The sequence below is a fragment of the Lactuca saligna genome, chromosome 1 (genome assembly GCF_052625555.1).
Source record: "Lactuca saligna cultivar CGN05327 chromosome 1, ASM5262555v1, whole genome shotgun sequence".
In the NCBI taxonomy this organism is placed as follows: Eukaryota; Viridiplantae; Streptophyta; class Magnoliopsida; order Asterales; family Asteraceae; genus Lactuca; species Lactuca saligna.
In genome coordinates this window covers 112,115,244-112,187,332 of record NC_136417.1, presented here as the reverse complement: position 1 = coordinate 112,187,332, position 72,089 = coordinate 112,115,244, and positions in this window count along the sequence as shown.

The window sequence follows — 72,089 nt, the reverse complement described above, 5'->3', positions numbered from 1 at the left end:
TGCCGTTTCCCAAATGATCTCCAGACCCGTGAGAGTGCTTTCGGAAACTCGTCCCTTAGCTAATTGGGTATCACCCACCTCAGCCCAGCATAGAGGTGATCTGCACTTTCGCCCATAGAGGGCCTCGAACGGAGCTGCCTTTATGCTCGTATGATAACCGTTGTTGTAGGAAAACTCGACAAGGGGTAAATGAGTATCCCATGCTTTCCTAAAGTCTATCATACAGGCTCGCAACATATCTTCCAAGGTTTGGATAGTTCTCTCACTTTTCCTGTCGATCTGTGGACGGTAGGCTGTACTCATGTCCAGCCTAGTTCCTAGGGAACTTTGTAACGACTGGCAGAACCTCAAATTGAATCTACTATCTCTGTCCAAGATAATAGATAAGGGAACACCGTGTAGTCTTACAATCTCCCTAATGTAAGTTCTTGTAAGTTTCTTCATCTTGTCTGTTTTTTTGATTGGCAAGAAGTGTGCAGACTTAGTCAGTCTATCGACGATGACCCATATGGAATCAAGTCCACCCGTCGTCTTGGGCAACTTGGTTATGAAGTCCATAGTGATCCGCTCCTAATTCCATTCTGGTATCTCTTGTTGCTGTAGAAGACCAGAGGGTTTCTGGTATTCGACCTTCACCTTCGCGCAAGTAAGGCACTTACTTACGAAGGTAGCAATGTCTGCTTTCTTGTTAGGCCACCAGTATAACTTTTTAAGATCCAGATACATATTATCTGAACCCGGGTGGACGGAATATCGAATGTTGTGAGCTTCGATCATGACCGAGTCTCTGAAGCCACCCTGTTTCGGTGTGCAGATCCGATCCATGAGGTATAAGGCTCCGCCACCCTTGACTTCCAAGTTCTTATCCATCCCTCTAAGGGATTCACCTGCCATGTTTTCAGGTTTCAAAGCGTCGAGCTGAGCCTCCTTAATTTGCGTGGACAAGTGTGAATGGATAGTTAGAGTAAAAGATTTGACTCTACGACCATCATATTCTTTTCGACTTAGGGCGTCGGCTACTACATTGGCTTTACCCAGATGATAACGAATTTCGCACTAGTAATCATTGACTAGCTCGACCCTCCGTCGTTGTCTCATGTTGAGCTCCTTCTGGTCGAAAATGTGTTGTAGACTCTTGTAGTCTGTAAAGATCGTGTTTTTTGTACCATACATGTAGTGTCTCCAGATCTTACGAGCAAACACAACTGCTCCTAGCTCAAGATCATGGGTGGTGTAGTTAACCTCATGTGTCTTCAGCTGTCTCGAGGAATAGGCTATGACTTTACCTCGCTGCATCAGAACACATCTGAGTCCTTCATTGGATGCATCGCAATAGACAACAAAGTCTTCTATCCCTTCGGGGAGGGATAGTATTCGTGCGGTGCATAAGGCTCGTTTGAGCGTTTGGAACGCTCTTTCTTGTTTCTCTTCCCAGTCAAAGGCTACGCCCTTCTGGGTCAGTGTTGTTAGAGGTTTCGCTATGCGGGAGAAGTTCTGAATGAACTTGCGATAGTAGCCAGCGAGACCCAGAAATTGACGAATTTATGTAGGTGTCTTTGGTGCTGACCAGTTCTCAATGGCCTTGATTTTGGAAGGGTCCACATGTACTCCTTCTTTGCTAACAACATGTCCCAAGATTTCGACTCGACAGATCCAAAATTCGCACTTGGAGAACTTCGCATAGAGCTTCTCCGCTCGCAATTTTTCTAAGACTCTACGGAGATGTTGACCATGTTCCTCCTTACTTCGAGAGTAGATAAGTATGTCATCAATGAACACAATGACGAACTGATCCAAGTAAGGATGACACACCTTATTCATCAGACCCATGAATACTACGGGCGCGTTAGTTAATCCGAATGGCATCACCACAAACTCCTAGTGTCCATAACGCTTTCGGAAGGCTGTCTTGCGAACATCCTCCTCTAGCACTCGCAGTTGGTGATATCCGGATCGTAGATCTATCTTCGAGAAGTAGTTGGATCCTTGAAGTTGATCAAATAAATCGTCAATACGGGGCAAAGGATAACCATTTTTAATGGTGTTGAGTTCTCTATGGTTGATGCACATGCGAAACGATCTATCTTTCTTCTTGACGAACAAGACTGGTGCTCCCCATGGTGAGAAGCTTGCCCTAATGAATCCCTTCTTGAGAAGCTCGTTAAGCTGACCGGAAAGTTCCTGCATCTCGGCCGGTGCCAGACGATAAGGAGATTTGGCTATGGGAGTAGCTCCCGGCACTAAGTCGATTTTGAACTCGACTTGGCGTTACGATGGTAATCCGGGAAGTTCTTCTGGGAAGATGTCGGGAAAGTCGCGTACTTCTGGGTTGTTCCGAATGTCTTTCATTTCTTGACTCATATCGACGATGTGTGCGAGGAATGCATGATATTCCTTTCGCAAGCACTTCTGGGCTTGAATGCACGAAATGATGCGAAGGCTCGCACTAGGTTTGTCGCCATAGATAACTAAGGTTTAGTTGTTAGGAAGGTTAAGACGTACTGCTTTTTCAAAGCACATGATGTCGTCGCGAAGAAGACTCAACCAATCCATGCCGATGATAACGTCGAAACATTTAATTGGGACTGGCATGAGGTCTATCTTGAAAGTCTGGCCATCTAAAGTTAAAGTTCAACCTCAGTATATGCAGTTAGTGCTCTTCGTTTTCCCGTTAGCCATTTCTACCGTGAGCGAATTATCTAATGCACATGGTTTTTGTTTAAGCAAGTGTGCAAATTTATGACTTACGGAACTTTTCTCTGCTCCACTGTCGAAAAGTATGCAAGCATATGAGTTATCGACGAGAAACGTACCAGTAACTATCGTAGGATCAGCTACCGCTTCCTCGTGGCCTTGGGCCATAACTCTTCCTACTCCTCCAGTCATCCCCACTTTAGGGTCGTTCCTCTTGTAGTGGCCCACTTATCCACAACCATAGCAAGCTTGGCCCATACCAGCGTTAGGAACCTAGCCGGCTTGAGCTGTTGGAGTCTTGCAGAAACGGGCTGTATGCCGCTTCCTATTGCAGTTAGTGTTGGATTAATGTCTAAGTCCATAACTATAATTGGTAAGACTTGACCCGACCCGGCATGGTCCATTTGGGTTGCATGGCATCATGCACTTGGATAGACTATAATGAGAGAAATAAGACACTTATGGTTATTAATATATTATAAGTTCTAGTGTATTAATAATAAGAATAATAAGATTATTTAATTAGTATTGATCAAGAATTAATCTAGGATTAATTAAGTGATCAAAAGAAGACTAATTAAATATATGGGTTGATTGTGTAAATCATCCATACTTATATAGTGGGCTAATGCTCCATGGATTATCTAGTTGGGCCAAAACCCATATGATGCTCCATGGATGCTCCATGGTGTATTTGAACCCATGGATCCAAGGAAATGGAAAGTCATGACAATTAGGGTTTACCCTAATTGTAACACTATATAAAGATATTATTCTTCCCAAAATCGGTCACTAGATTATTCTAGAGAGGGCTAACCGATTTCATGAAGTGTTCTAATTTCTCTCTAAGTTATTTCAAGTGCTTATGGTGTTGTGTGAACCATTTGAGGTGTCACACTTGGGGCACTAGGCACTCAAGCTTCATGAAGACAAGCACCATCAAGAGGTATGTATTCTATCTTGTTATGTTGATAATATTGTATGCTAGATTAGGATAATACATTGGATGTTCATATTTGCATGTATAATAGAGAAAACATAGATCCAAGGTATTTAGGGTTGCATGTACACTTAGGAGTGTTAGAATGCTCAAAACCCAACAGTGGTATCAGAGCCTAGGCTTGTTTTCTTGTTATACCTGCAATAGAAGCTGAAAAAATCGAGTTTTGATGATGTCAGCCCAGCTGACTCGCCGAGTCCATGAAGGGACTCGACGAGTCCAAGGCAAAATGCATCCAACTCGCCGAGTTGTGTTCATGCACTCGACGAGTTGGACCCCAGACAACATATCTTCGAGGTTTTTGGCTAGAAATGGACTAGGAACATTACCCTAAGTTGTTTTGAACTTATAAACTTGTTTTTAAATATGGTAATGTTCATGCTAATCCATTTTCAAGATAATTGTCAATAGATTCATGTTTTGTATTAGTTTAAAGGTTAGACTAATTACATGAAAAAGTTTGATTTGAATTATCTTGTTCTTATGAGTTCCTTAGATTAATAGAAAAGTTGAGTGAAAAAGTTGTTTTCAATCCAAATTAATCTAAGAGTTGAGTATAAAATGTGTTTGTGTAACTTATCCTTAAGTTACATGAAGAGTCACATTAAAGACTCATAAAACTCATAAAGTTGGCAAAGGTTACAAAAAAGATGAAGAGTCTTGTCCTTAAGTTATGGAGGTTCAAGAGTCACTTCATTAATAAATAAATAAATAAAATATGTAACCTTAATTAATTCCATAAGTTATAAAATAAAGAAAAAGATTAATTCTTTATTAGTTTAAAGTCTTCCATAATTTGTCCACAAGTTATGGAACTTGAAGAGTTTTTGGATTAAAACTACTTTAAATATATAAGTTATGGAATTAATTAGTTTTGAATAGTTTCAAAACTTGCCCTCAAGTTTTGGAATTTGTAAAGTTTTCTCTTATGAATACTTTAATTCCAAGTTAGCCCTTAGAATTTTAAAAGTTAAAATTCAACCCTTATACTTTATAATATTATAAGTTAATAATATTTATATGTATAAGAGTAAAGTCGGTCTTACCGCTAGTACGCCTCATTCACGAAGCCGGTCTATAAGGTGGGTATAAGGTTGTTGCCTATAAAATGGCAACTTAATGGGTGTTCACTCTCACCCACCGCTTGCTTGACTGGTGGAGGGTCGTTAGCCGAACGGGTTTGACATGACTTTATTTCTCCCTTCATTAAAAGTATTAATGATAAATACTAAGTAACTAAACTCTTTAAAAAATACCCAATCTTAGTTACTTAGGAAAATGTGAATAAGGTGCTAATCCACGAAATTACACTTTGCACTTTGTTTAAGTCGGTTAGTGGAGCGTGTGTGGTTAACCGGCACACTAACGCATATTTAACAAGGTAGGCAAAGGGTAACTTAATGTTTATCATAGTATCGATGGAGCGTGTGTGGTTAACCGGCACATCGATTGAGGGATAAACACTTAAGGGTACCCAGTAATTTGCATGGTTACTTCACACCTTGTTTTGTGATCCTCGGCATCCCAGTCACAAAACCTGAAGGGCACACTCGAGATTGGAACATGCCATTGAACAGTTCAATGAATCTCAAAAGATCTAGGAGTTTCAAAACCAATTAAAACCTAATAATACATTTCGTTTATCTTGGTGGAAATTGGTGAATCGTCATTCACCTACCTTCAAATTGTTTTATAGCTTGGATTACGACATACCTCTTCTAAGTTATATAATAGTTTGTTGGGTCCTAGCCTTAATATTTTCATATTGGGTGTCATATTAAGGACTCAAAGATCAACTATCTTGAATATCTCCCATAACATGTCTGGATTAGACATTTATGATCTTCCCAAATCTCTTGAAACAAGCTTTCCTAAATGAAGATGATGTCCCATGGATATCATACTTCTCTCTCCTCTTCCAATTATTCTCCCTAACCCACAAGTTCTTGAAAAATTTAAGGTCACTCGAACCCTATTGGCAAGACAAGGTCTAGGTGTGATCACATCTTGGAGATGTAGTCACACATTGACAAGCCGGGAGAGTTGGGTGTCAATGTCTTGAGAAAGTTGGTGGTTCAATCACTTTCTAAGTTACATAGTGAGTTCCTTTAATGATCCTTAATGATCTTATTTATTGTTAAGATCAACTTCCTGAAACTTTATGGACATTGACAATGGTGACACTGGAAATACAGAAAAAGCATTCTCTTCCCAATGGAAAGGGATCGGCCATAGTCAACTCGGTTGAACAAATGGTAAAGAGAAAAACTAAGTCTGTGATAGTCCCGTGTACCATTATCAAAGGGTCCATATGTTTATATTGCCAAAGGAAAGTTCATTAGTTGCGAAGCTGCCTAATTTACCTAAGGATGTTAAAGTCAATAAGTTTGACTCTACTTCAGGTAAAGTCCACTATCTAACTCTGTTAAGTTTCTATTCTGAGATTCTTGATGCATGATGTGACTGGGTCACATGGTAATGTTTTAAGAATCAAAGAAAAGTAAAGGAACTTAAAGAAAGAATATGCTGAATCTGATCGCATAGATGGATTTCTATCGCGTAGTTTGAAAAATCGGATTCTTGAGCTACTTCTTAGGAGTTATGAGATATTGCTTAGGAATAGATAACAACAAGTTTTCATATGGATTGTATGGATAAGTTTTTCCGCATAGTTTTAAAATAAAAGGAAAAATTTTGATTTTATTTATTTTAAAATATCCTTAGAATGGCATTTGAGGAAAAATTGTTGCTTATATGATTCCATTAATAGCAAGAGTGGAAATATGAAATTGATTCTTTCATTTGTGGTAATGTCTAAATTTACCAAACAAGGAAAGATTCTCATCATCCAAAGTCTCAATTGGACCGGGAGTTGGAATCATGCAAGTTGTATAGCATGATGAATGAGAACTTTCAAGTATTGGAAAAATTAAGACTAATTACTTATTCACATGGATGTGTGAGTCAAGTAATGGACTAAGGGATCGAGTACATAGGCATGTGCACTGATTAAGTCCACCACAAAAGATATAAGGCTATTCGTCATAGTTTACTAAAGCTCAGTAAATATGATTATACTTACAAGCTTAAGTGTAACTCTGAGACATTGGAAAAGGTTCCAATGTAAGGCAGAGCGAATAAGAAGAATCAAATTAGGCAGAAGGATAAAAGTTTCTCAAATCTGAAAAGATGGGAGAGTACTTTAGTATCAGTTTTGTGATCATCTTAATGATTAAGAAACCATATCAAAAATTAGTTCTCTAAGGAAGTCTTAGTTCATTCTTATGACTAAGAAGAAGGGATCTTGAATTATTGAAATGGTTAAATCAAGAAGATGAGTCATACTTCGTTCCAATACAAGTGTTAGAGTCATACTCCAAGATTGTAACTTGAGTGACATGTCTTTAAGAAGGTTTAAAACACGTGTCAAATGTAAGAGTAAAAGTTTCCTACTCTTGTATATTTGAAATTGGTAAGTTGTGATGTTTTGGATAAAACAAAGACCAACTAAGGCCAATTGTGTGAAGTGTTTGTCTTGATTAGAATCCGCACTATCTCTTGGACGTTTGACAAGGGAGTCTTATAGGTCAAGAGGACAGTGGGAGTCTTAAAGGTCTTGAAATTCTCAAGAACTAGTCAAGAATGAAACCTGAAGTTCTTCACTAGCACACGACTTGAGGTTTATAACCTATCGTGTTGACATATTCTGTGCCCATTCTAGTTAAAGTTGGATTTGCATATGAGTTCTTAGAGTTCTCAATGTGTTGCACAACAACTTGGAAGCAATGGTAGGCCCTTGAGCTGCCAGGTGGCAAGAAATTAAGATTGAGTTCAATCCATATGGTTTTGGATTTGTCATTATCCTTGTCTTGTGATTATGGTTTTGACAAATTCATATGGGTAGGAACTCATACACCAATAAATCTAAGTGTCATAAGGTTTCTCTCTGATTCATGAAAATGATGGTGAGGAAACACTTCCACTAAGTAGATTTTAGCTAGATAGCAATTGGGATATTTGCATTCTCAAAGTCGTTAGTGGAGCGTGTGTGGTTTACCGGCACACTAACTTGGACTTGTGAGAAATGGCAAAGGTCAAAACGATCAAGACTATGATTACGGCATCCCTTTTCATAGTTCTTAAAATTGTTTTGACACACCCATGAGCTATCTAAGGGAAGGTGTATGTTTTTGATGAAGTCTTATCAAAACAATCTAGTATCAGAAATCTGAACTTTGGTAAGAAAGTCAATAAAGTATTGATTTCTAGAAGTCGAGCTTTCTGAGTACATGTCAAAGCTAGTGGGAGCATAAGTGTTATGCTAATAATCATCATGTTAGTGGGAGCATGATAATTACGATAAGTATTGCAAGCTAGCAATGTTAATTATAGAAAACAAAAGGTTTCAATTGGGAAAAAGTTGTTTTGCTATAATTAAGGGAGAGGAAATTATACTTCATCTCAAATCTATAAGCTTAGATCGTGAGGTTTTAATCATTTAGTCAAGAATATATATGAATTTCATGTTGGAATGGCTCAACATAAGGAAATTCTGTATATGGGTCCATTATTTGCGTTCTTAAATTCGATTATGATTACGACATCCCTTTTCATAATCTGAATTATGAGAACTTGGCAAATTGAAATGGAAATGTTATAGCAAAAGACTGGTTTAGTCTTTATGTAAGACATCATGAATCGTGTTACATATGCTTCGGATATAGGATCGATTACATGTGCTATATTCATCATTTCTAAAATTTTCCAAATGCCTGGGGCATTAAGGAGGGAAAAGGTTTAGAACTGGATATGACTAAAAGGATTAAACAATTGTCGAGGACAATCTAAGGTTTACCAAAGATTGGTTGCTCAAGGACAGTTGGAAGTGTAGTGATAATTCTGGAAGGACCATATTGACATAATCTGTAAGGAGGCAACTCTTGTTCAGAAATGATAGTCGAAATGGAATCTGGAAATGTTTCAAAGTTAGAATTTTCAATCTGTGTAAGATCAAGGAAACTTAATGCAAGAAGGATGGTTCCAAGGACTTGATCTCCTTTGGAATGCTCTGTAATGATTGTTGTTAAGTCTTTTTGACTTTGTGCATAATCATTACAAGAGGATCGATGTATATAAGTTTAGAATCTAACAGATTTCAGTAAATGACATGAATTTGGAATTCTTGCATTTGCAGTAAGGATTTGGGAGTGTGAAAAGAGAATCATTGAAGTTATGTTCATTTGATCTAGTTCACAAAATAAAGATCATAGAAAAACATATTATGCATACTTGGTGTATGGCATGACTATTGTTTAGAAAACATAGTGTGCATGCTTGGAGCATGGGACAACTATTGTTTTAAATTCAAGAATAATGTTGATAGCTGAAACAATATACAATGAATAATGTGTAATCATATGGTGATAAATAAAAGGAGTTTTATTTATATTCATAAGTTCTGAGACCATATTGGATTCAATTATTATTGTGTTTCACTTTGCATGTTTTGACTTCCCGAATAAACTAGGTTATTCTTCCGGAATGACTAAGTTATTCAAACCATCCACAGTCGGTCATATGTTGGAAGTAGATATGAATTAAGACTGTCATGAGTTGGCTTGTAGAGGTCTAAGTTGTTGGACAAATGGCTACAACACTCATGAGTGCTCATAAGTTCTGAGTATTGGATTCAACCCGCGCTCATTGGAATCACTTCATGGATTTTATCACGAGTGATCATGAGACGATAATATCTTATATTCTTCAAACCTAGAGATATGAGTTGTTACTATGAGTTGGTTGTACATTGATTGCACGAAACTGCATTTGGTAACTCGGTGCTATAAAACGTGCCTTTGTGTATGATTCAACAAGTAGTAGAACAAGCCATATGAGTCGAAGTTTATCCATTCCTTTTACCTTCGGGATGAAAGCGATATCTGTGGGCCCCTCAATGATTTGATGATGACAAATGGAAGTGCTCGGCCAGGCCAGGACTGATTTGATTTGTTCAATTAGTCAGTCGTCACAAATCGGAAATCGGGAAACAACTAATGGACAGAGAGAATGATTATAATCCATGTCTCAGTCCATATGATATCTAGAATGGAGGAATATATGATCCCTTATCTAATGGACAAGTCGTTGACAAAGATGTGAGTTCATCTACAAGGTCAGAGTTCGACAGAAGCTTTTGAGAGCTACGATTGCCGGTTGGTTCCTGAAGTCATACGCAATAATAGTTTTAGACTTATCCAAGTGGGAGACTGTTGGATTAATGTCTAAGTCCATAACTATAATTGGTAAGACTTGACCCGACCCGGCATGGTCCATTTGGGTTGCATGGCATCATGCACTTGGATAGACTATAATGAGAGAAATAAGACACTTATGGTTATTAATATATTATAAGTTCTAGTATATTAATAATAAGAATAATAAGATTATTTAATTAGTATTGATCAAGAATTAATCTAGGATTAATTAAGTGATCAAAAGAAGACTAATTAAATATATGGGTTGATTGTGTAAATCATCCATACTTATATAGTGGGCTAATGCTCCATGGATTATCTAGTTGGGCCAAAACCCATATGATGCTCCATGGTGTATTTGAACCCATGGATCCAAGGAAATGGAAAGTCATGACAATTAGGGTTTACCCTAATTGTAACACTATATAAAGATATTATTCTTCCCAAAATCGGTCACTAGATTATTCTAGAGAGGGCTAACCGATTTCATGAAGTGTTCTAATTTCTCTCTAAGTTATTTCAAGTGCTTATGGTGTTGTGTGAACCATTTGAGGTGTCACACTTGGAGCACTAGGCACTCAAGCTTCATGAAGACAAACACCATCAAGAGGTATGTATTCTATCTTGTTATGTTGATAATATTGTATGCTAGATTAGGATAATACCTTGGATGTTCATATTTGCATGTATAATAGAGAAAACATAGATCCAAGGTATTTAGGGTTGCATGTACACTTAGGAGTGTTAGAATGCTCAAAACCCAACAGTTAGAGCACTGCATTTCCTTGCAAGGTCTGTGGTGGTGGAAGCTGCATTTGTTTCACTTCGGGAGAGTTCCAGCATAAGTTTTTGCTGGTAAGGGGTTCACGGGGACAACGAGGGTTACGTGGCAGTATTGATTGCAACAATTTGTTGTCTCTTGGAGGATTCTTGCGAAGCCCCTCTTTTCCTCTTGTTCCACCCCTTCTTGTTGTTGTTGACCTATTGTGGTCCGGGTGCAGGGATTGTTGGGTTCTGAGGTTTCCTGTGATCTATGAGAGATTGTGCTAGCTCCTTGGCACTATCAAAAGCGACAGGCTTGGAAGCTAACACACTTTACTGGATCTGGGGCGACAGTCCCCAAATATATATCTCTATCTTCTTGCTCTCAAGAGCAACCATATCAGGGCATAGGATTGCTAGATCACAGAACTTATTCGTGTAGGTTGATATGTCAGATCCAACCATTTGTAGACCCCAGAGTTCCTGCTCGAGTTTTTGTATTTCACCTTGAGGACAGTACTCACTCATTAGCATGTCGTTCAAGTGTTCCCAGCTGATGGAATATGCCACCACTATAGTCAGATACTTAACATGGTCGTTCCACCATGTTATTGCTCTGTCAGAGAAGGTACAAGCTGCAAACTTGACCTTGTTTCCGTCCTGGCAAGCACAGATTTCAAAGACTGATTCCATCTTTTCAATCCATTGTCTTAACACTATAACCCCACCAGTTCCATTGAAGCTTTGGGCTTGGCATTCGTGAAATCCTTGTAGGTGCATTTCCGGGGATGTCCATGGCTTTCGCCGTGGTTTGAGGGAGGTGCACCTGTTCCCGATCCACTAGGGACATGAGCATTGATGGCTGACACAGCAACTGCCACTGCTGCTATGAAGGCTGCCTGGAACATAGTGGCATCGAAAGGAGAAGGTGTGTCACACCCCCAAACCAAGGATGGCGGAAACGTCCGGGGGTGGAGGACTTCATGTGTAGTATCATAACAACAATGACAATAGTGATGAAAGTAAACACAACCAACATATATATAATTGAATGAGTTACATCATTCTATGAATTACATGTTTCAAAATCAATTACAATATGTTGTCAAAATATGATAAGTTTGATGCCTCAACGCCCCATCCTCAAAAGTACTTTGTTACCTGTTTAGCGATTTCCTGAGAATACAAGTAGTTTGAGAAAGTGTCTACACAATGGTTGGTGAGTTCATAAGTTTTTGTATATAATTATGAAAAAAGCTTGTCTCGTAATTGTATAGTTATTCCAGAAAAATCCGATATTTTCCTTAAAATGAATACTGTAGTCTTGTATCCAAAGACTGAAACGTATGAGTAATCTTCCTTATTTACAGAAATAAAGTGAGTTTATTTCAATATAAACGCGTATGATATTAGTGAAATTCTCGTAAATTCTTAAGTTTGTTAATACTTTTTGTGAGTTATTATAACCATACTTGACATAGACGGCCTCGTAATGCGACGTTCTTCAGGCGTCGCCGTTAAATGACACTTGTCACCACAGACTTGCCGGTCTAGCTGTTGCAAGCAGCTCTGGTGTGGGTTTATCAAACCCAATATAGATCTATACACAACTATCATGTTCTCCCTACAAGAGACTCTGGTTACAATTTACAGGACTTTTTTTGACTTTGTTACTTTGGAAGTAACCCGAAGGGAATGACTCACAAATTTATTCATTAACAGATTTACGTGAACTAAACGGAAAACCTTTGGTGAATAAGTTTGAGAAGTAAATGATACATAAACTATACCTAATATAGTTTATCCAAAACATTTGTAAGGTATAAGCATTCTTTTATGAATGCTTTAATGCTATGAATCCATAAACTATGCTCATTATAGCTTAATATACGTGTTCTAAATGAATGAATAATCTTATCATGAATGACTATATTTCAGTTTATGATGATAAACTAACATGGAAACACATTCAATATTTGGAACTTATCGTTATACACTTTGCTCAACATAATACAAAGTGTTATGAAAGTTATAAGCTGTTAACAAATTTTCAACCTTTCTACACTGTTTTTGAAAATTCATAGAAAAATCATACGAAGCTGAAAAATAAATCCGTAAATTCTGAGAGTTCCCAACATGTGTATAGTTTACTCATAATTTTAATCATGATTTCTAATGACCCCCAACTTGTGTGAAAAAGTCCATAATCACAGACTGGTCCGGATTGGTGTTTGAAATGATAGGCAGTTTTGTAAAAATCACCATAAATTGTAGAAAAATCGTATGGAGATGTGCAAGTATTCATTTTAAAGCTAATAACTGGAACTACTTACACCTAAAACAGTTTTTCAAACAAAAATGTTTAAGTTGTCCAAAACAGTCCGTGAATGGAGTCCAACTATTCTGATGAAAGCTGTTAGAAAAATTTAGTTATGTTCTTGGTGATTCAGCTTGTATTCCCCCCCTAAAAACTTAAGAAAACATAAAAATGTAGGGGTATGAACTCACTTTGAGTGATTTCAGTAGGTAAGTGTTGAAGAAGAGAAGTGTTCAACCCAAGAACACTTGAAGAATCACTTAAAGATTCGAAGATCTAACAAGAATGTGATGATGTTTGTGTAAGAAATCTTTGATTTTGAGTAGGAGGATGTGTAATAATCATAAGAAAGATGATGATACTTACTGATTGTAGAAGAAGAGTCTTGGAGTATGCCTTGAAATTCTTGAATTAGAGAGAAAAAGATGAGAGAGTTTGGAGTGTGATTCTTGGTAAAAATGAGAGAATGATTAAAGTGTGAGGAGAGAGGATGGATGTTCCAGCCCTAAGAACGTGGGAATAGTTGTAAATAGTGAGAAAGGACCTATGAAGTGACTAGGGATGGGCTGGTGGTGAATAGTGACATGGAGTGGGTATGAGAGTGGTTGCTTGTGTCATAGACATAAGTAAAGTCAACACTCTACCTTTGTACTTTACCTACTCTCTTTTGGATAAGGTTTTATCCTTAAAATGTGATTAAATCATTAATTTAGGGGTCTTATATTTTAAAATAAAGTTTTGGGTGAAAATCCCATGTTAAAACAATTAAAAACGGGCCTAAAATGTGAATTTAGTCGAAAACCGGGAGAAAAAACGTTCCCAGCGAGACCTCTCGGTCCTAGGCCGAGGTTCGGTCCCTAGGCCGAGGTTCGGTCCTTGCTGGTGCTGAGCCGGAAGCGAAGGGTGTGAACCAGAAGCGAGAAGCGAAGGGCGAGGGTCCGTCCGAAGGTTCGGTTCGGTTCTTCTTCATCAGAAGGTTCGGTTCGGTTCTTCTTCATCAGAAGGTTCGGTTCGGTTCTTCTTTATCAGAAGGTTCGGTTCTTCTTCATCAGAAGGTTCGGTTCAATTCTTCTTCATCAGAAGGTTCGGTTCGGTTCTTCTTCATCAGATGGTTCGGTTCGGTTCTTCTTTATCAGAAGGTTCGGTTCGGTTCTTCTTCATGAAAAGGTTCGGTTCGGTTCTTCTTCATCAGGAGGGTTCGGTTCCTAAGAGGGGTTTCGGTTCCTTAAGTCCGTTTTTCGCTTAGACTTCCGTTTTTGGGCTGTTTTCGCGAAATTCGAGGGTCGGGATGCCCCGAGTGATTATAGAAAGTTGGGAGAGATTTCGAGAGAGATTTGAGAGAGATTCCACATACTCAGAGAGATTTGGGAGAGATTTGACATACTTGGAGAGATTTCACATACAAAGAGATATTTGGGAGAGACTCAACATACTCGGAGAGATTTGGGAGAGATTTGACATTCTTGGAGAGATTTCACATACAAAGAGATATTTAGGAGAGATTTCATATTCTTAGAGAGATTTGGGAGAGATTTGACATACTTGGAGAGATTTCACATACAGGGAGATATTTGGGAGAGATTTCATATTCTTAGAGAGATTTGGGAGAGATTTGACATACTTGGAGAGATTTCACATACAGAGAGATATTTGGGAGAGATTTCATATTCTCAGAGAGATTTGGGGGAGATTTGACATACTTGGAGAGATTTCACATACAGAGAGATATTTGGGAGAGATTTCACATTCTTAGAGAGATTTGGGGGAGATTTGACATACTTGGAGAGATTTCACATATAGGGAGATATTTGGGAGAGATTTCTTATTCTTAGAGAGATTTGGGGGAGATTTGACATACTTGGAGAGATTTCACATATAGAGAGATATTTGGGAGAGATTTCACATACTTAGAGATATTTGGGAGAGATTTCATATTCTTAGAGAGATTTGGGAGAGATTCTCGATAAGAAGAGATAGAGTGAAAATGATTGAGAGCGGTTTCGTGTGTGATGAATGTGAGTGTCCAGCTTCGAAATGCGAGGTCCGTAAACCTCGTTATGCCATGTTTTAGGATCTTACACGTTCCCTATGAGTATGCAACATTGCTTTATTGTTCTTGTTTATTGTTTAGCACTAAAGTTAAAGAAATTTAAACACACTAACTTTCCAAGTGATGTTTTCTCATTAAGATAGTGAGTTATACAGAAATTACATAATACAAACCCCATTATACAAGGTTTTAATTGAGTTGACCGGTTTGACTCATTGACCTTGTCCGGCTTAGACTTGACCCGAATTTGACTATTGTCACAAGGTGGTTGAAGAGGTTGAGGTGGTGGTATTGGTGTTTCGTTATTTGGGTTACGCCTGGGATTCCTGCGTGGCGGCATCTTTAACTATACGTTTAAAAGATGACGACATGGATAAGAATAAATGAATAAAGAGTGTGTCTCATGGACTAACTCTCCATAGTCCAACAACAAAATGAATAATATAGCTAAATGAAGATGATAGCATTTGGATAATAATTTCCATATGATTAGATATATGTCAATAAAACTAGGATTACAGATGTAACAAGTCCAGGAAAAATGGCCTAGAAGTAGGCCTTACATCAACCAAGATAGGAAAATTTTGACAGAACTATGACTAGATCAAGACCTAACAGGTCTAAGATTTACAAAGATAGGAAATTAGACCAAAGTTTTTTCATAAACTAGGTTATATCCAAAAGATGAGTCATCGAGATTCTATCAGCGATGAGAACTGCTAGTATGAGTTCTTGATCCCGACAGTAGATGTTCCATGTCCCTCATACGCCTGTCAGATCTCACTTGTTGAGCTTGAAGTTCCCTAACTTAAGCTTGAGTTTCAGCAAGTTCCCTCTACAGAACTGCATTGCGGAACAGAGTCCTCTCATGAGCATACTCTAGTTGGCGAATGCAGACGGTGTTAACGCCAGAGTTGGCGTCAATCTCCAAGACTCGATTGATAGATGATTGACCCAGTAGCGTGTTCCTAGAAATCCTACGAACCATGATGGGTAGGACCCTGTCAGCAGAACCTCCCTCAGTGACGTTGTAGAAACTTTGTCTCCATTGTAGGGAATGGGTTGACCTTGTTACTGACTCCATCTATTCAAGTTAGTGTCCCACAGAGGTGTGGGTCCTTGAAATGTGGGACGGGGGTTCAGGTTTGGGTCTTGAGCAACTGGGGGTAGGATGTTGACTTCAGGCTCCAAGTCAGAACTATCGGAAAAACCCTCAGCATGGTGATCATCCAAAGGGATTGGGTGATCATCTTCTGGTTGTTCCTCTAGCCATCCAGCGTTGCCTTGGTTTGGGAAGTACGGATCGCCATGGTGAAATCCTGCCATTAAAATCTACATGAGAAAAGGGATATAAGAAATAGCTAAATAGAAGAACTGACTAAGATAATTACAGTAAGACTAAATACCCCTACGGTATTACTTTATGGTTGTGTTGGTAAGTTTTTAGACTTGTTGCCACATCACAACCATTCTTGGGCATATGCTAATCACTCCTTGGACCAGCATAGTTGATCAGGTTATGCCATTCCCAAGACAGACCATATATTGCCAGGCTTACTTGTGATATTCAACAATCATAATTCTTTTGTTTTTGTCATTGTGACACTGATTTTAGTATGAATGCAGGCACATATAGTTACTTAGATATTTTATTATTTAAAAGTATAACTCTTAGACAGAGTGATTTAATCCCAATGTATTTATAGCTAGTATATCTTTTATGGGTTGATATACTATACTCACTATAAACAATGCTCTGATACGAATCTGTCACACCCCAAAACCGTGAACGGCGGAAACGTTCGGGGGTGGAGGACGTCATGTACAGTATCCCAACAGCGTAAAGTAGTAAACAACCAACAACATCATCCATTGCATTAAAAGTAAAGTTTTAATACATGTGTGTTCTTTCAATGTAATAAGACACCAAAAATATAAAATCAAAATAAAAGACAAGTCTTGTCTGTGCTCCGTCTTCTCAAACCCTGGCCATCATACCTGTCTACTAGTGACATGAGAATACAAGTTATTTTGAAAGCGAGTATCCTCCTAAAGCTGGTGAATTCAAAAGTATTTTAAGTGTCATTGTCTTGTTTTGGAAAGCTGTTATGAATGCCTTGTAAATCTTTAAATGAAACAATTGATATAAGTAATGAAACCCGAGAAAATCCCTTATTTCCTACTAGTATGAAATGTAGTCTTCTCCCAAAACCCGAATGTTTTGTAAGTGAAAATGATAGTTTTTCCTTTCTTTTGACTATTACTAACAGTACTTAGTCTAACTCATCATTTATGTGAATGTATCACAAAATAAAGAAATGGGAAAATGTACTAATGTAATTGTTATCCTTTTGTATTAGGATTAACATGACATCGTGATTAGCGAAATGTATAACCTTTGAACATCCGTAGATTGTTCAATTGTCCTCTGTAGATGCAGCAGGTGGGAGGAAGGGTTAGTCCTGTAAAGGTACTCCTAGTATAAGTATTAATCTTAGGCATCCGTAGATGTTCATCAACCTCTTTAGCGAACAGTAGGCCCAAGGAATGGTTAGTCCCGTAAAGGTAATCCTAGTATAAGTAATAACCGTAGGCATCCGTAGATGTTCATCAACCACTGTTTCTAACAAGTGGGATTCGGAATGGTTAGTCCCGTCTAGATATCCCATTGAACTGGGATAGGCAGGACAATTTACACAAAAGGTACTAATAAATCATCCTCGTGAATCGAGATACAAGTATTCATGTTAGTCTATACAGGTAAATGTATCTATGTAAAGGTACTCATGTAATGTATTCATGTAAGCGTATTCATGTAAGTGTATTCATGTAACATGTAATGTATAGTATAGACTCATGAATGAACTGACTCTGATGTAATTCCTTGTAATAGGAATAATGTTTTGTATCTTCTAACTATCCCTATAATAGTTAACTGGAAGGTAATTGGTTGTCCAAACAGGTTTATACACCCTTGCTACACAAGAGTGTGGGAAACTGAATGAAGGAAGAAAACTATAACATCAATACATATATAAGAACATAAGTGTACAGATGTAGTTTTGTTCAAGAAGGTAAAAATGGTTTTGTAAAACATCTATGAGTTTTGAACAATAATTAACAATGACTTGATGTCATTTTAATAAACATTTCAAAAGTAATATATTTGATAACATAGTATTTTTATGATAGAAAACCATTTCATGCATCACATTTTGAAGTATGTGAAATCTGCTGGATGAAAACACAGTTATAAATACATATGAAAGATTTAATAACATGTTGTTTTCTACTTGTATTCCCCCCCCCCCCCATTAAAGCATTTAAAATGATTTAAAAATTGATTAAGGGGTATGAACTCACCCGTAGATGGTGGTTTGGATGAACTGAATGATGTAGGATGGCTAGGTGACAAGTGAAGACTTGTTCACACCCAATGATCCTAGTTAGCATATAATCACACATATATGTATCCAATTAGACTTACAATAGATGATGTTTAAATGAGAATAGAATTTCCAAGCTAAAATGTTAGTTGTGACAATATAACATCCTACTTTCATGACAAAAATACTGTTTATTGATTTATTGATTTTTATTTTTTTAGTTTGTCACATGAATTTGAACAAAAGTTATGTTAAAAGACTAAAATGTCCTTTATTATTTTTCACAATTTCTTTCTTAGTTTATGCAAGCAATATGTTTCGATGACAATTCAAAAACATTATAATTCAAAAGAAATTTATCACAAAATATTATAATTCAAAAGAATTTTTTAACACTCACGATCAAAATTGATCACGACAGATAGAGGAAGATATAAAGATACCTGATAAAAAAATTGAATAAAATTCTTGAGAGAATTATAATGGTAATCGATTCAAATATGAGAAAATATTGGCAATCTATCGATGAAAGAGAATCAAAAAATGCGTTCGACTAAAATAAGTTTCGAGAACATGAACAAATTCAATAACATGATATGAATTTGAACAAATTAAATAACATGATATGAATTTTAATCAGGTAGAGATGATACTGATAAGCAATAACAGATCATAAATATGAAACTTGAACTTTATACTAAATAGATCACAATAAATTGGGCTTTCAAAGGATACATAGATCTAGTCCAATAAAAGAATGATGTATATTAGCACATACTTTCAAATTGATTCAATGATTTTGAGAGACTGACCAAAAATATCAAATCATTAATAGATCATGTAGAAAATTGTCAAATCATGATCGTTCCTTGAAATAAGTCAATAACCTCTTATAAATTCATGTTACATTTATAATACCACTTTTTAGGGAAAAACCCCAAATTCAAAATGTAGAATGAAGAACGACATAACCAGTTGTGATCAAAAAACATTTTAAGCTCAATTGCTTAAATAGGGAGAGCACTACAAAAGAAATATGGTATATCTAGGTTAACTATTAATGTAAACCAAAATAAAATACTCTTTATTGTTTATGGATCTTAAATATGTAGCTCAAAATTAAAAATGATTGTGATATTTCTATCTTTTGAGGAGCATTACGAAATAAGTTAAATGGAATATTATCTATATAAGAAATAAAACCTTTCAAGCCTCCTTCCGATCTCCTAGGGAAAGCATTGCACCACGTGATTAATTTTGTATAGAAACCAAAGACCCATTAATTCCTTTTAATATAATATTTTCTTAGTTTATTGGCTTCTTTGTTTTTGTAGCCTTTTAATGTTTACAATCATGCAATGGCGATTTTACTGATAGAGTTATTTCAGATGTTCTTTTGTATATCGAAGATGGATTTCATGATATTCAAAGGCATAAGTGATCGGAGGTAAGCTATATATATATATATATATATATATATATATATATATATATATATATATATATATATATATATATATATATATATAACTTCTCACTTCCTAATTTTTAATATTATTCATCTTCATTGGCATTTGTGATTAAAAAATAATATTTATTTAACTCAAAGTTCATATGTTCATGCTTAGATTTAATAAATTTCAAATAGGCCACATTTTGTTTGTGATAAATGAAATTCAGTAACAACTAATTTAATATTTTTTCTAATATAGCAACTTCTTATTTTTAATTTTTTTTATTCAAGCACTTACTTTAGAAATCTATCCATTCATCATGTTATATTTTTTATTGGAATATTATATTTTAAAAAACTTATCCAATTATAACCATAATTTCTTTCTTTAATCATTTATCAAAATACATCCCCACCATGTATGAATAGGGTGCTACTATATATACCTATCTGATTCACATAAAGAGTCAAACACACATACACACACACACCTACTCACACACGGGGGGTACAACTACTAAATAGTAGGGCTACATCTACAATTCTCCAATAAATATTATAGGCTATGACAATAAGAATTATAAATTTTACACTTTTATCAATTTATGTATTCTCATATAGCACATCATATCACATACTTACACACACCAAGATAAATCTTGTTATTAGTACATGCAGTTATTTCTCAACATAGGTAGCATTAATAAAATATGTTACCAAAAAAATTTCTATTCTTTAAATTATAAATTTTCCAGTTATGATTAAATGTAATAACAATATTCGGAAGAAATAAATTATTACTATTAATTGAAGATCAAGTTTTGGCTAAAAAAAACGTCTTTTGATTAAAATTTAATATTTTAAATTAGACATAAATAATCATCTCTAAATATTATTAAAAGAGAACCCTGAATTCACCAATGAAGCAACCAGGGCCCTTGATTGTATTTCAATCATACGTTTTTCACCCTTAGATGAAATTGTTGACATCATATTTGCTAAATAGAATTCAAACACAATTACATTTAATTATAAATTTTTTTGACAACTTTATATTCATTAGATTCAACAATTATGTTATCAATTGAAGAATAAAATTGTACTTATGTGCGAGATATCGGTTTCTCTAATTAATACTGTTCCTAATTTAACTCACTTACTTATAGTTTTCGGCTTCAAAATTCAAATCTGTTTAACTTTTTTTTCTAACAAAACTCATTAAATAAACATATAATTAATTAGCTTATTAACGTATAAAATCTTATCTAATCCAATGAAATCAACAAAATCTTTAAGATTCGATATTAAAGTTAATGAATCAATTTGAGATAATGATTTGAATTTTAAAACTCATTAAATAAGTATGTTAATTAATTTGAAATTTTGAATCAATATAACGAATTTCTTTCTTTTTCTCCAAATGAATATCCAAAAATCTCTAAGATGATATCTTAGGGTCCCAATTTATTTGGAAGACGATTTTGTTATTCAAAAACGCCATGTATATGTGATTACGTAGAAGTTGTTATTTTTAGGATTTTAGATTGAGTCCTACAATTTACAATATTCTTTTCAACGGTCTTCTTCTCTAATTTGTTTTTCCAGGTTCTGCTTTGTCCTCCTTCTTCTCCAATTTCTTGCATTTACTTTATTCTTATTACCTATTATTACTGTATTCCAATTGAAAGGTCATGAAAAAATTATTCAATCTACTTTAATCATATTAGTTTCATTCATTTAGCTACAAAAACAAAATTATATCCTTTATATCGAATTTTTAATGTGTTGACCTATGTTTGTTTATGATTCTGTGTATAATCAACGTTATATCCTCTATTCTCAACATTCCTAAGACATGTGTAATCGTTATTCTTAATATGTTAGGGTTATCAAATGCAATTGTTAATCAAATACAATGGTATATATCAATGAATGGAAGTGGTATATTTCTATACACCACATAAAAAAAATACTCATCTACATTTAATACTATTTTCATGATGACTGATGACAGAACAACATCTATGTATACGTTCTCTTTAACTGAGATATCCATACCCCTACCACTGCAACCCCCTTCTACTATTTGATATGTTTTCTGATGAGCATCATAAAAAGTATTTATACTTACTTTATTGTCAGGTTTGCATTATGAGGTTTCTTAAAAGTATATAAAGTTATTCATATTTGAATGATAAGAATTTTATTTTATTTTCATAATTTTGATTTTGATTGCATACAAAAGACCTTTTACATTATATGTTTTAAAATAACTTACATTCGTTGCCTTTGAGTTATGTCAAAAGTTATAAATTTTGTCCAAAACACTATATTTTTAGTCGGACCCTATGATTTTGAATTGTTCTTGTTTTGCCTATTTTACCCGGTCTAAATTACTTGGTTGAGTCACATGCGTTTAGTTATCATTATGTTTTTTTCACAAAAAGAAACATCACTCAAAGAAACATTACATTCATAGGCCACAAGTGTAAAAATAATCCATCTTATGAAACATCTTACTTATGGATCTTCAACAAAGACTTACAAAATTGATATGATTGTCTTTGATGAAAAGGTAATAACAACTTTTTTCTATGAATTTTCTTACATTTTCATTCTAACCACATATAACAATATATAAACTGGTTTTTATACATTAGGGAAGGAAGATCGAGGCAAACTTTACAAATAGATAGGTTGAAAGATTTAATTGTTTACTTCATGCGGATGGCTGTTAATACATCTAAAATCCACAAGTTGGTCTTATTCGAAACAAAAAATTGTTTGGTTGATAATGAAAACGGAAATCAATATTTATATCACAACCAAAGTTACACCATCCAATGAGTGGATTGGATCACTTTATCTACAATCTTTTGCAAACTTCAGCGCCATTTTGGATGGTGCCTTTGTTGAGAACAAACCTATTGGTTAGTTTATATGTTACAATCTAAGGATTTATATAACGATATTATATAATTTACCATCACTCACCATAGCAAAACTTTTATACTAATCTTCCATTTTTTATCTTATATAATAGATGTTATTGGTGATGTTTCCCAATATTGAACAAGAAAAATAAGTTATCAAAGAGAGTCAATTTGAGCTTGGAAGATCTAGAGTATGTTTACTTGTCAAAATTTTGTGTCAAATTTTAAATAATAATGTCATTTTTATTGTATATTTATATGTTTTTTGGTTTTTCTTGAAGCAAACAAATAAATGTAACACTGTAGGATGGCTATGCACAAGAGTTTGATGGCTCTTTGGAAAATAGCAAACCAACTCATATTGTAGAAGTTATACAATGCGAAAAAGTATATTATTATAAAGGTTTGTTTAATACTCTTCTTAACAACTTACACCTTAAAAAAATTTCAAAGTATTATTATTCATCCTTTTACTATAAATGAATATACATTTATACTAACTTCATTATGCATCCTTTCACAACATTTCTCCGTCAAAAATTTCTTCACTACGACTAGGATCTTCATTAATTATCCTACTTTAAAGCAACAAAAAGAACATCATCTTTACAAATGACGATTTCCTTCATTAGTTTTATTTTCATGTTATTGGTGATCTCTAGCAAGTAGATGATGTTTATTTACTTCACTTTCATTTATGAATTATACATTTTGTCAAATAGTTTTTGGATTACTTGTACCCTTATATTTCATTTTACTTTTTTTATTACATAATTTAAAGTTACATCAATATATCTCAGAAAAAACATTGATCGTTGTCGGTATGATTAAACATTTGTGTACACTATAGCTCTTTCGTCTCACAACAATAAGTCAGAAAAAGGTGTTAGTAACAATTAAAGATGAAAATGTAAGATATAATTTAAGAATATTATATAAAGTGTAAGCTATAGATTTGTGATATTTAATTCTATGAAAAATATGTTGTTTGATTCTTAGGTTACATATATATATATATATATATATATATATATATATATATATATGTATATATATATATATATATATATATATATATATATATATATATATATTAATTTCATTTTGACAAGTTTGATCTAAATTTTATAATTGAAGCAGGTAGAAATGATATGTGCTAACGATTTTGAATTAGTATTGCCCTCTAGAAAGCAAGCATATCCTCACAGACCGTTCCCTCATACATTAGTAGGTCCTAGCATTTCCCCAAATTTAGCTACAAGTCATGGATTCACTTCTTGGATCAGTCCTCTAAACTGAATTTCAATTTTTAGTTGGATGTAGTAACCAAAATGCAAGATTTGTGAAAGCTCATTATTATTTATTAGTGTTAACCTTTGGAAAATTATGAAACTAATATTATATTTTTGTTTATAACACATTTTTTTTGTAATAATTTTTTTGATCAAAAGATATGTATATGTGATTGGGTATAGCCTGAAAAATCATATTTAGTTCTTATAAGGAAAAAATAGCTTAGAAATTGATCAAATTACAATGTCTAAATATGATGTTTATGGTTACGGCAATGCATTTTAATTGTAATATTTATCGAATTTCATTGCAAAATTTAACGCTGTTCGTACATATACAACTTATTGTCACTTTTGGTTTTACAAGACCAATATGAAAAGAGCCATATAAGCCTTCGTAGGGGTTGGTACGTCGAACAAAGATAATTCATAAAACTACTAGACAACATATTTTAATAAAGGAGTCACATCATGTTGTGACAAAAAAAGATCACGTGGATCATTTATGTTAAAAATTACTTTATTAAAAACCAAATGTCTCTAATATAAATATTAAACATTTTTATTTAACAAGTTTGGTTTAAAAACTCTAAAAATGAATCCAACTAACATTTTTTTATTAAAATTCCACCTAATACAATGACACTTATTAATGTGTGATATGTATTCAATTTAGGCTACCCGCATTTAACGCCAGTCATAATCTAGTTATAACATTCACAGAAAATTTTATTTCGTCTCTGTAAGGTATTTTAATTAACTCAAAATATACCTTTGGATAAGAAAAACAAATTATAGAAACTTTATATTTGGAAATTAGCAATAAATACTTTGTTACAACATTAATTGAAAATTTATTTCATCTCTATAAATTTCATAAAATTATTTACTAAAGTTCATAACAAAAGTCCATCTAAAAAAAAATTAAGATGGATTTTGTGTTCAAATGTATGTTTTTCATCATATTCGTGTTCACTACCGGTTATTCTCTATCTCTTTTCTATCTCTCTTTAAAATAAGGCTTATTTTGTTCTCCCTATGTTTCCTAAACTTATGGATAATGGATGCTAATGTATACATGTTTTGTGTAATTGCAGCTTCACCGATTCAATTTGCAAAATCACAGACAAATTGCATTGTTGATAGTAGAAACCAAAGTCCCAACCTCATTTTCGACATCGGAGTTGTGTTTCAACCATGTAGGAATCAAAAAGATTGTGAGTTCTGCCATTGTGCACCTCCTACAGTGAGTGATTGCATTGGTAATTTATGTAGATGTGTTCCTCCTTAAGTGTAGAAGAACCGAATTACCTATAAAAATATCATGTTTAGAAGTTACTTTACGAAAACGATGTTAAAATTATTTTAATATGATTCAAAAATAATTTAAGAAAACCATGCATTACTTATGCTCCTTTCCGTTTTTTTTGTTGTATCACCCACAAATGTGACAAGCTTAACTTAAATTATGATGATATATATTTATTTACTTAAGAGACATATTATGAAATTTATGCATAATTTTATTTTCTCCCTAGTAATAAGAAAGAACATAGAATTACTTTCTTCGTCTTACAAAACAAAAAAGGATCGAGAAAGTTGTGACATGTTCAATAACAAACTCCATTTGTGGTGAATAATTTATTTAGAAAAATAAATTTGGACGAATGACGAGAATAGAACTCACAAATGTTGCGCTCACTATCTACCACATTGACCCACATGGCTACATCTCCCCTCTACTATTATCTACAATTTATAGACTTTTCCATTAATATGAAAAAGAACATACTTTTTATGAAATCAATGTAATAAATAATAGAAATTATCATTTAATCTATTTTAGATTGAAATTCAAATTAATATTAAACTTCATAAAACGTTGTGAAAAGAATATATATATATACATACATGGTTGTAGAACTCGCTACTCGGTACCTACTTAGCCGACTACCAAGTAGCGAGTACTCGGGAGTACTCGGGGAGTACTCGGATTCGGTAATTCATATAGACATATTTTTTGGGAGATTATATATTTCAAAATCATAAGTTAAAACCATAAGTTGAATGAAATATATAACAAAATTAGATACATGTGAATACACAAAAACTAAAACAACACACAATGGTCCCACTTCGTGAATAATTATTGAAAATTTATGATATATATGTAATAATAATCACATATGTGTGTGTTAAATAATAAATCATTAAGTATACTATACATATTAATCATAGAGTTGGCCGAGTTTTACAACAGTATTCGCTTCAACAAGGGGCCGATCAGGGAGTACTCGGATTTTGTAACTCGCCTCGGTAAGAGGCCGAGTAGTGTGGACTCGGACGAGTACTCGGCCAACTCGGTGAGTTTTACAACACTGCATATATATATATATATATATATATATATATATATATATATATATATATAAATATATATATATATATATATATATAAATATAAATATATATATATATATATATATATATATATATATATATAATATATATATATATATATATATATATATATATATATATATATAGGCTCTAGAATCAATATTAGTTGATATTTGCTAATAACATATGATCCTATAGGCTATAGCATCCCACATTTATCAAGTTGTCACATATTGAATATATATTAAGTAATTTATTTAAACAGATTCAATTGTTGTCTTAAATGGGAAATTACTATTTTATGAAAATAATAGTTTAAGAGAGTATAGTTAATGTATTAACTCATTAATATTTCAAGTAAATGTTTTTGGACACTTTTAAGTATTGGAATAGTGTGTAAGCCCGTAACTATATTTGGTATGTACTTGACCCGGTTGTGCATGGTCCTTTTGGGTTGCCTTTCCAAAGCAATTTGACAAGGTAATTTAAGGTGAAAGAGAGAATATGATGATTTATTAACATATTATAAGAACAATATATTAAAGGAGAAATCATATTTATTTAATTAGTATTGGTCATAAATTAAATAGGAATTAATTTGGTGACCAAAAGAGATTAATTGAATAAAGGGCTATAAATTGTCAAGTGTATGATAGTTGAGTTTTGGGTTAAGGAAACCTAATTGGCTTAAGGGGGAACGAAATTATGATGGGTATCCATCATATTTTCGTCCAAGGCCTTATTTCAGAAGGTTCCTTGGGCTGCTTAGTGGCTAAGCTGTCCATTAGGGTTTAGACTGAAACCCTAGTAGCCTGTAAGTATAAATATGACCCCTAGGGAATTGAAATCGGCTACCACTTGATTCTAAGAGAAACCTAGGCTGATGTCTAGGTTCTCTCACCTCTCTCATATTGCCTTCTTGCTTGTGGGGTTTGTGAAGCATTAGAGGAGTTGCAATTGTGACTCTACGCTCAGGAGAAGAAGATCTAAGCCAACATTTGAAGAGGTAAACATCTAGATCTGATTCTATATGTTAGTTTTTTTTATTTGTATGTAATATTAGGGTTTGTAAGTCTTGGAATCAAAGCATGTTCAATAGAGAAACCTAGATCCAAGCATTAGGGTTTGTATGAGCACATAGGAATGTTTCTTATGCATAAAACCCATCAGTGGTATCAGAGCCTTGACTGGTTTCAGTTGTATGTGATGCTTAACTATTTTGTTTGCTAAAAATCGAGTTTTTGGCCTCTACCCGACTCAACTCGGTGAGTCAGTATCTGGACTCGGTGAGTTTCTGCGTCAGACAAAGGGTATTGCGGGATTTAGTTGCTATTTTGACTTGGATTTGATGCTTAAATTGTTTTATGAACTTAAAATCCAAATTTTATCTTAATTAAGTGATTATCCTTGCCAAAACATTAGATAATTTCAAATCATTTAAATATTGGTTGTTTATATGATAAATATGGATTATTTAAAGTTATTTGGTAATTATCTAATGACTAAAATAAGATTAGGTCAAATATAGATAATTATGAAATTAATTGTTTAATTTGGATTATTTGTTATTTGATCCCTTCTGTTTTGAAAAGTTCAATACTTGCCCTCAAGTTTTGAAATTTTAATTTGTGATTAAAAGTTTAATTTTGAGTAATTTAAATTTGAAACCCTAAGAATTTTACAAGTTTAAAATTCAACCCTATACTATTATATATTATTACAAGCTTAATTAATATATATGTATAACTTAAATGCTAGTCTTACCATTAGGCCTCATTCATGAAACTAGTCTATAAGGTGGGTATAAGTTTGCTGCCTATAAAATGGCGCTTAATGGGTGTACACTCACACCTACCGTTTGCTTGACTGGTGGAGGGTCGTTAGCCAAACGGGTAGGATAGAGCAACCCTCTCCTCATTAAAAGTATAATGTTAAATATCAAGTAACTACATGTTTTACAAATTCCCATTCCTAGTTACTATAGGGTATAATGTGAAAATGATGCTAATCCATGGAATTATACTTCGTACCCTTGTCAAACGTTGATGGAGCGCGTGTGGTTAACCGGCACATCAATTTAGGGATGACATTGGTTGCAAAGGGTGACTCGATGTTTGTCATAGCTCAATGGAGCATGTGTGGTTTACCGGTACATTGATTAGGTGATAGAGACATTGAGTGCACCATGTTGATTCACATGGTTATTCACAAATTTGTTTGCGATCCTCGGTATCCCAGTCGCACATTTGAAATGCATATCGAGATTTAAACATGCCATTGAAAAGTTCAATGAATCTCAAAGATCTAGGAGTTTTCAATACATTTAAAACCTAAATTGCCTTTTTGTTTTTCATGGTGAGAATTAGTGAATCGTCATTCACTTACCTTCAAATTATTTACTTTTAGAGTACGGCATCCCTTTCTAAGTTGTAAATAATGTTGTTGGATCCTAGCCCTAATTTCTCATTTGGGTGTTTAATTAGGGATTCATTTCTAATCAAACTTTGTTCCTTTCCTTTTCATATGTCTGCAAACAGCAACAACAACAATGCTTCTGGGTCCTTCTCGTTGATGAACTTGTGTCAGAAAGTGACATTTGATGGTTCAAACTTCAACGAGTGGATGAGGTATATTCGCATGATCACACGCTACGAGGACAAAGAATATTTCCTTGATGAAAAGCTTGAGAAGATCATCCTAGATGTTGCTACACCTGAAGAATTGGCCGCCTTTGAGGCCCATGAGCGTGATGCCACGAAAGTTCACTGCATCATGCTGGCCACCATGAACCTCAAACTCCAAAAGTCCTATGAGGACATGTATCCGTATGAAATGCATCAGGATTTTCTAGAAGGTATCACCAAAGCGCGAGGCAAGAGCGTTATGAGATCATTACTAACATGATCATCACTAAGATGGGGAGTGGAGAATCCCTAACCTCTCATTTCCAGAAAATGCAGAGGTATGTTGATCGTCTTCTCAAAATTAATGTTAAGTTTGATGAGGATTTGGCTATCGACATAATCCTCCACTCCTTGCCCTCCTGCTACAATCAGTTTAGGATGACCTACCACATGAACAAAGAGGAGGTCTCCTTGAGCAAGCTCCAAGGACTCTTGAGGACTGCTGAGAGCAACCTCAAAGACAAATCTGTTGCACGGTCCCCTGCTGTGGCCGCTCCTGTGATGGCAATAGGTCAAGGAAAGGGTAAAAAGAGGAAGGCTCCATGTAAGAGCCACCATAAGGGGAAACCCCATGATGGTTCATCCTCAAGTGGGACCAAAGCAGGCCCTGTTAAACCCTCTTCCGATCCTAAAGAAGCAGAGTCCTTCTATTGCCACCAAAAGGGCCACTGGAAGCGAAGCTGCCCACAATATCTGTAGGACATAGGAGATGGGAAGATTAAGCCCACCTTTGCAGGTATGTATTCTATTAAATCTAATAACTCATCATTTGCTACTTCATGGGTTCTTGACACAAGGTATGGTTACCACATTTGTTCTGATATGCAGGGCCTAAAAAGAAGTAGGGAGGTGGAACATGGGAAGATGAACCTGATTATGGGAAACAGAAGATCGTCGCCTGTGACCAAATTCGGTGTTTATTCTTTAGTGTTGAGTAATGGATCATGGATAGATTTAGTCAATTGCTGTTATTCGCCAGATATGGCAAGAAACATTATTTCATTTCATGTTTAGACAAGGTTTCAGATATTCTTTGGATAATAGTAATGGTTCTATTAACGTTTATTTGAATGGTGTCTTTTATTTCAATGAATTACCTTGTAATGGGATTTATGAATCTGTGATGATTGTTGATAATTTGGGAAATAATGTTTTGAATATTGATTCGTCTACTAGTTTAGACAAAGCATGCTTGTGGCATTGTCGCCTTGGCCATGTCAACAAGAAACACATAGCCCAACTCCAAAAGGATGGAGTGGTGGAGTCATTCGACCTTAGGGACGATGACACGTGTGAATCTTGTTTACTTGGGAAGATGACCAAGTCACCCTTTACTGGCACTTGTGAAAGGGGTGAGGGTTTATTGTATCACATACACACCGATGTGTGTGGGCCCTTTAGATCCACCACAAGGGTGTCTTACCGCTTCTATGTGACTTTTACAGATGATTATAGCAGATATGGATATATCTACTTAATCAAGCAAAAGTCGGAAACCTTTGAAAAGTTCAAAGAGTTTAAGAATGAAGTGGAGAATCAGCTGGGCAGGAAAATCATGATGCTTCGGTCAGACCGAGGAGGAGAGTACCTAAGTCTTGAGTTTCACGACTATCTAAAAGAATGTGGAATCGTTTCACAATTGACGCCTCCGAGGACACCATAATTGAATGGTGTGGCTGAGAGACGTAATCGGACCTTGTTGGACATGGTTCGTTCTATGATGAGTCAGACTTCGTTACCAATAGTTTTCTGGGGGTATGCCTTAGAGACTGCCGCCCATATCCTTAACTTAGTTCTTACCAAGAAGGTTTCCAAGACTCCTCATGAGATGTGGACAGGGGAAGGCTCCCTCGTTGGCACATATCAAGGTTTGGGGTTGCGAGGCTTTCGTAAGACGAAAAACTCATGACAAGCTAGAACCTCACAGTGAGAAGTGTTATTCCATCGACTATCCACAGAAGTCTTTTGGCTACCTGTTCTATAGACCGAGTGACAATGTTGTCTTCGTTGCTAGAAGAGGAGTTTTCCGAGAAAGGGAATTGATAAGACAAGAAGATAGTGGGAGGCAAATTGAACTTTAAGAAATTCAAGATCAAAGCGATGAAGGAACCTCTGACACTGGCACTCAACTTGAGGAGGAAACTCCTGTTGAACCTGATGATGAGTCCTTACCTCTTCGACGTTCCACTAGGCTAGTGTTCCACCCCAGTTTTATGGTTTTCATATTACTACTGAAGGGGATACATTTATTAGTGATATTACACTAGTAAATTTGGATGCACCTAGCAGCTATAAGGAAGCCATGGCAGGCCCGGAGTCTGCGAAATGGAAAGAGGCGATGGAGAGCGAGATTCAGTCCATGTACGATAACCAAGTTTGGAATTTGGTTGATAATGCATCGGCTCGTAAGACAGTCGGGTGCAAGTGGATCTTCAAGAAGAAGACAGACATGGATGGGAAAGTGCATACTTATAAAGTGCGATTGGTTGCGAAGGGGTTTACTCAAACTCCCAGAGTTGACTATGATGAGACCTTCTCACCAGTTGCGAAGATAAAGTCTATTAGGGTGATGCTTGCAATAGCTGCATTTCATGATTATGAAATATGGTAGATAGACGTGAAACCCACTTTCCTTAATGGAAAGTTGGCTGTGGATGTTTACATGAATCAGCTAGAGGGTTTTGTCGATGCGAAGCATCCAAATAGAGTATGCAAGCTTGAGAAATCCATTTGTGGATGGAAACAAGCGTCTCGCAAATGGAATCTTTGTTTTTACGAGAAGGTTAGAGAGTTTGGCTTTCTGCGAAGCGAAGATGAATCTTGTGTGTATGTCAAAGCCAGTGGGAGTATAGTGAGCTTCCTCGTATTGTATGTCGACGACATAGTGCTCATAGGAAACGATGTTCCAACCTTGCAGGATGTCAAGTCCTGGCTTGGGAAATGTTTCGCTATGAAGGACCTCAGAGAGGCTACATAGATTATGGTAATAAGAATAGTAAGAAACAAGGAAAAAAGACTGATAGGACTCAGTCAGGATACATACTTGGATAAGGTACTAAAGCGTTTTAGTATGGAAAATTCCAAGAAAGGGGAGTTGCCAATCCAAACTAATACCAAGCCGAGTAAGACTCAGAGCCCGAGTACAGACGCAGAGATAGCTGATATGAGCCGAGTACCTTACGCTTCCTCAGTAGGCTCTATCATGTACGCTATGACTTATACTTGCCGTGATGTGGCCTTCGCTTTGAGCATGGTCAGCAGATATCAAGGGAATCCTGGTAGAGCTCATTGGATAGCAGTTAAGAATATTCTTAAGTACTTGCGAAGGACAAAGGAATGGTTTCTAGTCCTCGGTGGGAGTGATGACTTAAGGGTATGAGGGTATAGTGACGCTAGTTTTTAGATGGATCGGGATAATTTCCGATCACAGTCAGGCTGGGTCTTTACCCTAAATGGATGAGCAATGACATTGAAAACTTCCAAGAAGGAAACCGTAGCTGATTCAATGTGCGAATCATAGTACATTGCGGCGAGCGAAGCGTCAAAGGAGGCTATATGGTTGAAGAATTTCATTGGAGACCTTGGAGCGGTTGCCTTGACCAAAGAACCGAGAGATCATGGTAGATCTCGACATATCGACAGAAAATACCATTTTATTAGACATTAGGTAGAAGAGGGACTCCTCGTTGTGAAGAGGTTATCATCAGAAGAAAACCCAACAGATCCCCTTACGAAGGGACTGAGTAGGTTCAAACACTTGCAGCACGCTAGGAGCATTGGGCTGAAGGATGATATAAGTTTGGATTAGATAGGAAACATGTAATAGATAGTTTGTACTTGACATTCAATGAGTAAATAAAATTGTGTTATTTATGAGTAAAGCTACTATCTTGTGTTGGTTATTTATCTATAGTTTCAATTTAGCATGTTTTGACTTCCTGAATGATACCATTATTCAAACAGTCCACAGTCAGTCATATTTTGGAAGTAGATATAAATGAAGACTGTCATGAATTGTTTGTAGAATGTCTAAAATGTGTTGATCATAGCAAAGTTTTGCTGCAAAGTTCATGAGTGCTTATGAATATGATTTGAGGATTGGAATAAACCCGGATTTTGCTGTATCACTTCGTGGTGTTTTACCTTAAGTGATAACATCATATAGTCTTAAAACTTAGAGATATGATTGTTGTTTGCTGGTTGGTTATGCATTGATAATGTGTAAACACATCAGTAACTTGATGTTATAAAATGCATTACTGTGTGTGATTCAATTAGTGAATAATGGATGTATATGAGTCGAAGTTGATCTGTTCCTTTTATTCTATAAGAATAAAAGTGATATATTGGCCACTTGATGATTTGGTTTGACTTATGTGCCGGGCCCGGTCAGAATGAAGTTGATGTGTTCAACTAAATTCTATGTCGAACAAATCGGAAATCAAGGAACTTCTACTGGACAATAAGCATTGTCAGCATGATATCCAGAACAGAGGATTATATGAACCCTTATCTAAAGGACAACTTGATCAGAGTTGACAGCGAAGTATAAAGAGCTATGATTGCTAATAAGATTCTGAAGTCATATGTCATATGTGAGATATAGTTACTAGACTTATCCAAGTGGGAGACTTTTGGAATAGTGTCTAAGCCCGTAACTATATTTGGTATGTACTTGACCCGGTTGTGCATGGTCCTTTTGGGTTGCCTTCTCCAAAGCAACTTGGCAATGTAATTTAAGGAGAAAGAGAGAATATTATGATTTATTAATATATTATAAGAATAATATATTAAAGGAGAAATCATATTTATTTAATTAGTATTGGTCATAAATTAAATAGGAATTAATTTGGTGACCAAAAGAGATTAATTGAACAAAGGGGTATAAACTATCAAATGTATGATAGTTGAGTTTTGGGTTATGGAAACCTAATGGGCTTAACGGGGAACAAAATTATGATGGGTATCCATCATATTTTCGTCCAAGGCCTTATTCCAGAAGGTTCCTTGGGCTGCTTAGTGGCTAAGCTGTCCATTAGGGTTTAGAATGAAACCCTAGTAGCCTGTAAGTATAAATATGACCCCTAAGGCATTGAAATCAGCTACCACTTGATTCTAAGAGAACCCTAGGCCGATTTCTAGCTTCTCTCACCTCTCTCATATTGGCTCCTTGCTTGTGGGGTTTGTGAACCATGAGAGGAGTTGCATTTTTGACTCTTTTAACTCATTAATATTTCAAGTAAATGTTTTTCGACACTTTTAAGTATTGGAATAGTGTCTAAGCCCGTAACTATATTTGGTATGTACTTGACCCAGTTGTGCATGGTCCTTTTGGGTTGCCTTTCCAAAGCAATTTGACAAGGTAATTTAAGGTGAAAGAAAGAATATGATGATTTGTTAACATATTATAAGAATAATATATTAAAGGAGAAATCATATTTATTTAATTAGTATTGGTCATAAATTAAATAGGAATTAATTTGGTGACCAAAAGAGATTAATTGAATAAAGGGCTATAAACTGTCAAGTGTATGATAGTTGAGTTTTGGGTTAAGGAAACCTAACGGGCTTAAGGGGGAAGGAAATTATGATGGGTATCCATCATATTTTCGTCCAAGGCCTTATTCCAGAAGGTTCCTTGGGCTGCTTAGTGGCTAAGCTGTCCATTAGGGTTTAGACTGAAACCCTAGTAGCCTGTAAGTATAAATATGACCCCTAGGGCATTTAAATCGGCTACCACTTGATTCTAAGAGAAACCTAGGCTAATGTCTAGCTTCTCTCACCTCTCACATATTGCCTTCTTGCTTGTGGGGTTTGTGAAGCATTAGAGGAGTTGCAATTGTGAAGATCTACACCAACATTTGAAGATCTACACCATCATTTGAAGAGGTAAACATCTAGATCTGATTCTATATGTTAGTTTTTGTTATTTGTATGTAAGATTAGGGTTTGTAAGCCTTGGAATCAAATCATGTTCAATAGAGAAACCTAGATCAGAGCATTAGGGTTTGTATGAGCACATAGGAATGTTTCTTCTGCATAAAACCCATCAGTTTCTAGTTTGCTACTTGAGAGGTTTTATTGAGTTTACTCTTTCGGAGTTTACTCTTTTAGGGTGAAAAGTCAAAAGTGATTAACTTGAGGAGTAAAATCATGCTTATGCATGAGTTCACGATTTTTGGAAGTTTTTCCGACCCAAACATAAAAGTTTGGCCGTGAACTTCTAAGACACGAGGTGTTTGCGGTTTTTAAATTTCAAAACCCGAGACGACACTTTCTTTCACCCGTTCGTTTAAAGAATAATATTAAAATAATCAAACTAACTCTAAATTTGATAAAATAAGAAATAATGACATTAACTTACCATAAGAAGTGATTGACTTCTAGGGTTTGACCGAATGAAAATTCCAGGTTGTCACAGTATTGTACAGAAATCGACTCTGCTCTTCTAAAGATCACTCTAGTGCCCGGTTTCATGAGCCAACGGGCTTCCTATATAGTGTGGCGAAACTAGGGTTACACCACGTAAACCCTAATGTGCATGAACTTCCATATTCCTTAGGCTCCATGCGTTTTAACCTCCATGGAGTATCCATGGGTCACCGCATGGGTTTTACCCAACATAAACCTATGGATCATAAGGCCACTTTATAAGAACAAATGATTTTCACAATCAATCTCCATATATTTAATTAGTCTCTTTTGATCAAAGAATTAAATCCAAACTAATTCTTTATCAATACTAATTAAATTATATGATCTCATATTAGTATTTTAGAACTAATAATATATTAATAAATCATAAATAACCTCTTCTCAAAAACCCCATCCTATCAAATTGTCCTGGTCATATGCAACCGAAATGTACCATGCTACTCTTGGGTCAAGTACATACCAATTATAGTCATGGACTTAAACACTAATCCAACATTCTCACACTTGGGTAAGTCTAATAACTATTATTGCATGTATGATTCCATAACCCGACTACCAATCATAGCTCTTAAAAGCCTCTGTCGAACTCTGACCTAGTCAATGACGCGTCCATTTGATAAGGGATCATATATTCCTCCAGTCTAGATATCATATGGACTGAGACATGGATTTTAATCATTCTCTCTGTCCATCTATTGTTTCCCGATCTCTAATTTATGACGACCGACTAATTGAACAAATTAAATCAGTCCAGGCTTGGCCAAGCACTTTGGGTGTCATCGCTAAATCATCGAGGGGCTCACATATATCGCTTTTATCCACATGGGGTAAAAGGAACAGATAAACCTTGACTCAAAAGATTGCATGTACTTCACACACAACAATATGGTTTGTAACACCAAGTTACTGGTGCGTTTACATATATCAATGTGCAACCGACTTGTAACTACAACTCACATGTCTTGGTTTCAAGAATATAATATATTATCGTCTCACAATCACTCATTGTGACAACCTGATATTTCAACTCTTTGTAATGACCTAAAAAGTCAAGTATTGTAACCATTTGTGAGTTAATGAAATTAACTTTGATAATAATATGTCCAAAGAGTTTCTATTTAAATTCCTACTATGTTTAATATCATTAAACCGTGATCGTACGTAAAAAGAAAGCCCAAATCCGACTTCATATGTTGAAGTTATGATTTTTCCAAGTTCGGCATAGCATCAGACAGCTAAAAACTCGAATCGGAGATCGAGCGACTATTGGCCGGAATGACCTAAACGAGAATCGAAGGTCTCAACAATGGTAATTCAGTGGTAAAAAGTCTAGCAAAAACCGACGTCAGATAAAGAAGTTATGAATTTCTAAAGAAATTCTTTAAACACGACCCTTTTAAAAATAAATAATAAAAATAATTTCAAAATTTGCCGACGGAGTCTAAACAAAAGTTGTAGAGCGTAGTCTCACCTATGTGTGGATATAAAGAACATCGAAAACGGAATTCGTATGAAGAAGATATGAATTTTTGAAGTTTATTAATTAAAATAAATATAAATTTAATTATAAACTCTTGGTAATATCCGAAGAGGATTCAGCAGATAGGACCGAAGTATGCCCTGCGTACCTTCGTACGCCCCGCGTACTCAAGGCCTAGGCCTCGGATCGTCCACGTCCCGGTCTACGCGAAGCTAGCAAGTCCCATCCGAAGTCCGAGGCAGTCGAGGACTCGGTCATGCATGACGTACGCGTACGCCCCACTTACCCTCGTACACCCTGCGTACCGAGGCGGTTCCCAGCCCCTATAAAAGGGATGGGAGGGTTCCGAAGAAAAGCTCCATTTCTCTCATTTCCTTTGCGTTCTTGCCTCGTTTACCGTGCCCGTTCTAACTCGAAGCCCTGGTCATTTTGCTCAAGTCCCGAAGGTCGTTTTTACTCCCGAGATTCCCGAGAATCCCGAGAAAATCCATTTCCCGAGATGAAATTCTGCCCGGTTTCCATCTCGCTTTCTTCAAACTTTCAAGTGAGTTCATACCCCTTAATTAAACCTTTTAAATGTTCTATAAATGCTTTTATATGCTTTCAAGGGGGGGAATACAAGTAAAACACACGAGTATCATCGTGTGTTATAATAAGAATTATTATATGCTTTTATTTAACCAAATCATATGTGATTTATAAACTCTATAGGAGACTTTCATATATAAAATATGTTACAATAGCATTCTATCTTTTGAAATATAAATTGTTGTAATGCATGTATAAACTAAACATTTTCTTTGATTATATGTATGCTTGTCTATCTTTGGCTCTACAAAAATCTATACTTTCATAACAAGTGAATCCTTTTCTAGGTATTTCTAAACAAACGAGACACACTTTTAGAAAACTATAATAGGTATAGTTTTACGAGGATATTGCTAACTTTTACATACTAGAAACACGATTTTCAAGAAATCACTTTCATATACAAGAACAAACGAACATTTTTAACATGTAAATCTGTTTTTTATACCACGGTTTGGGAGACATTAACTTCACGTACTTTTGAGTACACATTTCAAGTCCTGTATTATATACCAGAATCCCTTGGAGGGGGAGCATGGTGTTTGTGTATAGATCTATACGGGCTTGACAACCCGCGCCTTGGCTGTTAGCTATAGTCCATCATTTGGGGTGACAAACGTCATAACATTCCAACGCCTGAAGAACGTTATGTATAGGCATCCTGAGTCAATAGTATGGTTATAAAACTCACATGTGGTATTAAAAATGCATTGATTTACAAGGTTTTCAAACACATTGGTTATTTTACACTTACATACATTTTTAGAAAAAAACATTGGTCTTGAGAGAAGACTACTTTTATACTAGTAGAAAATATAGGATTTTCTAGAAACAAACAAACAAGGACAAAACATTTCATTTCATACAAACATTGTCATTTAATACTTCTGAAACTCACCAGCTTAAATGCTGATCTACTCTTTCAAAATTACTTGTATGTCCCAGGGATTCAGTAATTTCAGGTACTAATATGCTTTTGAAGAAGAGATGCTGTGGCGCCAGTTTAATCTCATATTTTGACATCATATTGTAATTGGTTTAGAACATGTAACTTTTGACAAATGTAAACTTTCAATTATATATATGATGGTTGTATAGCTTTCTTTACTATGTATTCAATTGTTAAGTTACCATATGAAGTCATCCGCCCCCGAAAGTTTCCGCCATTCAGGTTTGGGAGTGTGACAGATTGGTATCAGAGCAATGTTTATAGTGAACTAAGTATATCGAACCACATAAGATATACAAACTATAAATGCTTAAGGGACTAATACCCTCTGACAAAACATTTTTCTTTTGTTTTATGCTTGAGCAGCGTTACGTTTAACTTAAATTGTTAGTTCATTTAAGTACAAATACATGCATACAACAAATTATTTTCATGATTTTAACTATACAACAAGTATTTAGACAAGTTGACACTACGATTAAAACTCGATATATATAATCAGATTTGGGACAAATGTAGCGTGATCAACTATATTTGTCCGAGATCGGACCAATATATATCGAGGATTGCTCGTAGTAAGCAACAAGTCAAAACTTACCAAACCGTCACAAGAATCAAACACAAGAATGTAAATACTATAGGAGTATTTGCTACATAAACTAGTTTAACTTACATGTTTTGCATGTTTTAACTTTATTCAATTCTTATAACCCTACTACTTGTACAGTCAAATGGCTGGATTTCACCACCATGGCGACCCCTACTTTCCCAACCAAGGCAATGGAGGATGGGTCGAAGATGATCCTGAAGAGGACGAGGAACCCATAGAAGTGGATGATGACTCCGGTAACGACTCAGAGCCGGAAGTGATCAACCCACCACCGGTACAACCTACCGTCTTCATAAGGAACTTTCAAGGACCGACTGTCGTCTGGGGAAGTCACCTCCACCATTGGAGCCAACAGCAAAACCTACGCCCTCCCTACGACATGTGTCGGGACTTCTATGATGTCCGAGGCGGAGGTTCGGCTGATCGGGCACTCCCAGTAATGGCAGGTAAGCTAGCTAATCATTCCTATCAATCCGGAGTTCAAGCTAGCCGGCTTCGGGATGTGAACGTGGAAGTACAGGTTCACACTTCCGATATCCGTAGGCTGGACAGAATGCATGACAATGCTCAACTCCAAACCGAGGCATTCCAAGCGCAAATGATTGCAGCCCTCGCCGAATTAAGGGAACAACAAGCCGCTTTTGATCGGCATCTAATGGAGTCAAAGCAATCGGATGCGGAGTCAAGCTCCAAGCGCAACCTACGTCGCAAGTAGTGCTTGCAAGAATCTCAAATTTTGTTATTAGTTAGGACCTCGGCTAAAAGTCTTTAAATTTCTCAAACTCTGTAACTGGAGACCCTTATAGGGGTCAATTTTTCATGATCGTTGTATCAACTATTATATTAATATAAGTGGCACTATTATTACTACGTTGAGTATTTCATTAAATCCTTGGAAAGTAATCGAGAAAACCAAATTCTTGATTCATGTTTTCAGTCTTACAAATAACTTTCATTCTACTATTTTAAGACTCATACTATCATCTGTTGTCGAGCTATAGCAATTTGGCTCATAAGACACATTCAGTTTCTATAACTAAGTAATTCTTATCATTATCTTTTCAACCTATAGTTGAAGGATGCCTCCGAGTAGGAATCCAAGGCAAAACAACGGTGGGGAAGCACCTATACCACCACCACCTCCACCACCTTAATTTGATGTTGTCATGTTCCAAGCAGCAGTCACCGCAGCGGTAGCAGCTTCCATGTCACAGATCAATAACGCGAGTACTACTAGCTCGGGAACTGGCACACACCTATCCAACCATGGTGAGAGTCATGGGCAACCCCGAGAAGGCACCTATAAGGACTTTACTAATGCCAAACCCCAGATGTTTTATGGAACTGGTGGTGTGATAGCTCTGAGGCAGTGGATTGAAAGGACAAAATCAGTCTTTGAAATCTGCTCCTGTCCCGAGCACAGCAAAGTCAAATTTTCAACTTTCACCCTTATTAATAGAGCTTTAACTTGGTGGAATGGCCACATTAAGGTACTTACCCTGATAGTGGCACACTCCATAAGCTGGGAGAGCTTAATGGTCATGCTGATGAGAGAATACTGTCCACGAGGAGAGATTCAAAAACTCGAGCACGAACTCTGGACTTTTGGAATGGTTGGTAACGACATCGCGACTTATACCAACAGGTTTTGCGATCTTGGAATCCTTTGCCCCGATATGACTGCTCCTGAGAGCAAGAAAATAGAGAGATACAATTCGGGACCGTCGCCCCAAATTAGGTCCAGCGTGTTAGCTTCAAAACTTGACACCTTTGAAAGTGCGAAGGAACTGGCACAATCTCTTGTTGATTATGGAGGTCATCAGAACTCAACGGTTGCTACACATGAACCGAAAAAGGGAAACAACAACAACAACAATAATAAGAAGAGGGTATGGAATAAAGGGAAGGGTAGGTCTTCCCAACAATCCGCGAAGAAACAACTGGTCTCAGTGAATGCTGCCACTGTACCTACTATAGTCCCTACAAATCCCTACCCAACAAAGACTTATGGGTGAAATCTTCCAAAGTGCACCAAATGCACTTACCACCATCATGGACCTTACCGGGAAATGCAGTGCTCCAACTGCAATAGAAAGGGACACACTGTCCGTTTCTACAAGGATCCCGCAAAGCCGATCACTCAAGTTCCCAACGCGGGTGTAGGCTAGACTTGCTACGGTTGTGGCAAGGTGGGCCACTACAAGAGGAACTGCCCAAAGGCAGCAAATACCAGCGGGATGGGACGAGTTTTAGTTATAGGCCACGATGAAGCCGTAGATGATCTGACTGTAGTTGCTGGTACGTTCCTTCTAGATAATTCATGTGCATGCATATTATTCGATAGTGGAGCGGAGAGAAGCTTCGTGAGTCAAAACTTTATTCCCTTACTTAAACCTAAACCTAGCAAGTTAGAAAAATCAATTACGGTAGAGATGGCCAATGGAAAAACCGAAATCACTAACTGCATATACATGGACTGTACGTTAACTTTAGACGGTCATTCTTTCCCAATCAATCTCATGCCGGTCCAAATCAAAAGTTTCGACGCCATAGTCGGCATGGATTGGTTGAGTCTTCTTCCCGCCGACATCATGTGCTTTGGGAAAGCAGTTCATCTTAATCTCCCTAACAACGAAACATTAGTTATCTACGACGACAAATCAAGTACAAACCTTCGTATCATTTCGTGCATCCAAGCTCGAAAGTTTTTACGGAAGGATTGTCGAGCATTACTAGTGCACATCGTCGATACAAATCAGGAACTGAAGGACATCAAGAACATTCCAGAAGTATGCGACTTTCCCGATATCTTTCTAGAAGAACTACCAGGATTACCACCACAACGCCAAGTCGAGTTTAGAATCCACTTAGTTCCAGGGGCTACACCAGTAGCGAGGTCACCTTATCGTCTCGCACCAGCAGAGATGCAGGAACTTTCCAGTCAACTTAATGAACTCCTTCAAAAAAGGATTCATAAGACCAAGTTTCTCACCTTGGGGAGCACTGGTCTTGTTCATAAAGAAGAAAGACGGATCGTTTCGTATGTGCATTGACTACAGAGAACTGAACCAGCTTACTGTCAAAAATCGCTATCCTCTACCTCGTATTTATGACCTATTTGACCAACTACAGGGAGCAAACTACTTCTCAAAGATAGATCTACGATCCGGATATCACCAATTACGAGTACTAGAAGGGGATATTTCCAAGACAACTTTTCGAACTCGTTATGGACACTACGAATTTGTAGTGATGTCGTTCGGATTAACCAACGCACCAGCATTATTTATGGACCTAATGAATAGGGTATGCCGTCCTTGATTGGATCAGTTCGCCATCGTCTTTATCGATGATATACTTATCTACTCCCGAAGTAAGGAAGAGCATAGTTAGCACCTACGAAAAGTCCTAGAAACACTGCGATCGGAGAAACTCTATGCGAAGTTCTCTAAATGCGAATTTTGGATTCGAAGAGTCGAATTTTTAGGCCACGTTGTTAGCGAGAAACAGATACACGTGGACCCCTCCAAAATTAAGGCCATTGAGAACTAGTCGGTACCAAAGACACCTACAGAAATTCATCAATTTGTAGGTCTCGCCGGCTACTATCGCAGATTCATAAAGAACTTCTATAGCATTGCGAAACCTCTTACTACATTAACCCAGAAAGCCGTGTCCTTTGACTGGGAAGCGAAACAAGAAAAGGCGTTCCAAACGCTGAAACAGGCCTTGTGCACCGCACCGATACTATCCCTCCCCGAAGGGATAGAAGATTTCGTAGTTTATTGTGATGCCTCAAACCAAGGACTTGGTTGTGTTCTTATGCAGACAGGGAAGGTTATCGCTTATGCCTCTCGACAACTTAAGACACACAAAGTGAACTATACGACCCACGACCTTGAGTTAGGAGTAGTAGTATTTGCTCTGAAGATCTGGAGACACTACTTATACAGAACAAAAAGTACTATTTTCACTGATCACATGAGCCTTCAACACATTTTTAATCAGAAGGAACTCAACATGCGACAACGACGATGGGTTGAGTTACTCAATGACTACGAATGTGAAATTCTTTATCATCCTGGCAAGGCCAACGTGGTGGCTGACGCCCTCAGTCGAAAGGAATAAACTGGTCGGACGGTCAAATCTCTGACTATGACTATCCATTCCCACTTATCCACACAAATTAATGAGGCACAAATAGAAGCTTTGCAACCTGAAAATGTGGCGGGTGAATCCCTGAGAGGAATGGAAAAGAATCTAGAAGTCAAGGGTGGCGGAGCATATTATCTAATGGACCGAATATGGACACCAAAACATGGTGGTTTCAGAGACGTAGTCATGACCAAAGCACACAACACAAGATATTCCGTTAACCCAGGTTCAGATAAAATGTATTTGGATCTTAAGAAACTGTACTGGTGGCCTAACATGAAAGCAGAAATTGCTACCTTTGTAAGTAAATGCCTTACTTGCACAAAGGTTAAGGTCGAGTATCAAAAACCGTCAGGATTACTACAACAACCGGAGATACCAGAATGGAAATGGGAACGGATTACCATGGACTTCATAACCAAGTTGCCCAAGACGATGGGTGGACTTGATACCATATGGGTCATCGTCGACAGATTGACCAAATCCGCGCATTTCCTACCAATCAAGGAGACAGACAAAATGGAAAAGCTTACAAGAACTTACATAAGGGAAGTAGTCCGACTGCATGGAGTTCCGATATCCATTATCTCTGATAGAGATAGTAGGTTCACTTCAAGATTCTGGCAGTCACTATAAAGTTCCCTAGGGACTAGGCTAGACATGAGTACAGCCTACCACCCACAAACAGACGGGCAAAGTGAGAGAATGATACAAACAATTGAAGATATGTTGAGAGCCTGTGTGATTGACTTTGGAAAGGCATGGGAGATCCATTTACCCCTTGTCGAATTTTCATACAACAATAGTTATCATACAAGCATAAAGGCTGCTCCGTTTGAAGCCCTCTATGGTCGAAAGTGCAGATCCCCTCTGTGCTAGACTGAAGTTGGTGATACCCAGTTAGCTAGAGGACGAGTTCCTGAAAGCACTCTCACCGGTCCAGAAATCATAAGACAAACGACAGAGAAGATCGTTCAAATTCGTGAAAGGTTGAAAGCCTCCAGAGACCGACAGAAAAGCTACGCTGACCAAAGGAGGAAACCTTTGGAATTCCAGGTAGGAGACCACGTTTTATTGAAGGTCTCACCGTGGAAAGGTTTAATACGCTTTGGGAAGCGTGGGAAACTAAATCCAAGATACATAGGGCCTTTTGAGATGCTTGCTAGAATCGGCCCTGTGGCATACAAACTTAACCTACCGCGTGAACTTAGTAACATACATCCAACCTTCCATGTCTCGAACATGAAAAAGTGTCTGTCCGATGAGACTCTTGTTATTCCACTCGACGAGATCGAGATAAACGAGAGCCTCAACTTTGTGGAAGAACCGGTAGAAATTATGGACCGAGAGGTCAAACAAACAAAACAAAGTCGCTTACCCATCATGAAGGCTCGCTGGAACACCAAGCGGGGACCTGAATTCACATGGGAACGCGAAGATCAGATGAAACAAAAGTACCCTCATCTCTTTCTCTGACCCACTAGTATGTTTACTACTTTAAATTTCGGGACGAAATTCCCTCTAACGGGGGGATGATGTGACAACCCGATATTTCAACTCTTTGTAATGACCTAAAAAGTCAAGTATTGTAACCACTTTTGAGTTAATGATATTAACTTTGATTGATGGGATTAAAAATAACTTTTAATCTATGAAGATCGATTAGATCTTGAACAAGTATATGAATATAAAACAGTAAAAACGCAATAATAAGAACAAGAAAGCTTGAATCAAACGTGTCGAATGATTAAACAAAATCCTCAGAAGAGCTCGATTAAGAACATCAACTGTAGAGGATTAGAAGATTACAAGAACGATTAAAGAAAAATGTTGTACTCTGGATGAATCGCTATGTCGATAATCTCTAAAACGTTAACCTAATATGCATGCAAGCATTGACTTATATACAATACATAAAAGACTCTCGGTTGGACAGGCCCAAACCGGAGTATACATGGCTAAACTAACGAGCCCAAAAGACGCAATAACAAAACAATCTTCAGCCCAACAATCTCCCCCTTTGCGTCAATTTGGAGTGAGACCTTCACTTGTGACTTGGGCCGGCAGCTGAAGCTGGTACCTTCTTCTTCACGGTGCTAAACAGACACTTGGTTATGGAGAGGATGGTCTGTCTAAACCGGATGTACCAATTGATCATATCATTGAAGTACTTGATGTCATCAGCCGAATTCTCTTTACACCGCTTGATAATTGATAAGACGTGCTCCAAGCAAGCTGTGGTGTAAAGGTGCTTGTCAGCTAAAGCGAAGAGACATTTCTGTCCTTCGGCTCTAGTGAACATCACTGAGTTTCGCCTCGGATCAATCTTACCCATTTGCATTTGATTTAGATCACTGGCCGATCCCACAGGTGCGACTTTCGGTTTCTTCTTAAAAACTGTGGCGACCTCCTGATCCATTAGGGCAACCTCCATGATATAGCAGGCCAACATCCTTTTGACATGGTCTATGATGGGACCATATTTGGATTCAACTGTCAGAAGGATATTGTACAAGACTATCCAGTCATGAGGATTCAGATTCGGCAGATCTGCCAGGGAGATAATGTGAGTAGTTCTTGCTGATCCACGAATGAGCTTGAACTTAACGTTTGTGAATCTCCCCACGGCATAAGGCTTCAGCACCCGAACATTAACAATCTTCTGGGCGCTCCAGGTGAGGTATTGAGGGCGAGCGGCCTCCAGGTAGAAGTTAATGAGCTCCCTGTCAAGCTCATCGTTCGGATGCGGGACTTCAAAAATGTTAGAGAAGGCGTGGAAGATGAACGCCTTTCGAGTCAGCGGCATATCAAAATGCGAATCGATAGAGTTGTTGCAGTCGAATGATATAACCGGCTCGAGCCATAATATGCTTGGAGTCTCTATGGCCTCTTTTATCATACGATCCCTGGTCCATGCAGGGAAGAGCAACTTATGGCTCTCAAGGAGATCGTGGGCTTCTTTTTGCTTTCGTTCAGCTTCTTCAGCCTCACGCGCCACAGGACTGGCATCGTCTTCAGCATTGCGACTGTTCTTTCTTTTTAACATGTCGGCAATGGTCTCCTTGTCTTCATCTTCATCTTCATCTTCATCTCCTCCCTCAGCTATGTTTTTGCCCTTGTTCTTCACACCCGAACCCAAGGCATGACCAGTTGGGGGTGGTTCGGTTGTGTGAGTAGCTTTGGAGGAAGGAGGTGGTTTCGATCCTTTCTTCTCATCTCCCCCTTGTTTAGGAATGGACACGAAACTCGGTAGGCCTTCAATCTTGCTTAAAAGGTCCATGGCCGGAGAGAGTTTTTCAGCGAGGGTGCGCCTCACCGAATGGTTTAGGATGGGGTCGTGTGCTTCCAGGATGTTTGATAATGCTGCGTGGACATCCGAAACACACGTCTTTATTACCTCCCTTTCGGATCGAAGAGCTTCCAATTGTTGATGGGAGTTGGAAAGTTGCGTGCTCTTGACCTTAAGGGCGGTAGTCTTGCTTGCCAAGACGTCCATCAGAGAATTTTTAGCTGCAAGATCCTCTTGTAGCTTTGCCAGGCGGGCATCGATGGCGGCACGAAGTGCCGAGTTGTCGTCGCTAATATGTTGTCTGAGAGTAGCGAACGAAGACAGCTCCGTCGAGAAAAACTTGGCCAATTGTTGAACAACTGGTTCCAGAGTTGTCTTAGTGGCGTTGACGCTCTCCTGCAAGGACTTCAGCAGGACGGAAGCGTCGTTGAATAGTTTATCGACTTTTTCGGTCGCCGCCTCACAGGCTCGGGTGGAGGCATCGATAGCAGAAGTTACTGAGGCCACCGAATCATGTTGAGCCCTGGAGAAGGCGTCAACGACCTTCTGAAGGGCAGCTTCAGACAAAGATGACTGCTGGTTGGAAGAGGAGGCGAGAAGTTGATCAACCTTCTCGTTAAGCTCTCGGAGATGCTTCTTTGTCACTGGAGCATCCTCCTCCTCATCACTCTGAACTTGAAACGGACTATAGTAGACCGAATCGAAGTTCATGTGATCACCACCAAGATATTGATCGTCGCCATCGGAGGCGTCTTCTGGAGATGGAGGTGATGGTGAAGCTGGGGGTGTTGTGGGTTTGGTTGGTTCAGGTTGAGTGGGTGGGGGGTTATTTTCGGGTGGTGGTTGTGTATGGGTAGGGTCGGTTGTAGGTAGTTGAGTTTGTGGTTCGGTTACAGGTGGGGTTTCGGTAATTGGTGGTGTTTCGGTTGATATGGTGAATATTGGTGGAGGTATAGGGAATGAGGTTGGGGGAATAGTGGGGTTTATGGTGGGAATGGAAATAGGAATTGTTGGTGGAGGTGAAGGAACAGGAGATTGATGAATTTCCATCTCTGGGGTTGGGGAACGAGGTGGTGTGTTGCCTCGTTGAGGAGATTCGTCTCCTTGTGATCCTTCAGAGTCCGAACTTCCACCTTCGGATTCGCTTGAAGAGGAGGGAATAACTAGCTTTCGCTTCTGTTGGGTCTTCCTTCTCTTCGGCTGTGGGGATGAAGCAGCCTTCGGTTGTTTTCGCTTTTTGGGAGAAGGTCCCTTTGGAGCTTTGGACACTTGCTTCCCCTTCTCTGCCTTTTTGCCTCTGCCCACCGGTTTGTCGGCATCATGAATCGATCGTAGCATGTCCGGTGTCAGTTCCCTCGGACTAGTTGGCCTAAACTCCTTGATCGTCCTGATCAGTCTGCTGTCGGAGGGCACATCGGCATACATCGACTCTGGGATGGAGCCAATGAATGAAAATTTGGATGCATTGGATACGATGATCTTCTTGGTATGGAACGTACCAATAGAAGACATCGATGCACCATCAGCAGTTGGAACATTGAACTTGTCCATGGCCCATCTTGTTATCAAGATCCAGAACCGGGCCAACGACACCTCAGAGTGTCGGGATGAGGAAGAGAGGATCTGAATCAGTTGTTGCCATAGGACAAACCCATAGTCCAGGTTTATCCCGTTGTACACCCCATACATTATCGAAAGGAAAAGACGACTTGCACCGTCAGATCCTGAGCTCCTCTCTGACTGTCCCTTGAAAAGAACTGTAAATAAACCATTCCACTGGGGCGGCAGACAAGATTTCTTAAATTTGGCGATGGAGGTGAGAACCTCTGTGTAGCCCATGTTGTAAAACATGCTGTACAACATCCCAACCGGAATCGTCTCCGGGTGAACTCGCGATGGGTCAGCAGCAAACCCTAGCATAGTGCAGAAACGGGGGCGAGAAATCGAAGTTTTGTGTTCTGCCACTTCAAAGAATACCCGGTCGACGGCCTTGTCGTAGTAAGCCGTCGCGTAGACCTGTGATAAAGCCACCATAGGCACCGTTTCAATTCTGGACAGTGCAGGTGCAAGCTGGGAGTACTTGAGGCATTCTATGACCGGCGACATGTAGGAATCATACGCCAGTGGGTTAAGATCAATGACTAGGCATTGTTGGGGTCGGATGGGAAGAATCTGAGAAGTTGCATGAACAAAAGAAGATTCAGCCATTGTTGCAGGTTTGGAGAAGAAGATGAACGGGAGAGAGTTTGGGAGTATTTTTGCTTTGGGAATTATGGAGGCAGTAAAGAGGTAAAAGGTGGTGTTGACGGCTTTTTATAGTGGGTGATAGGAGAGAGAAAAATCGTTTCAAATCTCTTATGGAAATACGAAGCGGGTTTTTTTGAGTGACTGATTGGTGACAGTTGGGGCGTGCGATGATCACGTAGGAGAGAGAGTGTCAGTTTCCTAGGATTACGCCGCCCAATAAGCGCCGGTTCAGAGAGAGGAACCATTTCCATTTCCACACGCGCCTGTAATGCCAGAGTGATGACGCTTCGATATCGCACACGCGTCCTTAAGTGTCAGAAAAAGCGCGGTCGTTTCAACTTCACGCGCCCTCCTTTTTACCGTCGTTTGAATTTTTATCCTTTTAACTCCCGCCGAGTCAGCAACCTTTCGTCTTTTCCCTTTTAAACGGCATTGTAGAATAAATGACCCACGTGGATAGGTTTTGACCACAACTTCATTATTAACCATCCAGTAATAATCCAGCCTGTAAAATAATTAGTAACAGAATTTTTTGAAAATCTAGGATTTTCGTGCAAAGAGTGTAAAAGAAAAAGAAATAAAGCAACTCTTTTTAGGATAATCTGTGATGTCAATAATGACACGAAACTGATGATCCCGGGCACGAATCTCTTCCTTCAAGGTCAAGAGAGACCTCAAAGTGTTAGTGTGGAATCCCGTTGAATTACGATCAAACATTTATTAATAAATGTTGAAAGGCTTCTTTTAATTAGGCTAATTAAGGGTGGTTTCGTTTTGATTCATCAATTCAATTCTTGATATAAGAAAGAAAGTGAACAACGTACTTGTGAGATCGGTGTAGTCTGTTGAACAAGTAGGTAGGAGTTGATTTTGTAGTGGCTTGGATTAATATGAAATATTAGATAAAAATTTAAAATTGGATCCCTTGGGAAGAAATGTTATGGTGTGTAACAATTTCGTTGGAATCACGCAAAAGAAAAATTGAGATTCCATGAAGGTACATTCGTCAATTCATTGGTGAAATCTTGATCAAATTAATTGGTCACCGTCAATTCGTTGGTGTTGAATTTTCGGTTCGTTTCTTATTCCAAATCAAGCTTCATCAGGCGAAACTCCTTTCGCTTTCGGTTCATCCTTCGTTCGCTCCAACCATTAACAACCGAACCCAGCTTAAACACGCGAATCCAAAGTTAGAGGTTCATTCCAATTCCGTTGATTATACCCCAAGGCGAGTCTCCATTCCCAGTTCGCTTATTGTTCTCACTCTACATTCGCTTCAAGCCCTTTCGTTCCAAGAGCTAGCACCCGAACCCAAGTTCGCTTTCTGTCTTCATTTCTTTCGTTCCAAGGCAACAAACAAACTCAATCATAGATTCGCTTCAATTTTGACGATTATACCCCAAAGAGAAGAACAGTAAACGAGCATTCACAGGTAAGAATTTCACAGCGATTTTGACTTTTCAAAGTTGAAGATTTTTGATAAAGCTTGTGGGAAAATTATGAAGGTAGCTTTTACAACAGAAGTTCTTCATCGAGCTCTGCTAAGGTTTTTACAGAGAAGTATCCTTTACAGCGGTAGTTTTTCATCGAGGTCTGCTAAGGACTTGTTATATCTCCGACTTCTTGTATTTTCTCGATCAAGTGGCGTTACGAATCTTAAAGTTTGGGTTGTTACATGATATTTTTTCATGGCTTATATCATTAGCTTATTTGAAGATCATTGTGCCTTGGAGGGGGAGCTCTTCAAAGACAAGAAGTGATTCAGTTTCTTTGTTCTGAAATGGGTTTTTATGGAGGGTTTGGTTTTCATGAAGATTCTTTGGGATTACATTCGAAAATGAAGTTTAAAGACATTACTTCAGTGCTTGATTTATATATCCTAGAGCTCGTGTTTGAAGACTATTGAAGAATCAAGATTCGTGGATTGCTTCATATATTCCTCGTTGCAGATCTTTTTATTTGCTAGATGCTTGTTTTGGAAGTTAAAGCATTGTCATCCATTCCATACTTTGAGGGGGAGATACTTGTTGGGAATAAAACCCTAATTGAGATTTGATGAACAAGATGCGGAAAATAAGAAAAAACACAAATATGAAGATTATGTCGAATGATCACTCGGTGTATTCAAATATGGGGAATAAATTACACTTTCAGCATAGACTAAAGAGTCTAACACTACATAAGAAACCTCACGTGGCGGCTACATTTTGCCTCACTCTTAACCCTAATAATGAATAATACATGACTATTTATAGGGAAAAGACAAGTCTTGGGCTTTTAACCTAGAATTCATCAAAGGGGCCCATTGCCATCATCCATGGAGTGCTTTGAAACCCTACATTGATAATAATATGTCCAAAGAGTTTCCATTTAAATTCCTACTATGTTTAATATCATTAAACCGTGATCGTATGTAAAAAGAAAGCCCAAATCCGACTTCGTATATTGAAGTTATGGTTTTTCCAAGTTTGGCATAGCAGCAGACAGCTAAAAACTCGAATCGCAGATGAAGCGACTTTTGGCCAGAATGACCTAAACAAGGATCGAAGGTCTTAACAATGGTAATTCAGCGGTAAAAAGTCTGGCAAAAACCGACGTCAGATAATGAAGTTATGAATTTCTAAAGAAATTCTTTAAACACTACCCTTTTAAAAATAAATAATAAAAATAATTTCAAAATTTGCCGACGGAGTCTGAACGAAAGATGTAGAGCGTAGTCTCACCTACGCGTGGATATAAAGACCATCAAAAACGGAATTGATATGAAGAAGATATGAGTTTTTGAAGTTTATTATTTAAATTAAATATAAATTTAATTATAAACTCTTGGTAATATCCGAAGAGGAGTCAGCAGATAGGACCGAAGTACGCCCTGCGTACCTTGCTATGCCCCGCATACTCAAGGCCTAGGCCTTGAATCGTCCACGTCCCGGTCTATGCGAAGCTAGCAAGTCCCATCCGAAGTTCGAGGCTGTCGAGGACTCGGTCATGGATGACGTACGCGTACGCCCCGCGTACCCTCGTACGCCCTGCTTACCGAGGCAGTTCCCAGCCCCTATAAAAGGGATGCGAGGGTTCTGAAGAAAGGGCTCCATTTCTCTCATTTCCTTTGCGTTCTTGCCTCGTTTTCCATGCCCGTTCTAACTCGAAGCCCTAGTCATTTTTCTCAAGTCCCGAAGGTCATTTTTACTCCCGAGATTCCCGAGAATCCCGAGAAAATCCGTTTCCCGAGATGAAATTTTGCCTGGTTTCCATCTTGCTTTCTTCAAACTTTCAAGTGAGTTCATACCCCTTAATTAACCTTTTATATGTTCTATAAATGCTTTTATATGCTTTCAAGGGGGGGGGGGGGGGGGAATACAAGTAAAACACACGAGTATCATCGTGTGTTATAATAAGAAATATTATATGCTTTTATTTAACCAAATCATATGTGATTTATAAACTTTATAGGAAACTTTCATATATAAAATATGTTACAATAGCATTCTATCTTTTGAAATATAAATTGTTGTAATGCATGTATAAACTAAACATTTTCTTAGATTATATATATGCTTGTCTATCTTAGGCTCTACAAAAATCTATACTTTCATAACAAGTGATTCTTTTTCTAGGTATTTCTAAACAAACGAGACACGCTTTTAGAAAACTATAATAGGTATAGTTTTACGAGGATATTGCTAACTTTTACATACTAGAAACACGATTTTCAAGAAACCACTTTCATATACAAGAACAAACGAACATTTTTAACATGTAAATCTGTTTTTATACCACGGTTTGGGAGACATTAACTTCACGTACGTTCGAGTACACATTTCAAGTCCTGTATTATATACCAGAATCCCTTGGAGGGGGAGCATAGTGTTTGTGTATAGATCTATACGGGCTTGACAACCCGCGCCTTGGCTGTTAGCTACAGTCCATCATTTGGGGTGACAAACGTCATAACATTCCAACGCCTGAAGAACGTTGTGTATAGGCATTCCGAGTCAATAGTATGGTTATAAAACTCACATGGGGTATTAAAAATGCATTGATTTACAAGGTTTTCAAATATATTGGTTATTTTACACTTACATACATTTTTAGAAACAAACATTGGTCTTGAGAGAAGTCTACTTTTATACTAGTAGAAAATATAGGATTTTCTAGAAACAAACAAACAAGGACAAAACATTTCATTTCATACAAACATTGTCATTTAATACTTATGAAACTCACCAGCTTAAATGTTGATCTACTCTTTCAAAATTACTTGTATGTCCCAGGGATTCAATAATTTCAGGTACTAATATGCTTTTGAAGAAGAGATGCTGCGGCGCCAGTTTAATCTCATATTTTGACATCATATTGTAATTGGTTTTTAACATGTAACTTTTGACAAATGTAAACTTTCAACTATATATATGATGGTTGTATTGCTTTCTTTACTATGTATTCAATTGTTAAGTTACCACACGAAGTCATCCGCCCCCGAACGTTTCCGCCGTTCAGGTTTGGGGGTGTGACACTCATGATAAAAACCATGAAGTGATTCAGATGAGTGTTGGTTGAATCCAATACTCGAATCTTATTCCCAGAGTACTCATGAACATTGTAGATATGTCTAAAAAACCTAGAAAAACTATAGACCCATTCACGACAGTCTTGCCCCAATACCTACTTCCAAAGTATGATCGACTATGAATTTTTTGAATAACCTAGTTATTCAGGAAGTCAAAACAGGCAAAGCGAAACACAAGAATAATACTAATCATATATTGTCAAACCCCAAAACCGAGAATGGCGGAAACGTTCTGGGGCGGAGGACGTCATGTATAATATCAACAACAATGTAAAGTAGTAAACAAGCAACAACATCATCCATTTCATTAATAAAATAATTATTATACAATTGTATTCTGTCAAATTTTGATAAACATTAAAGCATAAATCAAAATGATAGATAAGTCTTGAACAAGCTCCATCTTCCTTTCTCCTTGCATCGGTACCTGTGTATGATGACCTGAGGATACAAGTAATTTTGAAAGCGAGTATCAGCTTTGAAGCTGGTGAGATCATAAGTATTTACTGTCTTAATTTGTATGTAAGAATTTGTAATTCTATGTATTGCAAGAATTTGAAAGTGTATATGAATTGTAAGTGTTTGAAAAAGTTTGAATCTCTCAGAAAAACCTATATTTTCTATTAAATTAGCCTTCTACCAAGGCTTAACTGTTTTGTATGCTCGTTTGATGTAAAAGTGTGTAATTTCCCAAAGTGTAACTATCTTGTAACACAATATAGTTTGTACATTAAAGTTTAAGTGAGGTTATCACTAAAAATGTAATGGGTAAATCATTGTAGTACTGTAGTTTTGTATTATAGGAACTACTGCTGTACTAACTACCTTAAACCGGATTTATATTAAGGTATAATGTGATAATTGCACCATACTATCGACTGATAACAACGACATAAAGAACGGTCGTAATAACGGAATGACGTTTGGCACCCGCAGACCTGCAGGTCTGGCTGTAGCTAGCAGCAAGGTGTAGGATTGTTAATCCAGTATAGATCTATACGCAAACTCAACGCTCTCCCTCCAAGAGAATTCTGGCTACAACTCGGGCCATGACATTTAAGGCATGCTCCGATACAGTGGATCACAATTGTTAACGTATTAATGTAAGGGTAATGTTTCTCGTTCTAGTATAGTTATATATGTTCTCTTCCTAGTATAGTTGTATATGTAATGTACAGTAATGTTCTAGAAAGCATTGACTCATGAATGAACTGACTCATTGTATGATATCGCGTTCTGGTAACGGTTCTAGTATCTTCCTAAACTACCCATATGGTAGTTTACTAGCAGTCTAACGGGTACGTATGGTCATGGATGTATACCCTTACTAACTAAGGGCATGGGATGAACTGGAAAGACCTTTTATGACTATATATGTACACATGATATATAACTAATATTTAAACGACATTCGGACGAATACCCAATATCCCACCAGACCACATCTCAAGGCGCGAAAAGGAAATAGGGTGGATAGCCTTCCTAAGTCTCTTAAACATTTCTTATATAACTATACATATAGAGGCATGCAATTTATAATATAAAAGCATAAACAAATTTTGTAAGACATTTGAAACATAAATATTATTTTAAGAAAAGATCGACTTGATGTCAATCTATAAAACAATTTGAAGGCATAAGTATGATAAAACAGTTTTGAGTATAAGGAAACATTTGATTGAAACACAGTTGTAAATAAGTTTGAAAGGTAATGTACCGAGTAAGATGTACAGTGTAATAAGTAGTTTAAAACATATAAAATGTTTATAAAAATCATTTGAAGGAAACTATATGGTAAGATGGCTAATGAGTAGCCAAATCTTTTGAATGTTGTATATTAATCACATGTGATTGATGTAATAACTAGCGTAATTATACTTATTAATCGCATTTGATTTATATAATCCTAGCATGATTCTACTTGTATCCCCCCCACATAAAACATTTAAAAGTAGTTTAAAACATTAGTTAAGGGGTATGAACTCACTTGAAAGTTTGAAGATAGCGAGATAGAAAACCGGGCAGAGTTTCGTCTCGCGAAACGGATTTCTTTCTCGGGATTCTCGGGAATCTCGGGAGTAAAATCGACCCTCGGGACTTGAGCAAAAAGACCAGAGCTTCGGGTTTGAACGGGCACGCAAATCGAGGCAAGATCGTGAGAGAAAAGAGAGAATTGAGCAAAATTTTCGGAAGGCCTCGCATCTTATTTATAGGGAGGCTGAACCGCCTCGGTACGTGGGGTGTACGCTCGTACGCAGCGCGTACGCGACGTCATCGCTTACGCACTTCGGATGGGACGGCGGGTCGGACGGGCGGCGTGTCGGACGGGCGGCGGGTCGGACGGGCGGGTTGGAAGCTTCGCATAAGCGACGTGGACGATCCGAGGCCCTTGATCTAAGTACGCGGGGTGTACGAAGGTACGCAGGGCGTACTTCGGTCCTATCCGATGACTCCCCTTCGGATAATACCGGGAGTTTATAATTAAATTTATATTTATTTTAAATAAACTTCTAAAATTCATATCTCCTTCATACGAACTCCGTTTTTGACGTTCTTTATATCCACGCGAAGGTGAGACCAAGATCTACAACTTTCGTTTAGAATCCGTTGGCAAATTCCGAAATTATTTTTATTATTTATTTAATAAAATGACGTGATTAAGGAATTTCTTCAAAAACTCATAACTTTCACATCCGAAGTCAGATTTGGACGTTCTTTTTATGTACGATCATAGATTGAGGTTGTCTATAACTTTCATTTAGATACTTAAGGCTAAAACTATTGCATCGAAATTTCGCGTTTTTCGTTTAATCGCTGATGCCGGTTTTGCCGAGAATCTTCGGTTGGTCATAACTTCTTCGTTATAACTCGGATTTTAGGGTTCTTTATATGCTTGGAAACCTTGATACAATTCCTACTACTTTATTTAACCCAAATAAGATTTTAGGAAAGTTATATTTTGACCTAAATTTGATTGGTTTTACATTACATTGTCTCGAAATATCGGGTTGTCACATATATGGACCAAAAACTTTGAGTCCCATATTGATTACTCATTATTCATTTTATAATGTTTTGAATAATCAACTTAATACTTGAATTAAAATAATAGTTATTCCATGCTCCAAGCATGCACACATTGTTTTATGTGGTGATTTCTTTGTGAAATAGATCAATTGAAAAACAATTCAATGAGGGTCATTTCTTAATTCCGAATTCTTATTGCAAGTGTAAGAATTCCAAATTCTTGTCACTGCTAGAATATGTTAGATTCTAAACTATGATGCAATGTAGCCTTTATAATGTCATGGTACCAAAAGTCACAAAGACTTGACCAATGATATTACAAAACTTCCACTGGAAATTGTTACAAGACAATTCCATGGAGATGAAGTCTCAAATTCAAAGTACATTTCTTTGAACATCCTTCTTGCATAAAACTTTCTCACTTCCTCATCTATTCTTAGTATCCAACTCCTAATATGGATCCATTCCATATTTTCCATACAAGAACTCATTATTAATAGAACCCTGTCTGTTCATAATAATGTCAATATGGTGCATTCATTACTATACTTCCAACTGTCCTTAAGCGACCAATCCTTCGCGAATCTTAGATTGTCCTTAACAGTTGTTTAACCACTTTAGTCAAATCCGGTTCTAGTCCCTTTTTTCCTCTTAATTCCCTAGGCATTTGGAAAAATTAGAACACGAGAATATTATAACATATGCAATCGATCCTATACCCAAAGCAGCGATTCATGATGTCTAACATAAAGACATGATACTTGATCAGTCTTTTGCTATAGTATTTTTATTTGCTATGTTATTCGAATTATGAAGAGGGATGCTATAATCATAATTCGAATTTTTAGAATGCAATAAACTTTTACGTATAGAATTTCCTTATGTCGAATATTTTCAACATACTATTCATATATGTCCTTGACTAAACATGATTAAAACCTCAATATAAGCTTTTAGACTGAAAAGAAGTATAAATTCCTCTCCCTTAATAATAGCAAAACAACTTTTCAAACCTTGCAACTTTGCAAATTGAAATTTTTATTTTCTATAATTAACATTGCTAACTTGCAACCGTCACCATAATACTTATGCTCCTACTAGCATAATAATTATTATATTATCAGCATAACACTTATGCTACCACTATCTTTGACATGTACTTAGAAATCAGCTGGACTTCTAGAGATCAATATTTATTTACTTTCTTTGCCAAAGTTCAGATTTCGGATATGAGATGCTTCGATAAAACTTTATAAAGGCTTCTCAAAATTATACACCTTTCCTTAGATAGCTCACATGTGTGTCTTAACAATTTCAAAACTTACAACAATAAGTCTCAAATGTTTACACCCTTTGCCATTTCTCACAATATGAACTATGAAGAGGGATGTCGTAATCATAATCGAATTTGAGAATGCAAATGACACAATTGATATCTCCTTAAAATCTACTTACTGAAAGCATTTCCTCACAATCATTTTCATGAAGCGGAGAGAAACCTTACGACACTTAGATTTTATGGTGTATGTGTTCCTATCCATATGAATTTGTCATAACCATAATCACAAGATAAGGTTAGTGACAAATCCAAATTCATATGGACTGAACTTGTTCAATCTTAATTTCTTTCCACTTGCTAGCTTAAGAGCCTACCATTGCTTCCTAGTTGTAATTTTGCAAACATCTGAGAACTCATAGAACTCACATGCATAGTTAACTTTAACTGGAATGGGCACAAAACAAGAATATATCAACACGATAGATTACAAACCTCATGTCGTGTGCTAGTGATAAACAATAGGTTTTATTTTTGATTAGTTCTTGAAAATTGTCAAGGTATTTAAGACTTCCACTGACCTCTTGACATAAAAGATTCTCTTGTCAAGAACCATTCCTTGACAAACAAATATTCAAGAGTTAGTGCGGATTCTTATCAAGAATGGCACTTCATATAATTGGTCTTAGTTGGTCTTTGTCTTATCCAAGATATCAGAACTTACAAATTTTAAATGTACAAGAGTAAGAAACATTTTACTCTATATTTGACAAGCGATATAAACCTTCTTAAGATTTTGTCACTCAAGGCACATTCTTGGAGTATAACTCTATGACTTGATTTTGGAACAAAGTATGACTCATCTTCTAGATTTAACCATTTCAAGAATTCATGATTCCTCTTCCTAGCCATACAAATCCACTAAGATATCCTTAGAGGATCAATTATGATATGGTTTTCCATAATCATTAAGATGATCATAAAACACGATACTAAAGTACTCTCCCATCTTTTTAGATTTGAGAAACTTTTATCTTTCTGCCTAATTTGATTCTTCTCATTCGTTCTGCCATACATGGAAACTTTCCAATGATTCATAATTATGCTTAAACGTGTAAGCATAACCATATTTACTAAACTTTAGTAAATCATGACGAATAGTATTATCGATCTTTGTAGTGGATGTGAACAAGGATCTAGTCTTAATTTCCCAAAAATGATAATTCTCATTCATCATACAAACAAAGTTGCATGATTCCAAGGTTCTGTCCAATTGAAACTTGTGTGATGAGAATCTTTCCTTGTTTGAAAATTGTCGACACTACCACAAATGAAAGAATCAAATTCATATTGCTAACATAGAAACATAGAAACATCAGTTTTCACAAATTAAATTGCAAGGAAATATAATATAAAATAAAAGCAAAATTTTATTTATTTATAAAATATGGAAAAACTTTTCCTTACAATGCAATTAAAAATGAAAACCACGTTATTACAAATTTCTATGCAATCTATCATAACTCTTAAGCAGCAAATCAAAAATCCAATCATCGAATCATGCGATTGAAATCCATCTTTGCGACCAGATTTAACATACTCTTCCTTTAAGCTTCCTTCCCTTTGCATGATCCTAAAAAAAATCAAAATGCAACCTTGTCACATCGTTTATTAAGAATCAACAATTAGGAACTTAATAGAGTTAGATAGTAGTCTTACCTAAAGCGGAGTCAATCTTTTTGACTTTACCATCCTTGTGGTCCTTCAGGTAGATACGATAACTTCACAACCAATTCCCCTTCACATGGAAATAGAAACATATGGACTCTTTGGGAATGGTACTCGAGACTATCTCAGACTTAGCCTTTCTCTTTACCATTTGGTCAACAGTGTTGACTATGGCCGATCCCTTTCCATTGGGAAGAGAAATCTTTTCTGGACTTCCAATGTTACCATTGTGAATGCCCATGGAAGCTTGAGAAGTAGATCTTCCAATCAAATTTGCTTTTCCAATATGCCAAATCATTGTTGATTTAGCAATAACAAGAAAATATGTAAGATCAATAAGGGTCATGTCGTCGTCTGTCACATAGTAGTCCTTAATGAACTCACTATATGACTCAGGAAGTGATTGAAGAACCCAGTCAATAGCCAACTTCCTCGAGACTTCAACAACCAATGCTCTCATCCAATCAATATGTGACTTCATCTCCAAGATGTGAGTACACACAGGCCTTGCATCTTGACATTTAATAGGCAATAGGGTTTGAGTGACCTTGAACTTGTAGGTCAGGGAGAATAATTGTAGGAGGTGGAGGAAGTGAAGTATGATTTCCATTTCCACAATCCAACCGTGGAACATCATCTTCAAGAGGGAAGCTTGTTCTAAAATGTTTGGGAAGACCATAGTTGTCTGAACTAGACATCTAGACGGGAGACATTGAAGTTAGTCGATTTAAGTCCTTAATATAACACCCAAATGAAATATTAAGCCTAGGATGCAACACAGTATTCTACAATTTGGAAGAGGGATTCCGTAATCCAATTCCATAATATTTGAAGGTAGGTAAATGATGATTTACCAATTTCCACTAAGAAAAACGAAATTGAACAATTGGTTTGAAATGGATTGAAACTCCTAGATCCTTTGAGATTCATTGAACTTTTCAATGGCATGTTTAAATCTCGATTGTCTCCTTCAACTTTGTGACTGGGATGCTGAGGATCACAAACAAGTTGTGAATAATCATTCAAATTAGCTTGGTACACCCAATGTTACAACCACCTAATCAATGTGCCGGTTAACCACAAAAACTCCATTGATCTATGTTTAACATCAAACTACCCTTTGCCATGCACTATCAGTCCCAGATTAATGTGTGAGTTAACCACACACGCTCCACTAATGACTTAATAAGGTGAAATGTGCAATTTCATGGAATAGCACCATTTTTTTTGGGTTATGAAGTGTTGCATCATTGGGCCTTTAGTCAGGGTCTATTGTTTCCAAGGTTATGGGCCTATCCAGCAGTGTTTCATTTATAGGATTTACTTTATACAGTGCATGCATGCATCACAGAATGTACGGTTTTGATAGTTATTTCTCTTTGATCGTATTGTAACCCTAGCACACCTCTACAGTAGCAATTCTTCATAGAGTTCTTCTGAGGTTGTGACTTATTAATCATTCGACATAAGCATTGATTCGTCTGGTGTTCTTATTTGCATTTTGTTCTTCATTTATCTGTTTGAGAATCTTATCGATCTAAAAGTTTTAATCTCATCAATTGGTATCAGAGCAGGAGGTTGTGTAAATCATATGCATCTATTCTGTTTGAAGAATATCTTTAGGGTTTCCACTTTTATGAATCTATTAAGTCTGATTCTTGATAGGTAAACATATCAAGTCATTATGTTTCATGACGACTCTCAAACCAATCCCATTAGCATCTCCAACAACAATAGTTTGACTACAAGGATCCCGATCTTGTATACTAAAGAGTATCATGTCTGGGCTCTTCACTTTGAAGATTATGTTTTTGGTTCAGAGGACAACATATATTTAATCTGGGAGGCAATTATAGTGGGTCCCTTTTCTCATGTTGGAACCGAAAGAACCATCGAGACTCAAAAAGAGTATAATCAGCTGATGATTTACGTGAAATATGTCACTCAAGATGAGAAGGACAAGCTGCTTAGCAACGTAAAAACAATGAGGATGATCAGATTTGCTTTACAAATTGACACCTTTCGTCTTGTGAGTATGTGTACTACTGCAAAGGAGATTTGGTACCAGCTTAAGGAGTTGTATTCCACCGATGAGGATCTCGAACATTCCACTCAAACTCTTCTATTTTTGGAGTTTGGTGACTTCAAGCAAAAGTAATATGAAAGTCTCATTCTAACATTCGATCGTTATAACCATCTTCTCAGCATGATGATGAAGCATTGAATTGGTAGAGAGGTGATAGAGCAAAAAGTCACTTTTATGAATGGTCTAAGGCCAGAATGGATGGCGGTGGTTTCAACTGTTAAATCTCATGAACAATTTAAATCCTACTCGTTGGCGAAGATCGTGGGAATTCTCAAGTCTCGTGAAAGTGTTGTGACCAAGGAAACGAAAGTTGTTTCCAGAATGGGATCATTGGCTCTTATCTCAAAAGATAAGAATGTGATTGAAGAAGAAGTAGAGTCAAACCTTTCTGAGTGTGATTTGACAGATGAAGAATACGCATTGATGGTATCCAATCCCAAGCAGTTTGCTAGAACGAAGTTCCTAGCCAAGAACCGAAGCTGGCAGGGAAGCTATAGTTCGGAGAAGGAAAAATAGGAGATTAAAAAGTACACCTCAGAAAGAAGAAGAAAAAAAAAAGAGCAAACATGTGGGTAAATCAGGCAATGACTACAATTATTGTCATGGAAAAAACCTTCTAGCAAAGGAATGCATGCTAAGAAGAATGAATGTGAAGAAAGAGGGTGAAGACGATGAAGTTGCCCACACTCGTAAGCTTGAAGAACCCAAGAATAATAAGTCTAATAATAAATCCATGCTTGTGTTACTTCTGCAGGAAAATGTTGAAAAAAACGAGTTCGGTGGAGCAGAGGTATGGTCTACTGATTCGGAAGATGAGGAAGTATGCAAGCCCACTCATGGCAGGGCATTTGTTGCAAAAGAAGAAGGTTCTGAGTTTGCAGGAAAGTGTCTGATGGTGACGGCTGGAGTGTCACAAATGCGAGGTTACGTTACAGATAGCGGGAATGATGAAGCGAAAGAGAGGGAAGGTAGATGTTTTAAAGCAAAACTGGTTGGAGAACAGATCAACGAATGTGATCAGTTGATCAAGAAGGTAAATTCTAAGTTTGAAACACTCAAAATACCCGTTTCTAACTATGAAAAGGAATTAAATGATTTAAAATCTAAATTTTCTAATCTAAGTGGTAGCCTAAAACAAACTCGCCTCACAAATGCTAACCTAAATGATCAAATTAGCAAGGTGTCTTCCAAGAGTGAGGAGCGAAGGATATGGATAGAGTAGAAGGGGTTAGAGTTGGTTAGGGCAAGAGACAAATTGATATATTTGCAACGTGACAATTTGAAAATTTTTAAACAAAGGAATATTTTTTGTTTAATTGCTAAGCGTCTTTATAAAAATATTACTCAGTTGCATTTAGATTGCGATATTGGCTAAAAGATTCACCAAATGATTTTGCCTTTTCTTGAACTGAAGGAAGACGAAATAGATGTTGATTGCTATAACTGTGAATCAATTGTCTCGTCAGAATAAACCACTGATTCCTATAGGATTGGTCTTGACAGAATTTAGTCCTTTGTTAAGTCAAAAGACCACACGGACATGCTTAGAAACTTATTGGACGAAAATGATAAGTTGAAAATTAATACCGAAACCGTATAGATTTTTGATTCGTTAAGTACCAAGTTAAGTTCAGAAAACAAGATTGATGTTGACAATACTTCTGAATTTGAAGAGGACAATGATATGAGTGAAATTTGTGTAGAGGACGTGGTTGACTGTTCTGAATTTGTTAAAACCGAACCCGAAACAACAAAAGTCCTTATATCTGAAAACTCTATTGAGTTCTCTTGATCGTCTAAAGGCAAGAACAAAGTCCTGAAAGAAAAGGTTGTGGTATACCGAAAGGTACAAACTGTACCAAATCAAGTGTATGCCACCACTAGAGTTACCAAGAAGCAAATTGTTGAGCTAACTTCCTTGGTAGATGAAGATAATGCCGATGGATGTGATGAGTACTTTTGGTCTACCCCGATTGATAATGCAAATGAAAGGAAAGGATTATCGGAACGAACCTCTTGAAGGGTGAAAGGCAGATACGTAGGTGAACCAATTAATAAGTTATCTAACTTCCCTGAAGCAAGTACAAGTGGTACAAAAGAAGGTCAAAGAGAGACCAAAAGGACAAGCGAATCTCAGTCAGTAAGGAGCGAAACTCATGCAAGGAAACCGAAACTGGATGTGAATATTCACAAATCTTCTAAGCAACTTGCAGATCAAAAGCCTTAACGAAACAGGAGATATCAGAAAAATCTCAATGAAAGGAAGCAGTTTTGGCAATCCCAAAACTCTAACTATGTGTATAACAAAAAAGCTCCAACTCAAAGAGCGAAAGCAAATTCGCAGGCAAAACCTAAGCAGTGTTCTCACTGTTATTCCTGTGCTTCACAAAAACAAAAGAGAAATCTCACTCACAGATCATCATTACCAAGAAAGTTCACCGTGAAAAACAACCATCCTTGCTCTCAACCAAATCAAACTCCTTTCAAGGATGTTAAAGAGAAGGGAAAGCTCGTCTCTGATTCGGAAGAACAAATAAAGAAGACGACCACTAACCGTAGGAAGGATAAGACAGGATTTGTTAAGAATCAACATAAAGAAAAACAAACTGATTCAAACAAAGCAAATAACAAAATCAAAGTTTTCACTATTAAAAAAAAAGACAAAACCACTTTAATAAAACAAATGTATATGGTTGATCTTTCTATTGCTTTTCCTTCTCTTATAAAAGGCTCACCAAGACCCAAACAACTTTGAGTTTCTAAATCTGCTTAATTTTTCGTAGATTATCCGTAATGAGTAGTGCGACGACGAATTGTATATTGATAGTGGCTACTCGCATCACATGACAGGAAGGAAGGAAGAACTGAGGGAGTTTCGTACTCTCAAAGATGGGGGATGTGTCAAGTATGGAAAAAAATCTAATGGCACGATAAAGGGCTATAGGATGATTACAAATAGAGATTTCTCAATCCGTAAATTTGCCTATGTGGAAGGATTGCAACAAAACCTAATAAGTGTTTCACAATTGATTGTGGGGACTGGTTTGAAGGTTTCTTTCGATGATGAAGGATCAGAGATCATAGAGAAAAAAACGATAACAGTTCTACTGAAATCGCAGCGAAAAGGAGAGATGTATCCACTTAATCTAAATCCAATAAGAGGGAAGCCTGTTGTATGTCTGCTAAGAAAGGCTCATTCTGATGAAAGCTGGTTATGGCACCGAAGACTCTCGCACCTCAACTTTAAAGATATCAATAAGCTCGTTCTTGGTGATCATGTGAGAGATCTTCCCCTCTTGATGTTTGAAAAGGAGCATCTATGTGTTGCATGCAAAATGGGAAAGCAAAGTAGAAAGAGTCATCCAACTCTTGTAAATACAAAGATCATCAAGCCCCTTGAGCTTCTTCATATTGATCTACGTGGACCATCTGCAATTGAAAGTATCGGAGGTAGTAAGTTTATACTTGTTATTGTTGATGATTTTTCCCATTTCACTTGGGTATACTTTTCTTAAACAGAAATCAGAGGCTACTCCAAAGCTGACGAACAACGGGTTAGAATTCAAGAACAACGATTTTGAAGAATTTCTAGCTGAAAAGGGAGTCACACACAACTCCTCTGCTCCTTACACTCCACAGCAGAATGGAGTAGTTGAAAGACACAACCAATCTTTATGTGAAGAAGCCCGAACCATGCTCAGCTTCGCTTCTCTTCCTCTGTATTTCTGGGCAAATTCCATTGTTGCTTCTTGCTATACCAACAACTAATCCTTTCTCAATAAGTGATTTTTTGTCACTCCATATGAAATTCTTAAATAATTGCAAACCTAACGTAATGTTTTTTCTTGTCTTCGATTCCAGGTGTTTCATCTTCAACTCTAAAGAGAACCGAAACAAATTTGATGTGGAAGCTGATGAAGGGATTCTGTTAGGGTACTCCCTAACCTCCAAGGCATATAGGGTTCAACAATAGATCAAAGAAGTTAGAAGAAACCTATTATGTCACATTTTATGACGATTACATGAAGAAATTCCTATCAAGCAAAGGTTCAATGGAGGAAATCTTTCTGGTTACAGGTAAAGTCACTGCACCGATATCCAAACTGTTTGAAGAGTACATGTTGATTTTTGATGAACCAGAAAAGGCCATCCACTCTGAAGCGAATGCAAACAATAACAAAATCGCTACCTAAAGAAAATAATCAATGACGCTGCAAAAGACATGGAAAGTGAACCCTAGAGTCAAAGCTAATCTCATGCTTCTAGCATTCCAAAAGATAGAACACCACTGCAGGGGGGAGGATTCGCCTCTCCAGGGGGAGAGCCCATCTCTAACCAAGACCCCTGAAAGTCCAATCGAGGGGGAGAATTCTGAACCTGATGTTGAAACCGTCTTATCATTCGAGGGGGAGAATCAAATACAAATGATAATTCGGATGTTCAATCAGAATTCAAAGAGGAAGTAAATGATGAACTAAATCCTGACTACGATCCCAATTACCTTCCACCCACTAAATGGACAAGACATCACCCAAAAACACAAGTGATTGGTGAATCATATGAGGGAGTCCTTACACGCTCTCAAGTTACAGGGAATCAAACTGCTTTTTTCACTCAAGTGGAATATTGCATGTTTAATTCATTTGTCTCTAGGATAGAACCAAAAACTGTCTACATTGCACCCGATCATTTTGATTGGGTACAGGCTATGCAAGACGAACTCAACGAGTTTGAGAGAAACTGAGTCTAGAGACTAATTCCTACTCCAAAGGATGCATCTGTAGTTGTTTTAAAATAGGTATTCCGTAACAAGATGGATAAAGAAGGCAATGTGAAACGAAACAAATCAAGACTTGTAGTGAAAGGATATTGTCAGGAAGAAGGGATCGATTATGAAGAGACCTTTGTTCCAGTTGCAAGGTTAGAATCCGTGCGTATCTTTCTGGCATACGCAACACATAAGAATTTTGAAGTTTTTCAAATGGACGTTAAGTATGCTTTCCTGAATGGGGAGTTGGAAGAAACTGTATATGTTGAACAATCACCAGGTTTCTTGAATGAGAAATGTCGTGGTCATTTCTACATTCTCGACAAAGCACTTTGTGACAACCGTCAAAATTCTAGATGGTTCTACATTTTACTATACTTAGTTGCACATATAGGCATGACACATAATAGACTTAGTAACTAGAATCTAAGTTATAACCTACTAGAAACTTGGTAACAAGTAGGATCGAATGATAGTGTACCTAGGTTTCACATTAATATGTGAATTCTACAATTACTTAACTGTAGTGAATATCCATATTTAGGTAACTCTTTGACTCGAACACCTTTTCATGAATCATATACACACATCATGCACTTGACCTAGTGGTAGAAATTACGTCAAAGTCTCATAGAAACTTAAGTCGAAGTTGAAGACTCGGACTAGTATACTTGATTCCTCAATTTCGCTTGAATCTCGAAATCACTACATAGAATGCCAATAAACCGATAAAAATAAATTACAAACATTATTTATAACTATAAAAGAGTTATGATACCATAAGATAATTTGAAGTCTCAAATATTCAACTTATTTTGATATACAAAGATTTACAAACTCTTGAAAACCCTAAATGCCCTAAAAACACATATTTACAAACTTTAACCTTAAAAGTTCTATAAAAATAACTATAAACCTTTTAATATTATCATATAATAATTAAATTTAGTATAATGTATTCAAGGTAAATAACATTTAACTTATTAACATTACCCTTAATTTATAAATCAAAAATAAAGGTTTTATGAATAAAAACTTGATTTTAGTGTATATTTTATAAAAAGTTTGATATTTTTATAAAAGATTTAAATTTTTATAAAAGAAACAAGAGAGATGGAGCCTCTCTCACCCAAAATCTCGGCCTCCCCTCTCCCAAGACCCTCCTCCTCTTCCCAAAACACATAATCATTTCTCTCTTCTCCACACTTTTCACTTCTTCATTTTCTCTCTCACACACTCTACCATTATTCATTGAATTCTCTCTTCTTTCTCCCTCTAAACTCACGGAAATCTCAGAAAAGTTCAGCCATTTCTACTAAAAAAACCTCAACATTTGATGTTATTCTTAAAGGTAAACCCGAAAATCATTCATTCCCCTTCTCTTTTCCTTCAAGTTTTACTTGTTTTTCATGGATTTTCTCCATCTTCTACCCCATTCTATTGTAAAATGATGAACGCTTGCACCTATTCATGGTTTTGATGATGATGGTGGTAGGATTTCACCCAAAAACAACATGCATGATGTAAATGGTGAAATCAAAGGACCTAAACCTAAGTCAAAATCAAGGAAATGCACTTTTCTACATGTTTTGGTGGAAAAACACCACATGCACCCTATATTTTCTATCAAAAAGGATTTTTGAACATATGAAACTCATTAATGATCTTCAATCCAACATGCATGTGATGATCTTCAAGCTTAGATGCTTGATGATCAAAGTTTGTTGTTAAAAGCTTTCAAATATGTTCATAAAAGATTTATTCCAAAATAAATAGCTACAACTTCTTGTCTGTTCAAATGATATTTTTACCAGAATCCAACCAACAACATAAGATGATCTGTAAACTTTCAGAAAATAATTCGTTTTTTCTCGAATTATTATAACTAATGCAAGAAAATAGGGCAATAAATCATATAAAATAGTTTGTGGGGTCTATAAATCCTAGTTAAATTCGTGGATGACCCCTATGCTAAATAGTGATCCCTCATAATGTTTCATCGATTTTTTGTTTCTGTTTAGTGTGGTTTTGAATTTTCTTTTTTTAGTACCAATAAATCATAAAACTACTTTATATAGATTTAAAATGATATTTAACAAATGTCGCAGCTTCTAACAGAGTTTTAAGACTCAAAAAAGTTTGCTTAGAATTTTTCATTATGCATACCTATTTTTCCCATATTTTTGTATTTATAATGGACTAATAATGGGAAAAATAGTTTTACTCATCCAAAATTCTTAAACTGTTACCAGAAGACCTTATGGTGTACTAGAGCTATGAATAAAAATGTTGATGATTTTTATATTCAGTATACTTTTTCCCCCTATTTTCTAAGATTAAACCCACTTATATCCACAAAATCAGATTCAACTATATAAAATTCACCATTGGTATTTTTCCTGAATTATGTACACTGTAATTGAAGTTTAACAAAATTTTGGTAGTTTACATTAACTGTTTGATAATTATTCACTAATTAATGATTATTAAAGTGAATAAAACAACGAAAAATATAAAAACAAGTTGAAAAAATTCTTTTATATTTTTCGCAGCTTCTATATATGTCAAAACACTGTTAAAAAAGTCTTGACAATTTTGGAAACTATTTTCTATTTATTTCAATTTTTATTAGAATAAATAATCAAAAATTATAAAATTGGGTTAATTAGTTTGGAAATTCATTTTTATATTTTTCTCAGCTTAAGTATATCTAATGGTAGTATTATAAAAAGTTTGGGAACTTTTATCATCTGAATTCTATTTTTCACGAATTTATATTGTTATGAAGGCATAAAAATTTGGAAAAATAGTTAATCACATCAAAATTTCAAGAGAACAATTGTGGAAGACCTATACTATATTTGGAACAAAAATGTAAAATTTGATTTTGGAAACTGTTTTATAGTATTTTTGGATTTTAGGAGTTTAAAACACCTTTAAATGTACTGAAATACCCTCAATTAATATTACAAAAATTTGGAAAATAATATCCAAAATTATATTAGTCATACGAGTTATAAAGTTACACCATTTCAGAAAAATGTTTATCACTTATTAGTATTAAATTTTAACACAATATTGACATAATTCTATTAGAGACTCATTAGTGTGTAACATCGTGTAGGAATTGATAGTGGTACAAGTGGATCATAGTTGAAGGCACAATTTGCATCATCTCAATGCATATTTTGATTATTCACGACTCCCCCTATTTTCGGTTTTTGTGTTTTGGCTGGGAAAGCATGTCCAAAAACCATTTATTATTCGTTGTATTTTATTTGACTTGTATCAAACTTAGTTGCTATATGTTGTTGTGTATGTGTATGCTATTATTAATTCATGAGGCCATATCGCGTTTACGTCCCTAGAATAAGTTCACACAACTCATTAACTCATTTGAGCCTATGGTTATTATGGATATTGCTATTAGGAGGTAGACAACTGATCACTCGCACGATTCGCTTGAGCGCATTTTACCATATTTCCCTATGTTAGCGACAGACATAGAAGAGGGCACCCTCGGTCATTAGGTTTGGGTTGTGAACTCATGGTATAATCATTATGCACATACGAAACTTGTATCTCGTTTTAGCAACAAACTTTATTTCCCATGAGAATATGAACGTTGCATCTTATTTGGGCAACATACTTTATCTCTCATGATGACAACGAACTTTGTTTATGTAAACTTATTTACTCATTTGCAATATATTTCTATTTATAGAAACTTTATTTCCCATGAGAATATGTACGTTGCATCTTATTTGGGCAACATACTTTATCTCTCATGATGACAATGAACTTTGTTTATACAAACTTATTTACTCATTTTAACAATATACCTTATTCATGGAAACTTCTATTAAAACTTTGATTACGATTCATGAAACCAATATTATTTTTAACCTGTGAGTACTCACCAACTATTTTTATAGTTGACGCTGGTTTAACATGCTTTTTCAGGAATCATCGAGTAAGTGGCACTTAAGGACACATAACTTTTAGGAGCATTCGCGTGTGTTGTATTTCATTTTACATTGTAATTTCTTTTAAAAATTTGTTCAAACCCATTGTAAATTTTTAATGATTTTTAAATATGGTTGGTGTTGTCTTTTAAATTTTGCTATGAAACCCTTTATACTGCCATGCCTCGTGTTTCCGCTTGAGGGCGGTGTAACACACTTATGGTCTAAAGCAAGCCCCTAAAGCCTGGTATGACACATTAACTTGTTTTCTGAAAATGTCTAAATTCAAACAAGGTTTGGTTGACCCAACCTTCTTTCGCATAAAAGAGGGTGACCACCTAATGATAGTCCAAATTTATGTTGATGACATCATCTTCGGTTCCACGAATCCTAGCTTAGCAGCTAAATTCTAAAATTGATTGAGACTAAATTTGAGATGAGCTCAATGGGTCCATTTAACTTTTTCCTTGGCCTGAACAAAAGAAACGGACCAGAAGACGTATTTATAAACCAGGAGACTTACACAAAGACATTGCTAGCAAAATTTGGCATGATGGGAGACTCAAGAGTAACTGCTCCAATGGCTTTCGGGACGAAGTTGACACCATCGCTAGATAAACCAACTGCTGACATGACCCTCTATCGTGAGATGATAGGGTTACTAATGTATCTTACAGCTAGTAGACCAGATATCATGTTGTCTGTTTGTTATTATGCTGGGTTCCACGCCAATCCACGCGAACCTCACATGGTGGCTGTTAAGAACATCCTCAGATATTTGAAGCAAACCTCGTCACTCGGAATATATTATCCAACCAAATTGGGCTCATTTGTTCAAGCGTTATCTGATGCCGATCATGGAGGATGTGGTCTATAACGAAAGTGCACAACTGGAGGTTGTCAATTTCTTAATGGTAAACTTGTCAGCCAGCAGTCCAAGAAACAAACTTGTGTATCTCTATCCACTGCCGAAGCTGAATATATTGCCGCAACATCATGTACCTCATAGGTCGTCTGGATCCAAAGACAACTAAGAGATTATGGCCTGAACATGAAGAAAATTCCCTGTATTGTGACTCAGAAAGTGCAGTCCGTAATTGTCACAACCCAGTGCAGCATTCCAAGATGAAACACATTGGCTAACATTTTCATGAAATCTTGAAGTTCACTTTGTTCGATCTATAGATCAATTGGCTAACATTTTCATGAAATCTTTGCCTGAAGCAACCTTCAATAGAATACTCCAAGGCTTAGGAATGATGGAAGCTGAATCTGTACCGAACCCATCTTCGCGTCATTAAGTTTCACTTTTTCTTTCGCCTCTCTAAAATTAACAAGCAAAATAGAGCGAACGCTCGGTCTATTTCGGTTCCGAATTTTTCAGTAACCGAATTACACCGAATGCTCGGTGTATTTCACCTCATCTATATAAAAGCGAACGTTCGACTGATTCTTTATGTATATTGTTTGTACATTTATTTTTCCTTTCTGCTTTTATGTATTTTTGAGAAAAGTCTAAAATACAAAAATATTTTTCATCTTTTTGTTTTTATGTCTTTTTAGGCAACATCAAAAATCCCAAAATATTTTTCTTTTTTTTATTTGTATTTTCAGATCTATCCAAACACAAAAATATTTTCCTGTTGTTGCATGTGGTTGCATGTTGTCTAAAGCCTCACAAACTCTATGTG